Source organism: Somniosus microcephalus, chromosome 8 (genome assembly GCF_052327205.1).
Source record: "Somniosus microcephalus isolate GS21.2 chromosome 8, FLI_Smic_1.0, whole genome shotgun sequence".
Classification (NCBI taxonomy): domain Eukaryota; kingdom Metazoa; phylum Chordata; class Chondrichthyes; order Squaliformes; family Somniosidae; genus Somniosus; species Somniosus microcephalus.
The window spans coordinates 241,792,467-241,864,074 of record NC_140994.1 but is presented as its reverse complement, the minus strand read 5'-3'; the positions used below and the strand labels follow the sequence as shown (position 1 = coordinate 241,864,074).

General features: G+C 49.8%; 1 protein-coding gene and 1 long non-coding RNA gene across 3 annotated transcripts; one reads left to right on the top strand and one right to left on the bottom strand.

Moving 5' to 3' along the window:
- The first annotated feature begins 26,549 nt into the window (after positions 1-26,549).
- LOC147114207 (E3 ubiquitin/ISG15 ligase TRIM25-like) lies at positions 26,550-67,685 on the top strand. 2 transcript variants are annotated; one of them, XM_085995873.1, is made up of 6 exons: positions 26,550-27,143; positions 34,711-34,806; positions 45,797-46,027; positions 46,973-46,995; positions 56,827-56,970; positions 66,277-66,449. In XM_085995873.1, exons 1-6 carry the CDS (start codon positions 26,583-26,585, stop codon positions 66,335-66,337), a joined length of 1,116 nt encoding a protein of 371 aa, XP_085851999.1. In that variant the 5' UTR covers positions 26,550-26,582; the 3' UTR covers positions 66,338-66,449. The 2 variants fall into 2 exon arrangements, with proteins under 2 accessions (XP_085851999.1, XP_085851998.1); XM_085995872.1 differs by having other exon boundaries at positions 26,551-27,143; positions 56,827-56,960; positions 66,277-67,685.
- Positions 46,970-48,005, bottom strand: LOC147114208 (uncharacterized). The gene is made up of 2 exons (XR_015079374.1): positions 47,884-48,005; positions 46,970-47,051 (listed from the first exon to the last, which is right to left on the bottom strand). It is a non-coding gene; the product is annotated as an uncharacterized LOC147114208 (long non-coding RNA).
- Positions 67,686-71,608: the final 3,923 nt, after the last annotated feature.

Below are 71,608 nucleotides of genomic sequence, written 5' to 3'. Positions count from 1 at the left end.
GGCGCTAAATCCCAACTGAATTTCGGCGAAGGCGCAGATCGGGCGGCGCCCGGGTGCTAAGTGGCTAGCGCCGGAAATATACCCTTTTCTGGCGCTAACGGCTGGCGCAAACAACTGAATTTCTAGGTCTCAGTCTCTGAGGAGGCCTCCTGATCCGGGCCGGATAATGCCTTTCAGGGGTCTCTGGTTCTCGTTGCTGGGGTGACTCATCCATTTGATATCCTATGGATTGAACATCATCATGTACGTTCGAGTCTGAGGTAGATGCTACAGGCTCAATAACTTCTTCAACTGGTGTCTCTGCCGTAGACATGGGGTCAACCCTTGTTCTCGATTCCACAAGTTGGTCAGCACGACGTCGTATTACGTTCTCTCCAACGCCTACCGTGTACATCAAGGGTCCTTGTCGGGCACGAATTGTTCCGGATTGCCATTTATCATCCCTGTAGTCCCTGGCCAACACTGGTTGTCCTATTTCGAAACTCCGAGTGGCCTTGTTATTTACGTGCTGGAATTGCTTGTTTTCGACTTCCCTTCGCACACTGGGTTTTAACAAATCCAACCGGGACCGCAACCTCCTGTTATAGAACATTATGGCAGGGCTTTGATTTGTCACTGCATGCGTGGCATTTCGATATGCCATCAGGAAATTGTCCACCTTGTGTTGTAGTGGAATATGATCTTCGCTCATGGCCTTTATCGCCTTTTTGAACGTTTGTACAAATCTCTCGGCCAACCCATTTGTAGCTGGATGATATGGGGCAGATGTATAGTGTTTCACCCCATTCTTTATCATGAATTTCTGGAATTCTTCTGATACGAACTGTGGTCCGTTGTCTGAACATATTTGTTCCGGCAACCCATTCCTTGCAAATATGGTTCTTAGAACTGCGATCGTCTTCTCAGAGGTAGTGGTCGACATCTTAATCACTTCTGGCCATTTAGAATGTGCGTGTACTGCTATCAAAAACATGGAATCCATAAATGGACCTGCAAAGTCGATATGCACACATTGCCATGGGGTTGAAGGCCATTCCCACGGATGCAGCGGTGCAATTGGAGGTGCATTTTGAACTTTCTGGCACCCTGAGCAGCTTTTAGTCAGATCCTCTATTTGTTTGTCGATACCTGGCCACCACACATAAGCCCTAGCAAGGCTTTTCATCTTGACTCCCCCCAGATGACCTTCATGCAATTCCTTCAGAACTCTCTCCCTTAATTTAGGAGGAATAATCACCCTTGTTCCATACATCAATGTTCCTTGACATACGGACAGCTGTTCTCGTCTGGCTGAGAATGCTGGTAACAGTGGGTCGCCATGTGCTGGCCATCCCTTCACTGTCAAGTCGTAGACCTGAGACAGTGTCGGGTCGTTTCGGGTCTCTCTCTCAATACCCGCATTGGTGACTGGTAAGCATTCGATGATGGTCGAGTGAAATATCTCGACAGGGTCAACTGCCGGTGCCTCTTCCGCTATAGGTAGTGGCAGGCGCGACAGCCCATCAGCATTACCATGTTGCTTTGTACCTTTGAATTCGATATCATATTGATGTGCCCCTAGGAAAAGGGACCATCTCTGAAGCCTCTGCGCCGTCATTACCGGAACACCCTTCTTAGGGTTGAAAATGGAAACCAACGGCTGGTGATCTGTCAGCAGCGTAAACTTTTGGCCTTGCAGGTAATGGTTAAATTTCTTAACTCCCCACACGAGGCTGAGAGCCTCCCTATCTATCTGAGCATAGTTGCGCTCTGCGGAGGTCAATGATCTGGATGCGAACGCGACTGGCCTTTCCAAGCCATTTGGAAACTTATGTGAGAGCACTGCCCCGATACCATATGGAGAAGCATCACAAGCTAAGCGAATAGGCAGCGTTGGGTTAAAGTGAGCCAACACTTCCTTAGAGGTGATCAGCGCCTTGCTCTTTTGAAAAGCCCGCTTACAATCATCGCTCCACTTCCATGGTATTCCCATTTGCAAAAGAGTGTTCAGCGGGTGTAACACCGTGGATAAATTTGGAAGAAACTTGTGGTAATAGTTAACCAACCCAAGGAACGACCTCAACTGGGATACATTTTCCGGAGCAGGAGCTTTCACAACAGCTTCGATTTTGTCAGGTGACTTATGGAGCCCCTCCTGGTCAATGACGTGGCCGCAGTACGAGATTCGCTTTTGAAAGAACTCACATTTCTGGCGATTAACTCTGAGCCCATATTCTTTCAACCTGGTGAGCACCTGCTCCAAATTCGCGAGGTGATCCTTATCATCATCTCCTGTAACCAGGATGTCGTCCAGGTAGCATTGTGTGCCTGGAATTCCCTGCAATACCTGCTCCATGGCCCTTTGCCAAATCACTGGAGCCGATGCCACTCCAAAAACCAGTCTATTATACCGATATAAACCCTTATGTGTGTTGCTCGTGAGATACTGGCGTGACGCTTCATCAACTTCCATCTGTAGGTACGCTTGCGCCAGGTCTATTTTGGTGAAGTGTTTCCTGCCAGACAGCGAAGCAAAGATATCTTCAATCTGCGGAAGCGGATATTGCACTGTGTGAAGAACCGGATTAACAGTGATCTTGAAATCGCCACGGATGCGAACCTTCCCAGGTTCCCCCGGCTTGTTGCTCAACGGACGCTTCATGACAGGAACAATGGGTGTGGCCCATTTGCTCCAGTCCACCTTGGACAGTACTCCTGAACATTCTAGCCCTTCCAGCTCTGCTTCCACAGCAGGTCGTATCGCATAAGGTACCGGTCTGGCTTTGAAAAATTTTGGGTTTGCATGTTCTTCAACCTTGATGTTTGCCGTAATTCCTTTCAGTTTTCCCAGTCCCTGTTGGAACACCTCCTTAGCATCGTCTAATATTTTGGACAGTCGTTTAGGTTTGACATCGTCCTCTTTACAGGCATCTACAGTCAGTGCTTGTATGGAATGCCAGTCCACATTTATTCTCCGGATCCATTCCCGTCCCAGTAGTGGCGGACCTCCATCAGGTAACACATACAAGCCCATGTTCTGACTTTCTTTACCATTGTAGACCACATTTACTTTTATCTTTCCTTTGGGGTATACTATTTGCCCCGTGTATGTTTTCAATACAATTTCCGTATCCCTCAGGGGAATGTGCGAGAATAACCTTTTGTAATCTTGCTTATTCATGACCGTTAATGCCGATCCAGTGTCCAATTCCATCTTCACTTGGACTCCTGCTATCCGAAGCATGACCCAGATAGTTTGGTGGTCTGCTGTGTTACCCACATTATGTATTTTTAGACAACCCAGTTCCTTACTGCTGGAGTCTGAATCCATCTTCTGTTCATCCGAACTGTTCTCTGTCACCTGTGTACTTTTTTGTACTTCTCCTGCGGCGACTTTTTGCTGCTGGCCTTCTTTCCTGACCGGCATACTCTCGCTATGTGACCAAGTTTGCCACATTGCCTGCATTCTTTATCTTTGAACCAGCACTGGTTCTGGTCATGCGCTGTCCTTCCGCAACGATAGCACTTTACTGCGCCCAATGCCATTTCATTGGTGCTGAATTCCAATGGCCTTTGCTGTATCTCTGCAGCGCCTCGTGCTGCTGCCTCGTGCGATGCTGCAATGCTGAAAGCTTTGTCCAGCATAAGATCCTTTTCCTCTAGCAGTCGCTTTTGGGTTCCTTCCCTTAGGAGCCCACACACAAACTTATCTCTCAGTGCGTCTGCTAGTCCTGTACCGAACTGACAGTACCTTGATAATTTGCGCAGTTCGGTTAAGAATTCAGCGTTGCTTTCTTCTTTGAGTTGAATTCTTTTGTAGAATTTAAATTGTTCCGCTATCAGCAGCGGCGTGGGGTTTAAATGCTCTTGCAGGATAGTAACAATATCCGCGAAACTCTTTCCTACCGGTTTATCTGGTGTTACAAGGTTCCTTAATAACCCGTACGTCTTCGCACCCATCGAGTTTAATAGGGTTAGTGCTTTCTTATCCTCCGGTACCTCATTCGTTGTACAGTAAACTTCGATGCGTTCCACATAAGTGGCCCAATCTTCCACATCACTATCAAAAGTATTGATGTTACCCGTTTTTGGCATCCTTGTTGAGTTTCCTTTCCTTCGGATATGATTATTATTTTATTTATTTATTTATTTTCAAAATGGCGGCTTCCCGCGCTTGGCGGCTTTTCCCGCGCTTGTCTTCTTCCCCCGCCGACTCAAAATGGCGATTACCGCGCTGTTGCCGTTCTCGCCTCCCAGCGGTCCTTTATTTTCCCCTACGCTGCTGCTCTTGTTCCCCGCCGCTCCCGCGGTCCTTGTGGTCATAAACGCTTTCCTGGCTGCTGCGCGTCTCTGCCCCAATTGCAGTCCGGCCCCTGACACCGGCTGCGGTCGTGTTCTCCGCCCTTTTCGTCGTTTCCCTCCCCTTCTCTTACTGACAACTCGGCCGACTTCCCCCCCCCGTGCCGCTCGATCGGGCTTACCCGCCGCTGTCGTCAAAGGGATGCTCACTGATGCTTGACTTCGTGGTCAGCAAACCAACCCGGGTTTCCGATGGCCTCCCGTGCGATGCAGGATGTTGAGGGCGGATGCCCTTTTTTGACGCCCGTTTCTGAGGACGAAGGTTCCTTTGATGCAAAACTGCCGCAAGGTAAGATCAGACTCGTCGCCACTGTTGAGTCTGTGTTTTCAAATGTAGTTATGCTGAATAACAGGACACAGACTACAGAAATAATTAAACAGGTCTTTAGTGAGTGAGGTTCAGGGCTGAACTGGGATACACTTTGCTCCGCAGGGTTTATATACCGGTGTGGTCACCACCGGTACTACAATGTACAGGAGCCATCAAAAAGTAGTCCATCACCTTAAGGTATCCTCTTAAGGTGGTACAGGTTACATACACTACACCAACCCCCTGCCATTTTAGTTTAAACCCCCCCGAACCGTGCTAGCAAACCTCCCTGCAAGGATATTTGTCCCGCTCTTGTTCAGGTGCAAACCGTCTGACTTGTACAAGTCCCACCTTCCCCAGAAGCAGGCCCAGTGACCTAGGAAACTAAAGCCCTCCCTCCTGCACCAACTCTTTAGCCATGCATTCATCTGCTCTATCCTCCTATTCCTATACTCACTTGCACGTGGCACCGGGAGTAATCCAGAGATTACAACCTTTGTGGTCCTGCTCCTTAATCTGCTACCTAGCTCCCTAAATTCTTGCTGCAGGACCTCATCCCTCTTCCTTCCCATGTCATTGGTCCCAATGTGAACCACGACCTCTGACTGTTCACCCTCCCCCTTCAGAATGCCCTGCAGCCGTTCAGTGACATCCTTGACCCTGGCACCAGGGAGGCAACAAACCATCCTGGAGTCATGTCTATGGCCACAGAAATGCCTGTCCGTTCCCCTTACGATAGAATCCCCTACCACTATTGCTCTCCCACTCTTTTTCCTCCCTTCCTGAGCAGCAGAAGCACCCCTGGTGCCGGGAAGTTGGCTGCTGCTGCCTTCCTCTGGTAAGTCATCCCCCTCAACAGTATCTAAATCGGTATACCTGTTTGAGAGGAGGATGGCCACAGGGGTCCCCTGCACTACCTGCCTGCCTCTACTGCTCTGCCTGATGGTCACCCATTTCCCTTCTGCCTGTGCAGCCCTTACCTGCGGTGTGACCAACTCATCAAACGTGTTATCCACGACCCTCTCAGCATCGTGAATGCTCCGAAGCGCATCCATCCGCAGCTCCAGCGCCGCAATGCGGTCTGCTAGTAGCCGCAGCTGGATGCATTTCTGGCACACGTGGTCATCAGGGACACCGGCAGTGTCCCTGAATTCCCATATAGAGCAAGAGGAGTATAACACGGGGCTGGGCTCTCCTGGCATGACTTACCCTTTAATTAACTTAAATTAATTCACTATCACCAATTAAAGATAAACTCTAAGGCACTTGTATGGTTTACCAACAGTCCCCGCTACACCAGAAAGACTTTAGCAACTATAAACCACAGAGTTAAAGTTTAAAAAAGAGAAATACTCACCAACCAATCACTTACCTGCTCCCTGGTGACGTCACACTCTGATTACTTATTACCTCTCTCCCCGCTACTGAGTTGGTAAGCCTCACCTCGCTCCCTGGTCCGAACTGGTCGGGCCTCGGTGCTCGCGTCGGTTTTTATACCGGGCTCCGCCTCACCTCGCTCCCTGGTCCGAACTGGTCGGGCCTCGGTGCTCGCGCCGGTTTTTATACCGGGCTCCGCCTCACCTCGCTCCCTGGTCTGAACTGGTCGGGCCTCGGTGCTCGCGCCGGCTTTTATACCGGGCTCCGCCTCACCTCGCTCCCTGGTCCGAACTGGTCGGGCCTCGGTGCTCGCGCCGGTTTTTATACCGGGCTCCGCCTCACCTCGCTCCCTGGTCCGAACTGGTCGGGCCTCGGTGCTCGCGCCGGTTTTTATACCGGGCTCCGCCTCACCTCGCTCCCTGGTCCGAACTGGTCGGGCCTCGGTGCTCGCGCCGGTTTTTATACCGGGCTCCGCCTCGCCTCGCTCCCTGGTCCGAACTGGTCGGGCCTCGGTGCTCGCGCCGGTTTTTATACCGGGCTCCGCCTCGCCTCGCTTCCTGGTCCAAACTGGTCGGGCCTCGGTGCTCGCGCCGGTTTATTATACCGGGCTCCGCCTCACCTCGCTCCCTGGTCCGAACTGGTCGGGCCTCGGTGCTCACGCCGGTTTTTATACTGGGCTCCGCCTCACCTCGCTCCCTGGTCCGAACTGGTCGGGCCTCGGTGCTTGCGCCGGTTTATTATACCGGGCTCCGCCTCACCTCGCTCCCTGGTCCGAACTGGTCGGGCCTCGGTGTTCGCGCCAGTTTATTATACCGGGCTCCGCCTCACCTTGCTCCCTGGTCCGAACTGGTCGGGCCTCGGTGCTCGCGCCGGCTTATTGTACCGGGCCCCGCCTCACCTCGCTCCCTGGTCCGAACTGGTCGGGCCTCGGTGCTTGCGCCAGATTTTATATCGGGCTCCACCTCACCTCGCTCCCTGGTCCGAACTGGTCGGGCCTCGGTACTCGCGCCGGTATTTATACTGGGCTCCGCCTCGCCTCGCTCCCTGGTCCGAACTGCTTCCCAGGCTGGCTTAGAGCAGAGGGAACAGACATGGACTTGGATTGAATAATTTGCAAGAAGAAAAAGTTACAGTTTTAATGCTTCACAGAGATTTATGATTTCATGCCATTTAATTGCGATATTCAGAGCTTCCCTGGATGGCTCAGTAGGTAAATGAACCCCTTGGTGTGGTACTGAGTTACACAGACCACAGGTCTTGGAGCTGATCCCAACTAGGGCAGTGGTATGGGACTAAAACTGGTCTCAGTTTCTACTGGGCTTGGGAGGGGGGGAAGTGCACATGTGGATGGGATTAGGATCAGACAAGATGCCCTCCATTGTTGAATAACCTGCCGACACTTGCAGTCTCGGCTCCTCCATGAAGAACAGCAACTTGTCTCCGATGGAACCTTGGCCCAGCTAAGGGGCTTCCGCTGAGGAGCAGAGAAAAGGGCAGAATAATGGGGCACAAGGCAGGGGGAGGAAAAAGTGTTCTTCAGTCTTAAATTGGTTTTATGTTTCTGAGGAGCTGTGAATGTCTTGTTCGCGTATGTGGGTTAATGCTTCTGATTAACTGTCCTCAGTGGCATTCTTAGAAGAGATGCCTTGGGATAGTTTGTCCATCTGGCACTAGAAGGTGTTTGGTGGAGGAGATTGTCCACCTGGCACTACAAGGTGTTTGGTGCAGGAGATTGTCCATCTGGCACTAGAAGGTGTTTGGTGGAGGAGATTGTCCACCTGGCACTACAAGGTGTTTGGTGCAGGAGATTGTCCACCTGGCACTACAAGGTGTTTGGTGCAGGAGATTGTCCATCTGGCACTAGAAGGTGTTTGGTGGAGGAGATTGTCCACCTGGCACTACAAGGTGTTTGGTGCAGGAGATTGTCCATCTGGCACTAGAAGGTGTTTGGTGCAGGAGATTGTCCACCTGGCACTACAAGGTGTTTGGTGCAGGAGATTGTCCATCTGGCACTACAATGTGTTTGGTGCAGGAGATTGTCCACGTGACACTCGAAGGTGTTTTGTTTAGGAGCTTGTCCACCTGGCACTAGAAGGTGTTTGGTGCAGGGAGACGAACAAAGAATGAAATGTACTTAAACAAAACTGGGAGGGATCTTTGACAGAATAAATATGGAAAATAAAGCAACGAAATTCATTGAATTCTGCAGAAAGTGAGAACAGACACTGTGAGAGGCTGCTGACCCTGTGACCTTTGCAATTTCCTTTCCATGCTCTTGTTGGGATCATGTATATGGGGGTGTGGGGTTCGAATTGTTGATAGATGTTGGTGACTCAGTGACCGTTTCCTACAATTACATTTCAGAAATGCTTTGCTGCTCAAAATCCCAGCTGGAGACAGATGTGTGTTTGCTGTGATTTGTGTGAGTGCAGGAGGTGGGATAGATCGGAGATGATCCAGCATGTTGTCACCATGTGTTTCATGACAAGTTGCTGCTACACTTCCCTTACTTGGATGGATATTTTAAAACTGCTCCTGATTCAGGCCTGACACTGGACCCGTACTTTGGGCACATTTGTGTGTTGTAGAGGTCAATACTCGAGCTCTTCAGTTTAGAGCTGAACCAGTTTGACTCATTTCCGGATCAGGTGACCTTTTCTTGTGTTGTTTTGGGCAGGAGGCGAGAGGAACTGACTGACCCTGTTTTGTGCTTCCTGTTGGCCAGAGCCCTGAAACGAATAGTGAAAGAAGCCTCGAGGAATCTGGAACTATCGGGCACACAAACCCCAGCAAAGAATTGAGCATGTGATCAGAGACACCATCACACAGATACTGGTTTGTGGCTTTTGCAATAATGTGCCCAGTAACAGAATAGTTGAGCAGGTCGGGGGGCAGAGGAAGTGAAATCTAGAAATGCTGCAGTGTTTCATTGGTTGACCATTTTGGGACTAATTTTAACGACGGCTGCTCTGCTGTTGGGCCAAAGTCGCCTCTTAAGCTTTTCCGATGAAGGTGGCCAAATGTTATTTTCCACTGAATAAACCAGCAGCAGCTCGCAGTGACTGTAAACATCCCCGATTGTTGAGGATGTCTGAACATGACGTTGCTCGTCCACACTGCCTGCCCAAATGGCCGGCAGAAACGGGTTGCTTAGTGTTGTGTATGTAATAGGTATGTTACTTTAAACCTATGGCCAGGGCAGCACTACTTTGTAGGGCGTAGTGATACCGTAGTACCACTCCTGGCCATAGGGGTGTGAATAGTACTGTGGGTACTGATCTCCCCTCAGTTCCCGCCTGTTGGTATTAAGTAAAGACCTACATTGAATCTTCCAAGCTGTCTCTTCATTATTGGATTAAGTATAGACACATACTTTACACTGGCGATGAGTAAGGTTCGAACTCACCAGTACACGGTGCAACAAAGGAACGGTAGCAGTACAGAGAGAGAAGGAGATAGGTTTCTTACCAGCCAGCCTGCAGAGTCCAGCGTCGACCGAAGGAGGCCGCCCAGCACTCCGGGTTCGGGTGGAGCGGCAGCAACGGAGCGAGAGAGAGAGGTTTCCAGCGGAGGCTGCAGCAGCTGAGAGAAGAGGCTGAACGGGCGCTCCAGCCACGGGGCAAAAGTCCACCCAGGGCCAGGTAAACTGAAATCCTTCCCGGGGAACGGGAGCTGCAAGGGCCAGAACGGGCAGGCGATCTGGGGAACAAACGGAGCCACGAGGACTAGCAAGCCACGAGAGGGGAAGGTCTTTGTCAATAGCGGCGGTGGCAATAACGAGAGCTGCAAGGGCCAAAAATAACGAAGCTGGAGAGAGGTCATTAGCAGCAGCAGGAGAAAAGGCGGGAAAAACGCCATCTAGTGGACAAAGGGGAAAAGTTATTTTTCTCTCTTCAGTTTAAAATAAAAAAATAACAAAAACGCCATCTTGTGGAGAAAGGCGGGAAAAGCTCTTCAGCAGTTTAAAATGTCTAAGGAAGGTTGGTTGTCAGCATTTGTTGAGGACACAGAAGAGTGGGATGCCTATGTCGAAAGGCATGAACTTTATTGCATAGTAAACAAGGTGGAAGATGACAAAAAGGTAGCAACCTTATTAAATTGTATGGGGGCAAAAACATACGGTCTGCTGAGGAATCTTCTTACTCCAGAAAAGCCAGCAGACAAAACGTATGCCCAAATTGTTGATACGTTAAAGGTACATTTAAACCCTAAGCCACCATTTATAGCAGAAAGGTACCGCTTCTACAGACGCGACCAAAGGAATGATGAGTCGCAGGCAGCCTATTTAGCTGAGCTCAGAAGGTTGTCCAAACATTGCCAGTTTGGAGCCATATTGGCGGACGCGATCAGAGACAGATTTGTCTGTGGCATGTTAAATGAGAGTACACGAAAACGGTTGCTAGCCAAGAAACAGCTCAGCCTAGATCAGGCGATTGAAATAGCATCGGTCCACGAAGCAGCAGCACAGGGTGCTGCTCAAATGCGACAAAACACAACCTGCTATGACACCCATGAGGTGACATTTCACAAAGGTAAATGCTACCGTTGTGGCAAAACCACCCACGACCAAAGTAATTGTTGGTTTCGTGATAAAATATGCCGGCAGTGTGGAAAAAAGGGGCATATAGCGAAAGTTTGTCGGTCGGGTACGAAACCCAAAAGTGGGGGCAGTCCGAGCAGTACCAAGGCAAGGACAAAAATACATAAGATGTCTGACAGTAGATCAGACGAGTCACAGGAAGGCACAAAAGCAGAGCCTAAAGGTCTGGGATGTCTCAAGTTATATGGTGTAGACAAAACGGAGGACCACAGCACCATGTGGGTTAAAATGAAGGTAGCAGGCGTCGAAGTTAATATGGAGCTGGACACGGGTTCAGCCCTATCAGTAATTAATGAACAAGATTATAACAGGCTGTTCAAACGCATTCCCTTAAAGGATACGGAAATTAAATTAAAAACATATGCGGGACAAAAAGTTTACCCGAAGGGAAAAATGCAAGTAACAGTTAAATACAACAGCAGGAAGGTGCCAGGACTTTATTTATACGTCCTACCAAATGGTGGACCACCACTTTTGGGTAGGGAATGGATAAGAAAAATCCATTTCGACTGGAAGTCGATACACGAGTTAAAAGTAGAGACCACCAAGGATGATACAACCATTACAAGCAGGCTGTCGAAAATATTGGCAAAAACGCCAGAGGTGTTCCAACAAGGGCTGGGGACCTTAAAGGACATTAGAGCAAAAATAACTATTGCTCAAGACGCAAACCCCAAGTTTTGTAAGGCCTTACGCCATTCGGCCAGCTGTGGAAGCAGAACTGGATGCCTTAGAGAGTGCAGGTGTCCTTACAAAGATTGAGTGGAGTGAGTGGGCCACGCCCATCGTCCCAGTTATAAAGAAATCTGCAAATAACACACCGGGGGAACCAAAGAAGGTTCGCATTTGCGGGGATTTTAAGATAACTATTAACCCAGTCCTGCACACGGTACAGTATCTGCTGCCGTGGATAGAGGACATATTCGCATCGTTAGCTGGGGGTAGACACTTTACGAAGATTGACCTTTGTCAAGCTTATTTACAGATGGAGGTGGAACAGGACTCGAAAAAGCTCCTAACGATTAACACACACAAGGGATTGTACCAGGACAATCACCTGGTATTTGGTGTGGCGTCTGCCCCGGCAATATGGCAGAGGACCATGGAACAGGTCCTACAGGGCATTCCAGGAACGCAGTGCTACCTGGATGACATCCTGGTGACAGGACAAACGGATAACGACCACCTCGCTAACCTGGAGCGAGTACTTCTGCGGTTGCAACAATACGGACTCAGGTCAAACAAGCAGAAATGTGAGTGTTTCCAGGAACGTATCTCATACTGTGGTCACATTATAGATAAGGAAGGCCTGCATAAGTCCCCGGAAAAGATCGAGGCAGTAGTGAAGGCCCCGCCCCCTGAGAATGTATCTCAGTTACGATCATTCTTAGGCCTTATAAACTATTACCATAAGTTCCTCCCGAACTTATCGTCCATTTTACATCCACTAAATTCATTGCTGCAAAAGGGAGTCTCCTGGAATTGGGACGAAGCGTGTGAGGCTGCTTTTAAAAAGGGTAAACAACTCATTACATCAAAGGAAGTGCTCGCACACTTTGACCCAAAAATGCCAATGAGGTTGGCATGTGACGCCTCCCCGTACGGTATAGGGGCAGTGTTGTCACACAAATTTCCCAACGGAACGGAGAGGCCAATAGCATTTGCCTCATGGTCGTTAACTACAGCCGAAAGAAACTATGCGCAAATCGACAGGGAGGCCCTCAGTCTGGTGTGGGGTGTAAACAAATTCCACCACTACCTGCATGGGCAACGTTTCACACTACTGACGGATCATCAACCGTTGGTGTCGATATTTAATCCAACAAAAGGGGTGCCCCTGATGACGGCCCAAAGGCTACAGAGATGGTCACTGTTCTTAGGAGCACACCAGTACCTTATCGAATATAAGGGTACCAGACAGCATGGCAATGCGGATGGCCTGTCGCGGCTACCCTTGCCTGCCGAGATCGAAGAGATAGTACAGGACCCCGTGGAAATATATCATACGGCTGTTATGGAACACTTGCCCATCACCAGCCAATGTATCGAGCGGGAAACACGGAATGACCCGACATTGGCAAGGGTTTACGAGTTAACCGTGAAAGGCTGGCCGGCGCAGGGTGACGCATCATTGCCGGCGTTTTCGGCAAGGAAGGACCAGTTGTCCATCTGCCGGGGCACATTGATGTGCGGAGCCAGGGTGGTGGTCCCTCAAAAATTACAACATAAAGTGTTGCAGGACTTACACGAAGGTCATCTGGGGGGTGTCAAAATGAAAAGCCTCGCCATAGCCTACGTCTGGTGGCCCGGCATTGACAGGGACATTGAGGAAGTAGCAAAAGCGTGCCAAGGGTGCCAGATGGTACAGAACGTACCACCACAAGCCCCACTACATCCGTGGGAGTGGCCCTCAACGCCGTGGCAAAGGAGCCACGTGGACGTCGCTGGCCCCTTCCTGGATGCGATGTTCCTTATTGTAGTGGACGCCCATTCAAAATGGCCGGAGGTCATAAAGATGTCATTAACGACAGCCGAAAAGACGGTCGCAGTCTTAAGGACCATTTTTGCCCGAAACGGGGTGCCCGAGCAAGTCTGTTCGAACAATGGGCCACAATTTGTGGCAGAAGAATTTCAAGCATTCCTAAAAAGGAATGGAGTGCGACATTATACGTCTGCACCATATCATCCGGCTACAAATGGGCTGGCAGAGCGCTTTGTACAGACTTTTAAAAGGCCATCAAGGCGATGGGGGAGGAAAGGTTGCCACTACAACACAAGGTGGACAACTTCCTATTCGCATACCGTAATGCTGCACATACGGTGACCAACCAGGCCCCCGCCGTCATGTTCTTTAATAGAAGGTTAAGGTCTCGCCTTGAATTGCTCAGACCAAACATTCGGAGAGATGTGAAAAACCGAGTATTTCGTAGGGCTCCTGACAGACAGACACGGAGCTTCGAGGTGGGGCAGCAAGTGTTGGCCCGTGATTATCGGAATGAAAAGTGGCGGTCTGGTACGATAAAGGCCCGCCAGGGACCCTTGATGTACACAGTTGAGACAGGGGAAGGCATAATCAGACGACGTGCTGATCAACTTGTGGAGTCCAGAAACCCAACTGATTCACTACCTCAAACGTCTCAGCACATTGTTACAGCGGAATCACGGCCCAGCTCGTCGTTACAGAGGGCTCAGGATTGCGAGGAGTTCAGCACTCCAGTGATCTTCACGGCACAGGATGTGCCATCAGACACCGACGAGTCCAGCGATGAAGGGGTGACGGAAGTACCGCCGCCTACACCGAGACCGACTAGAGAAAGACGTTATCCTAGTCGAGATAGGAGGCCTCCTCAGAGACTGAATCTATAACATGTTTCTGTTTATATATATATAAGTAGACAACTCTTGATGTAAATATGTTATGTATATTGTGTTACCAAATGTTATTAGCCCTAGTTATGGGGCATCTATTGACTTAATTACACGGGTACGTTTTAATTAAAAGGGGAGGAATGTTGTGTATGTAATAGGTATGTTACTTTAAACCTATGGCCAGGGCAGCACTACTTTGTAGGGCGTAGTGATACCGTAGTACCACTCCTGGCCATAGGGGTATAAATAGTGTTGTGTATGTAATATGTGTGCTACTTTGAACCTATGGACAGGACTGCACTACTTGTTGGGCGTAGTGATACGCAGTACCACTCCTGGCCATAGGGGTATAAATAGTACTGTGGGTACTGATCCCCCTCAGTTCCCGCCTGTGGGCATGAAGTAAAGACCTATGTGCAGTCCCTACCTCCAACCAGTAAAGGCCTGTTTGAGTTATACGTTTAAGTCTTTGTGTTAATTGTTCAATACAATACACATACTTAACACTGGCGACGAGTCAGGCTCTTACCCTGCGGCAGTTATTCCAGGCGGCTTCGTCCAAAGACAGGACGTTGAAGAGAGGTTTCAATCCTCAACACCCCACTCAAAACTGAAGGGCAGCAGAAATCCTGACAGCTTCCAGCGACTGGAAGAGACAGGCATTAGGACCCTGAAGCCTCCATCAGCTTGTGAACCGGAGTAAAGACAGGACTGGGGAAGAGAGAGAGGTAGGGCGATAGCGATCGGCAGATAAGGGCCGGGCCGCTTTGAAGTGAGGGGCGCAGCCGGGCCAGCGATCGGGACCAAAGATAAGAGCCGCACTCGGACTGAAAGGCGCGGCGGCTGCAGAAGCTCAAGGTGCGAGAGTCGCGGTGCACAGCGCGGGCTATCGATCGCGGCGAAGATAAGGGCCGCACTCGAGGGCTGAAGGGAGACGGCGTCGGGGGACGGGTGAAGACCGCCAAGCGCGGGAAAACCGCCATTTTGTGGGCGGAGGACGACGGCAAGAGCGGGAAGCCGCCATCTTTGATAACAAGTAAAGAAAAGAAAATCTGAGAAATTGCAAATCTACAATGCCTAAACACGGGAATATTAGCACCTTTGATAGTGACCTCGAAGATTGGGCCATATATGTTGAAAGAGTAAAAAATTATTGTAAGGCCAATAAAATTCGTGACCAAGATAAAGCTCTAACATTATTAAATTTAATGGGTGCGAAGACGTACGGGCAATTGAAACACCTGTTATCACCAGATGAACCGGCGGATAAGACGTTCGATGAGATTGTTACTGTCCTGAAAGATCATCTAAACCCCACGCCGCTGATGCTAGCGGAACGATTTAAATTTTACGACAGAAGGCAGCTACAGCATGAAAGCAATGCTGAATATTTGCTGGAATTGCGTAAATTAGCGAAATATTGCCAGTTTGGAACGGGATTGACAGATGCACTACGAGACAAATTTGTGTGTGGTTTATTTAAACAGGATACACAAAAGCGACTGCTCGAGGAGAATGAGCTGACGCTTGAGAAGGCGGTCACTATGGCAGCAGCACACGAAGCCGCAGCGAGAGGCACGGCAGTAATGCAGCTACGGTCACCGGAGCTCAGTGCACACAAATTGGGTGTGAGTTCTGGCAAATGTTATCGTTGTGGAAAGACAACGCATGATCAGAACCAGTGTTGGTTTAAAAACCAAGAATGTAGAACTTGTGGTAGGCTTGGACATATAGCTAGAGTATGCAGGTCAGGGAAGAAGACCAGCAACAAGAAGTCACCGCAAGGAAAATACGCAAAGGTACACAAGGTGACCGAACAGGAGTCCGATTCAGACGCTAGCAGTAATGAACTGGCTAGCTTAAGCTGTAATGAACTGGCTAGCTTAAGAGTACTCAACGCTGGTAAGGGTGCAGACCTCCAGACAATTTGGGTCACTCTTCAGATAGAAGGAGTCCAAGTAAAACTGGAATTGGACACTGGATCGGCATTGACGGTCATAAATAAGAAAGATTACGGAAAGTTATTCCAACATATTCCCCTACAGGATACGGGGATTATATTGAAAACATACACGGGGCAAAGAGTGTACCCCATCGGGAAAATAGAGGTTGCAGTGGCCCACAAGGGCGAAGACAGTCAAATAATGGACTTATATGTGATATCTGAAGGAGGTCCTCCACTACTAGGACGGGAGTGGATTAGGAAAATTAATATGGACTGGCATTTCCTACAAACAATAACGAGTGAGAACTCGGTGAAGATAGTCGGCCCAGACTCTGGAACGGATGATGGTAAGCCCAACTCAGGTGCAAAAGACAAAGTTTCAGCACAGAATTCCACTGAGCAACAACAACATAGTTTAACTGTGGATTCTGAGTCTGGCAAGTCTACTGATGTGCCCATTTCTGAGGGACACCGGGCTCGAACTCAACTCCATTTCAAACTACAACAGCAATTAGAACAAATGCTTCGCCGTTTTGAGCAAGAGTTGAATGCAACGAAAGAGTTCTTTGATATAGAGTTGGAGAATCTGGAAAGACAACAGAAGCAGCTGATGGAGAAAATGGAGCAGGAGCACACAAAACGTCTGATGTCAGAGGAGTTAACGGTCAGCCAACTCCTGCATATGCTGAAGGACAGGACTCTGAAATGGGAAAAACTTGAACATGAACTTCAATATTCAAACGAAAGGGGTTCGGAGCTCTCAAAGGTTATTGGAAGAGCTGAGGTGGCAACACAGACTGAGATGACTGCAACAGAGCAGCCCTTGGATGCCAAAAGTACGCTGACTCACGTCAACGTAGAACAACAGACCGCTGAAACAGCTGCTCCGGTAGAGGGATTGCATAGTCCGATCAATCAATCTCCAAAGGAAGTTGAAGTATTAAAATCACAAATGAGGTCACTAGTAAACGACTTGCTGAAAGCCCAGAAAAAGCTGGATGCAGAGGTACACATGAAGAAGTCTCTTCAGGAAAGATGTCTGGATTTGGAACAAGAGCTGGCTAACGTCCAGCTAGGTATGGAGGAAATAGACGACCCTCTCACTGGTCTAGCTCAGGACGACACCGAATATTACGATGTCCTGTCCTGCCCAGCTTGTAACTTCGACTCCCAAAGTGCAGAAATCATGGAGGAGCACCAAAAGTCTATGGAACATCGGGAGAAGCTGGCTCTACGACGGAAACAGGAGGAAGAGAAGGAGGAACTGCGCATGCAGCTGGCAGCTGTGGCAGCTGACAATGGAGCCCAGAGAGTCTCCAAGAAGCAGAAAAGGAAAAGTAAAAACAGAAGATGACCCATCTGAACCATTATCACCTCTACCAGATCACACACGTGGTCCCTCCGAACGGAGCCAATTCAGTTCGGAAGTTCAAACTGTTAAATCCATGGAAGGACTATTGAATGAGTCACTCTAGCAACGTGAACCGACTACACCACAGAGATTGAATCTGTGAACTGTTTTCCGCAGAGACTGAATCTGTGATCTGTTTTTGACATGAAGTTATCTATGTATCTATGTTATTCTGTTATGTAAACCTGGAGTTATATATGTATATATGTTATTACGTTATGTTAAATGGGGAGATGACTGTAAAGCTAGGAAGGGAGGAATGTTGTGTATGTAATATGTGTGCTACTTTGAACCTATGGACAGGACTGCACTACTTGTTGGGCGTAGTGATACGCAGTACCACTCCTGGCCATAGGGGTATAAATAGTACTGTGGGTACTGATCCCCCTCAGTTCCCGCCTGTGGGCATGAAGTAAAGACCTATGTGCAGTCCCTACCTCCAACCAGTAAAGGCCTGTTTGAGTTATACGTTTAAGTCTTTGTGTTAATTGTTCAATACAATACACATACTTAACAAATAGTACTGTGGGTACTGATCTCCCCTCAGTTCCCACCTGTTGGCATTAAGTAAAGACCTACGTTGAATCTTCCAAGCTGTCTCTTCATTATTGGATTAAGTATAGACACATACTTTACACTTAGTGTGCGAAATAAACGCTCCATTTCGAACTGATGCTGTATTAGTCTCCGGATGTTCCTGACTCAGACTTGGCTCAGTGGCAGCACTCTCACCTCTGGAATGAATCGAAAAGGTTGTGGCTACAAGCCCCACTCCAGAGATGAGCATATAATCTAGGCTGACACTTCAGTACGGAACTGTGGGGAAGCTGAACTGTCAGAGGTGCCGTCTTTCAGATGAGACGTTAAACCGAGGCCCTGTCTGCCCTCTCAGATATAAAAGATCCAATAACACTATTTGAATAAAAGCAGGGAGCTCTTATGTTTTGGCCAACGTTTATCGCTCAACCTCTGGTGAGACCCCATCTGGACACTGCGTTCACTCTGGGCCCCGCACCTCAGGAAGAATATATCAGCCTTAGAGTTGGTGCAGCGCAGAGTCCCCAGAATGATACCGGGGCTAAAAGGGTTAAATTATGAGGACAGGTGCATAAACTAGGCTTGCATTGCCTTGAGTATAGAAGATTAATGAATGATCTAATTGAGGTGTTCAAGATGATTAAAGGATGATTAGAGAGAGAGAGAGAAGCGATTGCCTCTGGTGAGAGAATCCAGAACAAGGGGGCATAACCTGAAAATTAGAGCCAGGCTGTTCAGGGCGATGTCGGGAAGCACTTCTTCACACAAAGGGCAGTGGAAATCTGGAACTCTCCCCCAGAAAGCTGTTGAGGCTGGGGGTCAATTGAAAATTTCAAACTGAAATTGTTAGAGTTTTGTTAGGCAAGGTTATTAAGGTGTATGGAACCAAGGCGGGTAGATGGAGTTAAGATACCGATCAGCCATGATCTAACTGAATGACGGAACAAGCTCAAGGGCTGAATGGCCGACTCCTGTTTCTATTATAAGTTAAGCTGTTTACCTGTCATGCTTCTAGTGTATAAAACTTATGTATAGATTTGGTGTTTTTAAACATATAAAATATATAAACCACTCACTTTTGGGTTGGGCATTCGAATACATATAACCAGCTCACACTTACAGAAATTAGATTAAACATTAACACATAAACAGCTGAGAAGACAGAAATGGTCAAGTTAAAACTACCCATAAGGCAGAGGGATGAAGCTAACAAAGGATGCTTCAAAAAACGTGTTTATACAGCAGTGTGTTTCAGGGATGAGGAGCAGGCACTGAGGGAGTGCGGACACTGATAAGGGAGGGCGATGCATTCCACTGCCTGGAACAAGTGTGATAAGAGATAGGCAGCTGTGAAGAACACATTAGAAATTCGGGTCGGGGGCTTCCCGCGGGTGTAAACCCCCGACCTGCATTTACCTTGCGCGCCGGCTGTTGAGCTCTGGGCCCCCGTGGAATTCAGATCCGGGGCCTGGTCCAGCTGCCGGCACACAGTGCTTGCGTATCCCAGGGGCGCAGTTAGTTTGATGCATCCCCTGGGATCACGTGGGCCATGGGGAGCCAATCGGAGCAGGGAATGCACCATTCATAAGTCTGACAGGAAGAGCTGTCAAAACTTATAAATACTACGGCCCCAAAACAGCACTAAATCTTCAAATAAATTTTTTAAAAATCACATTTTTTAAATAAACTATAAATTACATGAAATAACTATTTTAAACAATAATTTAAATTTTTGAAAAAAATAATTATATTTTCTAACGAGGCTAAAAATAAACGTACCTTGCTTTAAAGTATTTAAAAATAATAAACCTGTGAAAAAAATGTTTTAATTTTAATTAATTCACCACTTACCTTGTAAAAAGCAGGCCTTACGCCTGCTTTTTACATTTCTAACTTTTGCGGTGGGACTGACCAGAACCTCGCGGGAAAACCTGTAAAAAAAAACGAAGTTCAATGCGCACGCGCAGCCTGTCCCGCGCATGCGTTCGACCTCTGAACCCCTTCGTTCAGAGGAATGGAAGTGCCGGTTTCCCGCGCATGCGCAATGCATGCAGGAAACCGGCATTTCCATTGGGCCTACGGGTGAGTACCACGTGCGTACTCACCGTGGAGTCCTGAATTTCTGCCCCATTGTGTGTCGGTGACGAGACTCTATAAGAATGGGGCTTTAGATAGGTTCAGGGTGTCGAGGAACAAGACGTGGAACGATCCGTGCAGTTACTGCCCTCTACCCGAGGAGAGAACAGGGTGATGTCATTCCTGGTCCAGCAGTTGTTGCTCAAACATTGTGTAAACTCCTCCTCTGTTAAGACTTGTTGTGACACAATAAACAGCCAAGTTGCAAGCAAACCGGTGTCAGATTCAAATTCACTTAGACTATGTTCCTAAGACCAGAATAGAACACTGTGCTCGAGGTGGGACTGACCAGAACTGCACACAGTACTCGAGGTGGGTCTGACCAGAACTGGACACAGGAGGCGAGGTGGGACTGACCAGAACTGGACACAGTACTCGAGGTGGGTCTGACCAGAACTGGAAATATAACTCGAGGTGGGACTGACCAGAACTGGACACAGTACTCGAGGTGGGACTGACCAGAACTGGACACAGGAGGCGAGGTGGGACTGACCAGAACCGGACACAGTACTCGAGGTGGGTCTGACCAGAACTGGAAATATAACTCGAGGTGGGACTGGCCAGAACTGGACACAGTACTCGAGGTGGGACTGACCAGAACTGGACACAGTACTCGAGGTGGGACTGACCAGAACTCGACACTGTACTCGAGGTGGGACTGACCAGAACTGGACACAGTACTCGAGGTGGGACTGACCAGAACTGGATACAGTACTCGAGGTGGGACTGACCAGAACTGGACACAGTACTCGAGGTGGGTCTGACCAGAACTGGACACAGTACTCGAGGTGGGTCTGACCAGAACTGGACACAGTGCTCGAGGTGGGACTGACCAGAACTGGACACAGTACTCGAGGTGGGTCTGACCAGAACTGGACTCAGTACTCGAGGTGGGACTTGTTGTGTATGTACCTTTAAGAGAATAACTGGTCTCAGACTGCAGTACCGGCAGTGGCCACCCCTGTATAAAAGGCGCTAGTGAGCCTCTGTGTTTTTAGTTTCACTATGGACTTCCACCAGTAAAGACTTATTTTGTTCACTCCTGCTGTCCGTGTCTCAATTATTCACGGACATAACACTGGCGACGAGTAAGAAACGAACTTACCTGCAACTCGGCAGCACCTCAGACGACGTTATTGAAGGTCGCAGCCAGAAGAAAAATAAATAAATAAATAAATAAATAAAATCCAAAGAAACTCGAGAAACGGGCGTCGACCGTGGGCAACCGCCCTCCAAATCGTTGGATTGAAAACTTGCAGGAGAGACTGTCCAGAGCCAGGCTTTGTTCCTCGGTCTGTGGTTTCCCAGCTAATCGGACTGGTGGCAGGTAGTGCACTGATCCTTCCTGGGCTGCGGCGGGCTAGAGCTCGATCGGGTGGCTTTTCAACGGGGCCGGGCAGCGAGTCGGGAAGCAAAGAGAGAGAGAGAGGGTGGAGCACACGGCGCGGCTGGTGCTTCGAAGCCGGGCAGCGTTCGGACCTAAGAAGAGGGAGGGAAGTGTCCCAGAGGGTCCGCTCCACGACGGGAATATAATAAAAGAAAAAAAATCAAGATTAAACGCGCAACAAACCGTGGAAAGCAGCACTAACAACAGCGGGGAAGAAGGCAAAGCGTGGGAGGCGCCATTTTGTTAAATCGGGGAAGAAGGCAAAGCGCGGGAGGCGCCATTTTAGATTTGCAAGATGCCAAAGACTGGCTGTATCACTGCTTTTGATAATACAATAGAGGTCTGGACCACGTATGTGGAAAGAATCGAGGTATATGTCGAGGCAAATGAAATAGCGGAGGGGAAAAAGGCATCGATATTGCTAAACTTAATGGGCGCTAGAACGTACGGCCTATTGCGGGACCTGATTACTCCAGCCAAACCGAAGGCGAAGAGTTTTAACGAAATTGTTGCTGTCCTACAGGAACACTTAAACCCTGCACCGCTGTTGATAGCAGAAAGATTTAAATTCCACAGGAGAACTCAGCACAAAGATGAGAGCAATGCTGAGTATCTTACGGAACTACGCAAGCTATCAAAGCACTGCCAGTTCGGAGCAGGACTGGCAGATACCCTACGGGACAAATTTGTCTGTGGACTCCTGAGTGAAGGAACACAGAAGAAGTTACTCTCAGAGAAAGAGCTGATGCTAGATAAGGCTTTCAGCGTGGCAGTATCGTATGAAGCAGCAGCCAGGGGAGCTGCAGAAATTCAACAAAAACCACAGGAATACGGCACCCACGAAATGACACGGGGATTTGCAAAATGTTATCGCTGCGGCAGAACTAACCGTGACCAGAAGGACTGCTGGTCCAAAGACAAAATATGCAGGCACTGCGGGAAGATGGGACACATTGCATGAGTTTGCAGGTCTGGGAAGAAGACCAGCGACAACAAAAAGGCTACTAAGGAACCGTACAAGAAAGTACAAAAGATGACGGACAGTAGTTCCGAAGACCAGATGAGCGATAGTGAATCCGGGAACAGGAGACTAAGCTGTCTCAAACTTCACAATGTAATCGCAAAAGAGGATCACTGAACCATTTGGGTCACCCTCACGCTAGCAGGGTCCCAAGTTAAAATGGAATTGGATACAGGATCAGCGCTAACCGTCATGAATCGACGAGACTACGAGTGGCTATTTTCACACATACCCTTGAGAGAGACATCCATCATCTTGATGATGTATACGGGGCAAAAAGTAAGCCCCAGAGGAAAAATAAGGGTGCCTGTCGAATACAATGGCAAGAAAATACGGAAATTGTATCTCTACATACTGCCAAATGGTGGACCACCGTTATTGGGACGGGAATGGATCAGGAAGATAAACTTAGATTGGCATTCCATTCATGCAATGACGGTGGACGGTAAAAAAGATGAAGACGTCACTCCTGGACGATTGTCAACAATCTTAGCTAACGCCAAAGAGGTATTTCAACAAGAACTGGGCACGCTTAAAGGCGTAACCGCCTCGATAAAAATAGAAGAGAATGCAGTTCCCAAGTTTTTCAAAGCAAGACCGGTACCATATGCAATTCGCCCAGCCGTCGAGGCAGAGCTGGAGAATCTGGAGAAGGCGGGCGTGTTGTCTAAGGTCGACTGGAGCGAGTGGGCGACACCCATCGTTCCTGTCATGAAGAAAACGTTAAGCAATAAGTCCGGGGAGCCAAGGAAGATTCGCATCTGTGGGGATTTCAAGGTGACGGTGAACCCAGTCCTTCACACAGTACAATATCCTCTTCCAAGGATAGAAGACATCTTCGCCTCACTGTCTGGAGGGAAGCGTTTTACAAAAATTGACCAAGCACAAGCATCTTTGCAGATGGAGGTTCAAGAGTCCTCTAGGAAGTATCTCACGATAAACACTCACAAAGGTCTTTACCAGTATCATCGATTGGTATTCGGAGTAGCATCGGCTCCGGCGATATGGCAAAGAGCGATGGAACAAGTCCTGCAAGGGATTCCGGGGACTCAGTGTTACTTGGACGACATCCTTGTAACAGGTGAAGATGACAGTGAACACCTTAACAACCTAGAACAGGTGCTCACTAGACTACGGGAACATGGGCTGCGAGCCAACCGCCCCAAGTGCGAAATTTTTAAGAAACAGATATCGTATTGTGGCCACGTGATTGATGAAGAGGGGTTACATAAGTCCCCTGACAAAATTGAAGCGGTTGTTAAGGCCCCAGCGCCTGAAAATGTGTCGCAACTAAGGTCATTCCTCGGATTGGTGAATTACTATCATAAGTTTTTGCCGAATTTGTCGACAATTCTGCACCCACTGAACGCCCTGCTATGAACGGGGGTAGCATGGAAATGGAGCGATGATTGTAAGCGTGCTTTTCAGAAGAGTAAGGACTTAATCACTTCAAGGGAAGTTTTGGCTCACTACAACCCAGCACTGCCAATCAGGCTGGCGTGTGATGCGTCTCCCTACAGCATTGGGGCAGTACTGTCACATAAATTCCTTGATGGTTTAGAGAGGCCGATAGCTTTTGCGTCACGCTCGTTAACTTCTGCCGAGCGTAACTACGCCCAGATTGACAGAGAGGCCCTCAGCCTAGTGTGGGGGGTGAAGAAGTTCAATCACTACCTGCACGGTCAAAAATTTACTCTACTAACCCATCATCAACCTCTTGTCTCCATTTTCAACCCTTAGAAGGGCGTACCGATAATGACGGCACAACGGCTGCAGAGATGGTCCCTTTTCCTAGGGGCACACCAATATGACATCGAGTACAAAGGAACTAAACAGCATGGAAATGCTGATGGATTGTCACGTCTACCGTTGCCGACGGTGGAAGAAGAAGACCTTGCAGTGGATCCAATGGAGTTATTCCACTCGACCATAGTCGAATGTCTCCCTGTGACGAATGCAAACATAGAAAAGGAAACACGGAATGACCCGACACTATCACGGGTCTATGATTTAACGGTGAAGGGATGGCCAGCACATGGCGAACCACTGCTGCCAGCATTCTCGCCGAGAAGAGAACAGCTGTCAGTGTGCAGAGGAACCTTGATGTGTGGATCCAGAGTAGTAATTCCACCTAAGTTGACGGATAGAGTGCTCAATGAGCTTCATGAGGGTCATCTGGGTGGGGTAAAAATGAATAACTTAGCCAGAGCGTTTGTGTGGTGGCCGGGAATCGATAGAGAATTCAAAGAGATGACCAAGAGCTGTGCAGGATGCCAGAAGGTCCAAAACGCCCCACCACAAGCTCCTCTGCATCCATGGGAGTGGCCCTCATCTCCATGGCAAAGGGTGCACATTGATTTTGCTGGTCCCTTCATGGACTCGATGTTTTTAATTGCGGTGGATGCACATTCAAAGTGGCCAGAGGTAGTAAAAATGTCCTCAACCACCACGGAAAAAACTATCACAGTTTTACGAACCATATTCGCCAGGAATGGGCTGCCTGAACAGATTTGCTCTGACAATGGACCACAGTTTGTGTCTGAAGAGTTCCGGAGGTTCTTAAAGAACAATGGTGTTAAGCATTACACATCTGCCCCATATCATCCAGCCACTAATGGGTTGGCCGAGAGGTTTGTCCAAACATTCAAGAAGGCTATCAAGGCAATGTGTAATGAAGATATACCCCTACAACACAAGGTGGACATCTTCTTGTTTGCCTACCGGAATGCGACACATGCGGTTACCAACCAAACTCCAGCCATGATGTTCTTCAATCGAAGACTACGATGCCGCTTGGATTTGGTTAAGCCAAACGTCCGAAGAGATGTGGAGAACAGGCAGTTTCAGAATATGAATGAAAGGCCGACCAGGAGTTTTAAGATAGGTCAACCAGTTTTGGCCCGGGACTACCGCACTGAGAAATGGCAGCCAGGAACGATTTGTACACGACAAGGACCTCTCATGTATACCGTGGACGTTGGGGAGAGCATTGTAAGACGCCATGCTGACCAGATTCTAGAGTCACTGGAAAACGTCAACTCCACACCACGATCTGATACACCTGGTAATGAAATCGACATTCCAATTGCAGCTACCGCAGAACCGGTAATATTGGAAGCAGATGAACCAAACAACGACATTGATCCCGACTCAACATTGCCAGAAGAACCTGATACCCCAAAGAGGCGTTATCCAGACAGAATCAGGAAGCCTCCTCAAAGACTGAACTTATAATTGCTTAAACTTAACCAATGTATCTAGCAACAGTAATTGTGATTGTAATTAGTTATCATTTAGTTCTTAAATGAATGTTATGTACTGTTTATCTAAAAGGGGAGGAATTGTTGTGTATGTACCTTTAAGAGAATAACTGGTCTCAGACTGCAGTACCGGCAGTGACCACCCCTGCATAAAAGGCGCTAGTGAGCCTCTGTGTTTTTAGTTTCACTATGGACTTCCAACAGTAAAGACTTATTTTGTTCACTCCTGCTGTCCGTGTCTCAATTATTCACGGACGTAACAGGACTGACCACAACTGGACACAGTACTCGAGGAGTGTCTGACCAGAGTCTGTACAGTTTGCTCATGAGTTCCTGTGACTGGATTCTCCTGTTTTGGATTTGTTGTCCAACATTATTTTGTCTTTGTTGTTGCAGCTCTGCGTTGGTTGGACATGTTTTGTGTTGAGTTTACTGAGACTTGTAGCCTCTGCTGCTTTGCTTTTTTTCATCTCTCTTTGCCCCTCTGATGAACCTTTAACTTTTTCTGTATATTTTTCTATTCCTCCCAGAGAGCTCCTTCCCCGTCCTCTCTGCAGGGTTTGTAAAGGTTATTTTTCCTCATTATATGAGTTTCAATTTGTTTGTTGAACTATTTTGTGTCTGATCTGAGCTGATTAGTTTGGGGTCTGTGTTCCCTGGGCCCAGCTTGCTGTATTCTGGCTCCATATTGTAAAATTGCTATCTTATTTTTCTGATTTTGGTTCTGAACTGCTGCTGCAGGCCTGAAAGAGTTAATCTTCAGCCAAAGTGAGTCATGAAAGTGAAACTAACATTGTCACTCCCTGCACCAGTGTTTATAAGAATTTCATTTCCTGCTCTGGTTCCTCGCTCTCTCCGGTGCTGTGTGAAAACTCTTCAAGTGCTGTAACAATGGAGCCTGGAGCTTTAGAGGCTGAATTAACCTGTGCTGTGTGTCTCCACGTGTACCAGGATCCTGTGGCATTACCGTGTCAGCACAGTTTCTGTTTGAAATGTATTGAGGGAGTTTGGGCCCAGACAGCAGGCCCAGGAGGGGTTGAGTGTCCTCAGTGTCGCCGGAAATTCAACCCCAGGCCCAGTCTGGAGAGAAACTTCACGCTGTGTAATATAGTGGAAAAATACAACCGCTCACAGCCTGCTGCTGATTCAGCCCGTGTCATGTGTGATTGCTGTGATGATTGTCCATCTCCAGCTGTGAAGACGTGTCTGAAATGTGAAATATCTCTTTGCTCCCTCCATTTAACACCACATTTACGGAACAAGGCCTTCAGTGGACACACCCTAATCGAGCCTGTGATTGACCTCACAGACAGACAGTGTGTTGACCATAAGAAGATTCTAGAGTACTACTGTAAAGATGATGCAGAGTGTGTGTGTGTTTCCTGTAGCATAATAGGGAAACATAAATCCCACAATCTGCTGAGCCTCGATCAGGCACAAGCTGCAATTAAGGTGAGTGATACAGTTCCTGATATTAAATACAGTGAGGGAGAGTTTTCCTGTTAATGACCAACACTAATTGGAACTGATTGCAGACAGTGCTGCTTTAGCCCAGTGTTTACTTGCTGCCCTGGGTCTGGGTGATTATTTTAATTTTCAGTCAGATTTGCTCCCACCCCTTTCTCTTAGTCTGTCTGAGAGAGCAGGGTGGGCACTGGGAGGGGTGTGAGAGTGGCCCAGGGTGACTGCCCCTCACCCACACTCAGCCCCTCCTGGGGAGGGCACTGTAGAGCTCAGTAATTCACTGTGTGGGCACCTGTGAGAACTGGCACTCCGTGGCATAGGGCTGGAGAGCAGAGCATGTTGTGGCCCTGTGTAACGCTGGGGGATTCTGCCCTCTGAGCAGCAGGGAGAGGACCATCACCGGTGGGGGAGTGAGGGACACCCACAGGGGGAGACTCAGGGGCTGGGTGGAGAAACTGTTCCTCACAACAAGAGGGGATTGCTGTTTGAGAAATGCTGGTGTGTTTGAGTCTGTCTCCCTTTCCCCGCGGCTAATTGCTGGAAATGGAGGAGCTGAGTCGGTGTGAAAATGCAGCACACGGTGTGTCACTGTGAAAAGAAGCCGGTGTGTGTGAGCTCACTCAGTTTATACAGGGCAGGAGCCTCTTTAATGAGAGACACAGAAGGCAATATTTCTGCTCAGGGCCCAGACACTGAGGCCCTGATTCAGGGTGAGGTGAAGAGAGAGCGAGGGGGGTGCGGCACATCAGTGAGCGGGAAACCTGGAAATTCCAGGAATGCCTAGGTCCGGCTGAATTTAACAGCAGGACCTCACTAGAGTTGTTTTATTCTGTTTCCCACCGGGGAAGCCGAGCCAGTTTGAGTGGCTGAGCACTGCCGGGCGGGAAATCCTGCGGGACAAGGCAGGAGCCGGGGAACGCTGGGGACAGGGAATCAAAGATCAGGGCTTGTGGGGTGGGAGGTCGCTGGTGAGATTGTGGGGGGAGGGAGAGATTGATGGGGAGAGATTGATGGGGAGAGACTGATGGGAGAGATTGATGGGAGAGATTGATGGGGAGAGAGATTGATGGGGAGAGAGATTGATGGGGAGAGAGATTGATGGGGAGAGATTGATGTGGAGAGATTGATGTGGAGAGATTGATGGGGAGAGATTGATGTGGAGAGATTGATGGGGAGAGATTGATGGGGAGAGATTGATGGGGAGAGATTGATGGGGAGAGATTGATGGGGAGAGATTGATGGGGAGAGATTGATGGAGAGTGATTGATGGGGAGAGATTGATGGGGAGAGATTGATGGGGCGAGATTGATGGGGAGAGAGATTGATGGGGAGAGAGATTGATGGGGAGAGATTGATGGGGAGAGAGATTGATGGGGAGAGATTGATGGGGAGAGATTGATGTGGAGAGATTGATGGGGAGAGATTGATGGGGAGAGATTGATGGGGAGAGATTGATGGGGAGATTGATGGGGAGAGATTGATGGGAAGAGATTGATGGGGAGAGATTGATGGGAGAGATTGATGGGGAGAGATTGATGGGAAAGAGATTTCCCATTTCGACTCCATCTAGCATGACGGTTTATTCCTGAAACTTATCGAAAGCGGGGTAGGGGGAAAAACATATGATGTAATTAAATCAATATATACAAACAACAAATGTGCAGTTAAAATTGGAGACAAACAAACAAAATACTTCCCACAGGGGCGGGGGGTGACGCAGGGCTCGCCAATCTCACCGACACTCTTTAATATTTACATAAATGAATTGGCAAAACTACTTGAACAATCTACAGCACCCGGCCTCACCCTATATGAATCCAAGGTTAAATTCCTCCTCTATGCAGACGACCTGGCTCTGCTGTCACCAACTAGGGAGGGTCTACAGCAGAACCTGGATCTGCTGGAGTCGTACTGCCAGACTTGGGCCCTGACAATAAATCCCCAAAAAACCAAAGTCCTTGTGTTCCAGCAAAGATCCAGACATCAGGGACCCAAAATAAATTTCACACTAGGAACAACCAAAATTGAACAAACCACTAACTACACATACTTGGGCTTAAAAATCAGTTCTACGGGAAATTTCAAACTGGCTGTGAATGAACTGAAAGAGAAAGCAAGAAGGGCTTTCTATGCCATTAAAAAATCAATCCAAATAGAAATCCCAATTAGCATTTGGCTCAAAATTTTCAAATCAGTAATTGAACCAATTGCACTCTATGGCAGTGAGGTGTGGGGACCGCTAACACAACAAGAATTTGCAAAATGGGACAAACACCCAATTGAGATCCTACATGCAGAATTCTGTAAAAGTATCCTCCGGACTCAAAGGAAAACCGTAAACAATGCATGCAGGGCAGAACTAGGCCAATATCCATTAATAATCACTATCCAAAAAAGAGCCACCAAATTTTGGAAACACCTAGAAATGAGCAACCCCCAATGCTATCATTATGAAGCCCTGAAATGCCAAGAGAGGACCATAAAGAAGAATACCCTCAGTCAACTAGTCCTGGGACTCAGTGAAGTAACTACTAACACTACTAACAATAACCAGCCCCAGGACAGTGACAGCGTAACACAAAGAATTCGACCCAACACAATCGTCGCTAACCAAAAGGAAAAATATCTGTCATATTGGGCAGAAACAACAAAAACCCAAAGCAAACTCAATTGCTACTTGGCCCTAAACAGACAATACAACATGGCTGATTACCTGACCATGGTAAAGGATAGCAAACTGAGAAAAACTTTGACAATGTACAGACTTAGTGAACATAACCTGACGATCGAAAAAGGTAGACACAGGCAGACCCGGCTACCAAGAGAGGACAGGATATGCTCTCACTGCAGCCAGGGAGTGGTGGAGACAGAGATGCACTTCCTCACAGCTTGTAGAAAATATCAGGGCATAAGGGAGAATTTCTACCCAAAATTCACAAACATATGCCCGGAATTCAGAAATTTGAATGACGACCAAAAACTCCCATACCTACTAGGGGAAGAGAGAAATTGCGTAACACTAGCGGCACACTATGTTACAGCTTGCCATAAACAGAGGGACAACCACTAAATATAAGAAAAGAGTATATATAAATTATATGAAAGTATATTTATACACTCAGGGATACATCTGTTTATACACTGTATGGATAGATCTGTATTTTTGTGAACAAACATGAATGTTTTCCGATGCTTTGGCAACATAAGATGTAACTTGTCATGCCAATAAAGCGATTTGAATGGATTTGAATTGAATTGATTGATGGGGAGAGATTGATGGGGAGAGAGATTGATGGGAAAGAGATTGATGGGGAGAGATTGATGGGAAAGAGATTGATGGGAGAGAGATTGATGGGGAGAGAGATTGATGGGGAGAGATTGATGGGGAGAGATTGATGGGGAGAGATTGATGGGGAGAGATTGATGGGGAGAGATTGATGGGAGAGATTGATGGGGAGAGATTGATGGGGAGAGATTGATGGGAGAGATTGATGGAGAGAGATTGATGGGGAGAGATTGATGGGGAGAGATTGATGGGGAGAGATTGATGGGAGAGATTGATGGGGAGAGATTGATGGAGAGATTGATGGGGAGAGATTGATGGGGAGAGATTGATGGGGAGAGATTGATGGGAGAGAGATTGATGGGGAGAGATTGATGGGGAGAGATTGATGGGGAGAGATTGATGGAGAGAGATTGATGGGGAGAGATTGATGGGGAGAGATTGATGGGGAGAGATTGATGGGAGAGATTGATGGGGAGAGATTGATGGAGAGATTGATGGGGAGAGATTGATGGGGAGAGATTGATGGGGAGAGATTGATGGGGAGAGATTGATGGGGAGAGATTGATGGGAGAGAGATTGATGGGGAGAGATTGATGGGGAGAGATTGATGGGGAGAGATTGATGGGGAGAGATTGATGGGGAGAGATTGATGGGAGAGAGATTGATGGGGAGAGATTGATGGGGAGAGATTGATGGGGAGAGATTGATGGGGAGAGATTGATGGGGAGAGATTGATGGGGAGAGATTGATGGGGAGAGAGATTGATGGGGAGAGATTGATGGGGAGAGATTGATGGGGAGAGATTGATGGGGAGAGAGATTGATGGGGAGAGATTGATGGGGAGAGATTGATGGGGAGAGATTGATGGGGAGAGATTGATGGGGAGGGATTGATGGGGAGAGATTGATGGGGAGAGATTGATGGGGAGAGATTGATGGGGAGAGATTGATGGGGAGAGAGATTGATGGGGAGAGATTGATGGGGAGAGATTGATGGGGAGAGATTGATGGGGAGAGAGATTGATGGGGAGAGATTGATGGGGAGAGAGCTGGCGGAGGGAGAGAGATGGTGAGGGAGAGATTGAGGGGGCAGAGAGATGGCAGGAATATGACCCAACCTTTCTTCCTGACCCCCATGCTAGCTGATATTCAAAATGTTTCCCTCTCCTCAGGTACTGCTCTCTCAGGTGGACATAGAAGATCCTGTGGCACTATTTTGGAGAAGAGCAGGGGAGTTATCCCCAGTGTCCTGGCCAATATTTATCCCTCAATCAACATCACTAAAACAGATTATCTGGTTATTATCACATTGCTGTTTGTGGGAGCTTGCTGTGCACAAATTGGCTGCTGTGTTTCCCACATTACAACAGTGACTACACTCCAAAAGTACTTGCAAAATACTGCGGATGCTGGAAATCTGAAATAACAACAGCAAATGCTGGAAATACTCAGCAGGCCAGGCAGCATCCGTGGAGAGAGAAACAGTGTTAACGTTTCAGGTCTGGGACCCAAGGGTCCCAGACCTGAAACGTTAACTCTGTTTCTCTCTCCACGGATGCTGCCTGGCCTGCTGAGTATTTCCAGCATTTTCTGTTGTTACTCCAAAAGTACTTCATTGGCTGTAAAGCACTTTGAGATGTCCGGTGGTTGTGAAAGGCACTATATAAATGCAAATCTTTCTTTCTGTTCCGTTCCCTTTCAAATCTGCTGTCATCACCCCTCCTCCAAAAAACTCACCTTGACCCCTCGGTCGTTGCAAACTACCGCCCCATCATAACCTCCCTTTCCTCTCCAAGGCATTTGTACATGTTGTCACCTCCCAAATCTGTGCCCATCTTTTCAGCAGCTCCATGTTTGAACCTCTCCAATCAGGTTTCTGCCTCTGCCAAAGTATTTAAACAGCCCGACTAAAAAGTCCCAAATGACATCCTGTGTGACGATGACCCTAGTGCACTATCCCTCCTCATCCTTCTCGACCTGTCTGCAGCCTTTGACACGGTGTCACACCATCCTCCTCCAACGCCTGTCCTCTGTTGTCCAGCTGGGTGGGACTGCCCTCACCTGGTTCCACTCTTACCTATCCAGTCATAGCCACAGAATCCCCTGCAATGGCTTCTCCTCCCGCTCCCGCACCGTTACCTCTGGAGTCCCCCATGGATCTATCCTTGACCCCCTCCTATTTCTCATCTACATGCTGCCCCTCGGCGACATCATCTAAAAATCACAACGTCAGGTTCCACATGTACACTGACACCACCCAGCTCTTCCTCACCACCACCTTTATCGACCCCTCCACTGCCTCTGATTTATCACGCTGCTTCTCCAACATCCAGTCCGGAAAGGTCCTCGCAGTGGGATCAGAATCGGTAAATACAAAATTAAATTTGAAGAGGCATGAATTCAGAAAGCATGAACACACTGATATAAAACATAGGAGCATCAATTTCACCCTGTGCTGTATTTTGTATTGTGTGTATCTATAGATGTGAGAGAGATAGAGAGAGAGATAGATAAATGCTGGTAACCCAAACACTCTCAGGAACTCTTCACGATGGTTTATTTCTGACCTACCCCTGAGGGTTTTAATGTCTGATGAAACTTCTTCCATATCAATTCCTCCATGTGCCCAGCTTAGACATTTTTGATTGTGTTTGTACCTTTGGTCCGCTTGTTTTGACCAAATTCTGTGTGCGCCTGTCTGCTCTACTTTCAGTCTCAACCTGAAATCGCATGTCGTTACTGGCCTTTGCAAAGCACCAGAAGATGTGGCAATGCGAGGACTTTTCACTTGGCTGCAACACTTGTAATGTGATCCTAAATCTACAGGAGGACGCCCATTAATCCTTCCAATCCATTCTTAAAATGGAAACTGTTGTGTTGCTGTCAGGTTATTACCGAGAGCCCTGGATTTACACCAGGATTGATCAATAGTAAGAGGATCACTGGGATCTGGCCGGTCGATCGGTTTCTGGTACCAGATGGTTTTAGCTGTTGCTGGGGTCAATGCGCCAAATTTGGATCAGTTTCTACACTTATTTTATTATGTAAGCAGATTATTTAGGAATATTGGGGGTTAATATTATGACAGATATTAGATATTATCTCAAAGACTCCACGATGAAACTTGCTGAGCCGCTTTGTTTATTGTGAATAATTTGAAATGGATATTATTTGTGATTTAAAGAAAAAAGGGGCCGTATTTTCTGATCGGAGACTTCCTGTGTGCGGAGGCCTCCGATCTGGACAAAATCTACGCCCGTACCTGAGGGCTCCCGAGGTGCGTATAGTTCCGATGCTGGGCCTCTCCAACTCCAAGTGCACAGGGCCCACGTATCCCAGAGGTGCAGGCGGTTCGCAAGCGTCCCTGGGATCTCATGGGCCATGGGCAGCCAATCAAAGAAGGGAATCTCCCTTCATACACTTGACAGATAGACCTGTCAAATATATGAATGGAGATCACCCCAAAAACTCTTTTAAACATTAAGTACATTTTTTTTAAATCACATTTTTAAAATTAGTTGAAATTACAATAAATTAAATATTTTAAACAAAAATTTAATTTTTTGAAAAAAATAATTGAAGTTTTTTACAGGGCTAAAAATAAACTTACCTTTTTAAAAGTATTTTTAAATGATAAATGAGTGAAAACATTTGTTATACTTTTTTCAAATCTTATGCTGGTAAAAGCAGGCCTTACGCTTGCTTTTACCAGGCGTAAGATTTCTAAGGGTTTTCTGCGGGCGGAGGTTCTCCAGAAAGTGGAACTATCTGCCCGCAGAGGCCCTTCTCCAGGGCAGGTGTCCGATCTGTCGAGAGCATTCTTGACAGATCGGAAATACCGGTTTTCAGCGCATGCGCTTGGCATGCCAGAGACCAGCATTTCCGATGTCCCTATGGGTGGGTGCACAGCCCGTAGGGACCGGAATATACAGCCCAAGAACTGCACAGCACTTGGACAATTCCCAGATTGGACTCAGTTTCCACCAACACATCCCTATACAGAGAAAAGACTTGTGTTGTGTTACGGGGGTCGGTGGAACTTTTATAACACGGCGGGGGGGGGAGCCACAGGAGCAACAAGTTTGAGAACCCCCGGCCTAGGCCTGAATCGCTGGAATTTCTTCCCCAAACCTTGTCCCCTCTTCCCCTCTCCCTCTCCTCCTTTACCATGTTCCTCAAAACCTACCTCTTTAACCAAGCGTTGTCTCACCTGTCCTAGGTGCTATATAAATGCAGGTAGTTATTTTAAACTTTCCAATGAACTTTACAGGAAGAATTGGAGAGAGAAATCGAGAAGCTTCGGCGAGTCCAGCAGAATTGTTCCAGCAAAGAGCGAGACTTGGGGAGATCAGAAGCTGAAATAAAGGTAGGGAAAAGTGGAACTGGATTTCGAAAGGGTTTCTCTCCCCACTGAGTCAATGAGCACATCAGAAACAGGCCTTCCAAACCAGGCTGGTTCTGTTGGGGCCGAGTCACTGATTACACTGAGTTCCCGTGTGTTTGATGTGAGGGGAGCTGCTTAACTCTACCTGCACCTCCCAGGGAATATTATTACATCACTGGGGCACTGGATTTACTGAAACAGACACAGCCAGAGGCTGGCAGTTGAAGACTTGCCCTGAAGCCTGTATCATATGAACAGAGAAAGGAAGAGGAAGAAAAGCTCACTAGCCCCAGCGAGCCTGCCCCATTCAGACAGGGTTCAATCAGACACACCACTGATCCACCCCGAACCATTGCTCACCTGGGAAAGGCAAACAGAAGAGAGAATAAACACCTGCAGCCAATTCAGGACAAACTCGGGAAAATTCCTCCCCAGCTCCCTTTTAAAGGGTGGTAGTGACTCCATACCCACCACATGTTCAGCGAGTCTGTTCCAGAGATTGAGGACTCTGGTGTCTAACCTAACTCTGTGCCTATGGATCTTATACTCAGGCCCTCTAATCCTACCATCCCAATCCATCTCAAATACCTCACCCAACGAGTGAGTCCAATAATTCCTCCATCATTTTAAAAACCTCAATCATGTCCCTCTCGGCCTGCCTTTCTCTAAATCGCCCGACCCCTCGGAGCCGATCTGTGGTGTATGTGCCTTTAAGAGCAATTATGGTGTATGTGCCTTTAAAAGCCCCAGGTGTGCGTAATGCCGGTAATTGCCACTTGGGCTATATAAGCCTGTGTATTGTGTATATCCTTTAGAAACCCCCTCCCAGACTTGCTTAGTAAATATCTATGAACCAACTCCTGTCTTCAGTGTCTTTATCTACACACGGACACTACAGTGGCGACGAAGTGGAAACGGACTTACCTGCAATTTGGCAGCACCTCAAGGACATCGATTCCTCCAGCGTCCAGAAGACTCAAGGAAGTAAGAGAAACTGTGGTTTCACCAGCTGGCCAAGCTGGTGACAGGTACTGCGCTAATCCTTCCTGGGCGTCAGGCTGGAGCTCCAGCGGCGGGCTCTACGGCTGAGACAGGCAGCGAAATCGGAGGCAAGCAATAACGGACTGGGAGGGTGCACTCGAGAGACGGCTGGCGCGGCAAGCAGGTCAGCGTTTAGACCTCCGTCGGGAACGAGTCTCCAACAGTGAATAAACGGAAACCACAGTAAAACAGCGTTGTTATCGGTAGCAGCGGCGGGAAAGCGCGGGAAGCGCCATATCTTTTCTGAAATGCCTAAATCTGGTAATATTGAGGCTTTTGATGGCGAAATAGAAGATTGGACCACATACGTGGAAAGAGTAGAGGTTTATTGCACTGCAAATGGAATAACAGATGAAAAAAAAGCTTCAGTACTTCTGAACTTAATGGGCGCGAAGACATACGGGCTGTTACGAAATTTAATCACTCCAGCCAAACCAAAGGACAAGACTTTTAAAGAAATTGTTGATACCCTGCAGGAGCATTTAAACCCAACACCGCTGCTGATAGCGGAACGATTCAAGTTCTTCAAGAGAAATCAACACAAGAATGAAAGTAACGCTGATTACCTAACCGAATTAAGAAAGCTATCAAAGTACTGCCAATTCGGAGCAGGACTATCGGATTATCTTCGAGACAAATTTGTTTGCGGTCTCTTAAGTGAAGGAACACAAAAAAGACTGCTTTCTGAAAAAGATTTAACATTGGACAAAGCTTTCAGTATGGCTGTATCATACGAAGCAGCAGCAAAAGGAGCTGCAGAGATACAACAAGAGACACAGGACTTCGGCACCCATAAAATGACACAGGAGTTCGGAAGATGTTATCGCTGCGGCAGATCCACCCATAACCAGAGGGACTACTGGTTCAAGGGCAAAGCATGCAGGCAATGTGGTAACATTGGACACATTGCACGAGTATGCCAATCTGGACAAAATAAATCCACTGACAGAAAACAAAAAATCAATAAAGAAAAGTACAGGAAGGTACAAATGATGACGGACAATAGCTCCGAAGACCAGAATAGCGATAGTGACTCCGGAAACAAGAGACTAAGCTGTCTCAAATTACATAATGTACTTGCCAGAGAGGATTACCAAACCATTTGGGTTACCCTCACAATAGCAGGGTCCCCAGTTAAAATGGAGCTAGATACAGGATCAGCTCTAACCGTAATAAATCGACGAGATTACGAGAGGCTATTTTCGCATATACCTCTAAAAGACACATCCATTATCTTAAAAACATATACGGGGCAGAAAGTCTACCCCAAAGGAAAAATAAGGGTGCCTGTGGTATACAACGGCAAAGAAATACAAAAGTTGTATTTATACATTCTACAAGATGGTGGTCCACCGTTGTTGGGACGTGAATGGATAAGGAAGATACGTTTAGACTGGCACTCCATTCAGGCACTGACGGTGACCAGTAAGGAAAAAAACAATGATGACATCATACCTGAACGATTAAAAGACATCTTGGCCAACGCCAAAGAAGTGTTTCAAGAGAAACTAGGAACCTTGAAAGGCATCACCGCCTCAATAAAAGTGGAAGATACAGCAATTCCAAAATCTTTTAAGGCAAGACCGGTGCCATACGCAATACGTCCGGCAGTCGAGGCAGAGCTGAAGAATTTGGAAAAGGCAGGCGTATTATCCAAAATAGATTGGAGCGAATGGGCAACACCCATCGTTCCAGTCATGAAAAAAACATTGATAAATAACTCTGAGGAACAGAAAAAAATTCGCACCTGTGGGGACTTTAAGGTGACTGTAAACCTGGTCCTTCACACGGTACAGTATCCTCTTCCGAGGATAGAAGATATTTTCGCCTCACTATCCGGAGGGAAACGTTTCACAAAAATTGACTTGGCACAGGCATATCTACAGATGGAGGTTGAGGAGACCTCTAAAAAGTATTTCACAATAAACACACACAAAGGCCTGTACCAGTACAATCGACTGGTTTTTGGAATAGCATCAGCTCCAGCTATCTGGCAAAGAGCTATGGAGCAAGTCCTGCAAGGGATTCCGGGGACTCAATGCTACCTAGACGACATCCTTATAACAGGAGAAAACGACAACGAGCACCTTGCCAATTTGGAGCAGGTGCTCACTAGGCTGAAAGAACGGGGCCTACGAGCAAATCGCCCCAAGTGCGAATTTTTCCAAAATCAGATATCATATTGTGGCCACATAATTAATAAGGAAGGGTTGCATAAGTCACCTGAAAAAATTGAAGCAGTTATAAAAGCCCCAGCACCTGAAAATGTTTCACAATTAAGGTCATTCCTGGGATTAATAAATTACTATCATAAATTTTTACCGAACTTATCAACTATTCTACACCCTCTTAATGATCTTCTACAGACAGGAGTGATTTGGAAATGGAACGAAGACTGTAAACGTGCCTTCCATAAATGTAAAGACTTAATCACATCCGAGAAAATTTTGGCTCATTACAACCCATATCTACCTCCGATCCAGTGATACTGGAGCCCGATGAACCCGACACTGGCCTTCAAGCCGAATCAGCCTTGCCAGAAGAACCTACTACACCACCAGAAACTACTACACCCCCGAGGCGTTATCCGGACCGAGTCAGGAAGCCTCCTGAGAGACTAACTTATAATTAATTAATACAGCAATGTATATTATTTTGCATATAACATGTAATTAATAATTACTTAAAATATGATATACTAGTTAGCTAGAAGGGGAGGAATTGTGGTGTATGTGCCTTTAAGAGCAATTATGGTGTATGTGCCTTTAAGAGCCCCAGGTGTGCGTAATGCCGGTAATTGCCACTTGGGCTATATAAGCCTGTGTATTGTGTATATCCTTTAGAAACCCCCCCCAGATTTGCTTAGTAAATACCTATGAACCAACTCCTGTCTTCAGTGTCTTTATCTACACACGGACACTACACGATCCTCAGAACTAAACTCCATCAGACTATGTGTCATTCTGGCCACCGTCCTCTCCAGTGTCTCCATCTCCCTCACCAGGTGTGGGCACCAAAATGGAGCCATTACTCCAGGTGTGGATGGACCAGGTGGCAGTGCCATACACAGGCCTTGAAATTTGGGGGTTTAGTGCCACCCGTTACAGCCAGATTCGGGTAAAAAATGTCAACCACTGCTCCTCCGCCAACTGCCGGCGTGTCCCGCGGCGACCGCCATTTTTGATTGACGGCAGCACTGCTGATATCAGCGATCGCTAAAATCATGGAAATTATGCGTATCGTGACATCAGTGAGTGTGCAACGCTCACTTGACGCCCGATCTGTGACATTGGAGTTCGCCGCTGCGCTTACCGGCATGTCTTAACAACGACAGGCTGAGCAAGCGTTGAGAAGCAGGAAGGAGGCTCCAGCAGCGGTATTTAAAGGGTCATCAGCAACTACTTGCACCTGACATGTTTGTTCAGTTTGACTGGCTCTGTGCAACTTTCTGCAACACCAGCAGCTTTATAAACTGCTTTCAAAGTTCTCCGGTAACAGGGAGTATTGCTGCAAGTGGTGAACGGCTTCATTATTATTTAAAGGCTTCTGCTCACAACACTTGCTCACAATATACACTTAATGGTACAGTTTTAAAGGGTGTGCAGGGACAGAGGGACCTGGGAGTTAATGTGCATAGGTCCCTGAAGGTGGTAGGACATATTGAGAGAGTGGTTAACAAAGCATATGGGATATAAACACAACAGAAAATGCTGGAAAAACTCAGCAGGTCAGGCAACATCCATGGAGAGAAATTTGAGTTGACGTTTCGAAACGTCAACTCAAATTTCTCTCCACGGATGTTGCCTGACCTGCTGAGCTTTTCCAGCATTTTCTGTTGTTATTTCGGATTTCCAACATCTGCAGTATTTTGCTATCGTAAAAGCATATGGGATCTTGGGCTTCATAAATAGAGGTATTGAGTACATAAGTAGAGACGATATGCTGAACATTTATAAAGCACTGGTTAGGCCGCAACTGGAGTATTGCGTCCAGTTCTGGTCACAACACTTTAGGAAGGATGTGAAGGCCCTTGAGAAGGTGCAGAGGAGATTTACCAGAATGGTTCTGGGGATGGGGGATCTTGGCTAGAAGGATAGGTTGGAGAATCTGGATGTGTTTTCATTAGAGCAAAGGAGGTTGAGAGGTGATTTGATAGAGGTGTACAAGATTATGACGGGTTTGGTTAGGCTAGACGGGGGAAGGCCGTTCCCACTAGTTGATGGTACAAGGACTAGGGGACACAGATTTAAGGTTTTGGGCAAGAGATACAGGGGGGACGTGAGGAATAACTTTTTAAACAGCAAGTGGTGATGACCTGAAATTCGCTGCCGATGGAAGTGGTGGAAGCGGAGACACTCAATGTTTTCAAGGGGAGACTGGATAGGCACTTGAGGGAAATAAAATTGCAGGGCTACGGGGATAGAGTGGGAGAATGGCACTGACTGCATTGCTCTACAGAGAGTTGGCACGGATGCGGTGGATGTGATGTATTTGGACTTTCAAAAGGCTTTCGATAAGGTCCCGCATAAGAAATTAGCGTGTAAATTTAGGGCACATGGGATTGGGGGCAGGGTATTGACTTGGATAGAGAACTGGATGGCAGACAGAAAGCAAAGAGTTGGAATAAACGGGTCTTTTTCCGAGTGGCAGGCAGTGACTAGTGGGGTACCGCAGGGATCGGTCCTTGGACCCCAGCTACTCACAATATATATTAATGATCTAGACGAGGGAACTAGATGTAATATCTCCAAGTTTGCAGATAACACAAAGCTGGGTGGGCGTGTGTGCTATGAGGAGGATGCCGAGAAACTCCAGTACGATTTGGAGAGGTTGGGTGATCGGGCAGATGCAATATAACGTGGATAAATGCGCGGTTATCCACTTTGGTGTCAAAAACAGGAAGGCAGATTATTATCTGAATGGCAATAGATTGGGAGAAGGGGAAGTGCAACGAGACCTGGGTGTCCTTGTGCACCAGTCACTGAAGGTAAGCATGCAGGTGCAGCAGGCGGTTGAGAAGGCAAATGGTATGTTGGCATTCGTAGCGAGAGGGTTCGAGTACAGGAACAAGGATGTCTTGCTGCAGTTGTACAGGGCCTTGGTGAGACCACATCTTGAGTATTGTGTGCAGTTTTGGTCGCCTTATCTGAGGAAGGATGTTCTTGCCATGGAAGGAGTGCAGCGAAGATTCACCAGGCTGATACCTGGGATGGCAGGAATGACGTATGAGGAGAGATTGGGTCGATTGGGCTTATACTCGCTGAAGTTTAGAAGAATGAGAGGGGATTTCATTGAAACTTATAAAATTCTAACAGGACTAGACAGACTAGATGCAGGAAGGATGTTCCCGATGGTCGGGGAGTACAGAACCAGGGGCCACAGTCTAAGGATAAGGGGTAAGCCATTTAGGACAGAGATGAGGAGGAATTTCTTCACCCAGAGAGTGGTGAACCTGTGGAATTCTCTACCACAGAAGGCAGTAGAGGCCAATTCATTAAATATATTCAAGAAGGAGTTAGATATATTTCTTAAGGCTAAAGGGATCAAAGGATATGGAGAGAAGGCAGGAACAGGGTACTGAATTTGGATGATCAGTCATGATCTCATTGAATGGCGGAGCAGGCTCGAGGGGCCGAATGGCCTACTCCTGCTCCTATCTTCTGTGTTTCTATGTTTCTAAGACTCATCGGGCTGTACTGGCAGTCCCACTCGTGCGCCAGGATCTTTGGGAGAGGGAGCAGAGGCAGCGAAGAAGAGGAGAAGATGTGCGCAGAGGGAGGAGGAGGAGGGCAATGAGGGATCTCAACAGGGGGCCTTACCCACCTAGCGTCTTCCCAGAGCACTCCTCTTATACTGCTGCTCGCTTAAATGGACATATCAGGAGGCTACACTTCACCAAGGAGGTGGTCACAGAAATCTGACACCTCCTGTAACCAGACCTGCAGCCTGAGAGCAGGGTGAACACGACTCTCCCTGTGGCAGTCAAGGTCACCATAGCCCTCAATTTCTTCACCAGCAGATCCTTCCAGTCTGCAGCAGGAGACATAGCTAACATCTCACAGCTCGCCGTCCATCGCTGAATCCGGAAGGTCACTGAGGCTCTCTACACCAGGAGAAGGGACTACGTTGTCCTCTCACTGAGCAGAGAGAAGAAGGACGAGGACGCATTTGGCTCTGCCAGGATAGGGGCTTCCCCATGGTGCAGGGCGCCATCGACTGCACCCACGTGGCTTTGCAAGCGCCGTATAACAACCCTGAGATCTTCCATAACCGCAAAGGCTACCACTCACTTAATGCATGCGACCACGCCCAGCACTTCCTGATGGTCAATGCCAGCAGCCACGATGCCTTCAGTCCGAGTCAGTCCGGTGTGCCAGAAATCTTCCAGCCAACACAGCAAACTCGAGGATGGCTGCTCGAAGACCAGGGCTATCTGCTCTGCACCTGGCTGATGAATCCGTGGCTGCAGCATGGCTGGTGGAAGGCTGCTGAGTTTCCATGTGTTTTCAGATGGCCTTTAAGGATGACCTCGAGCAGCTCTGGCCCCAGAAGGCCCGGCTGCAGACTGCACCACCTCGCATGGGCGGCAGCAGGCTGGGCTGGCTGGCTGACAGGCAGCGGCAAGAGCAATGGCAGAGTGGCAGTGGTGGGAACAGGAATGCTGTCATCCTGAGAGAGGACAGCAGGTTCCTGCTCCACTGACCCACTGCCACTACCCCGGGGCGGCGCCTCAGCATTCCTAGCAATCTGTTGGAGCACAGACTGCTGGGCTGCTGCGATACCCTGCAAGCCCCGATCGACAGTGGTAAGCCCAGCCACAATGGCAGCAGTCTGAGCTTGGGCGGCATCAAGCTGAGATTTCATGAGAGTGGTCTGCAATTCCGCTGCGGCACTAAGACGGGGGGTCGCTTCTGTCTGTGCTGCAATGGCAGCCGCGACATCGCCCATCACACGTATCATCATGTCTGGGTCGACGCGGTCTCTTGGTGCGTCTTCCATTAATTCCAGCCTGGAAATCCTGGGCTCCAAGCTCTGCGCAGAGCCCCATGCAATGTTGGAGGCGGAAACCTCCATGGTCCTTGACATTGCCGAGAGGCTCTCTGGCAGGCTTGCCCTTGCACCCAGCTATTCGCTGTGCATGCCCATCATCCTTCTTCTGAAGACCACCCCATTGAGGTCCTCATCTGAGCCTGTGTGGAGCAGAACTCGCGCCTGAACTCGCCCTCCGGGGAGCTGGCCTCCGAGCTACCCTTTCCCCCTGGCCTTGCTGCAGGCCACTCATGCCGGTGCTCACCCTGTGCAGTTCCTGCCTCTAAAGTACGCACAGTGCCAGTTTCTGAGCTGGTGTCTGCGAGTGACAGATGCAGTGACGCTATGTCGTCTTCTTCTTCTCCCCCCTCGCTCTCGTGCATCGCCTCGGGGACTGGCTGCTCGGGTGCTTGTTGTTGATTATCTGAAAGCAGAAAAGCACAAGAGTTGGGTTATGGTGAGGGGAGTTGTGGGGGGAAGCAAGATATGCATGTATACAGCATCAGCAGCTTGAAAGTGAGAAGAGATTGTGGGATAAGGGGGAAGTGGGTTGTGAGAAGAAGGATTAGGAATGAGCATACCGTTGTTGTCTCCAAGGGGTACAACCTCGCCAGTTGGCACAGCCTCTATGATCTGCCGCACACTGATGTCCAGCACACTCTCCTCCAGTAGGCTGAGGTTGTGGATGGCAGCCTGCTCCCCGCCTGTCTGCTGCTGCTCCCTCCGGTTATGCGCGGCCTTGGCCTGCAAGAGAAAGAGACGTGTGTGAGTGAGTGTGTTGCAATTTGCTGAGTGATGTGCCTGCCATACTTGAATAGCTCTCAGTGTGTGAAAGGTGTGAGATGTGGATGTGAGTTTTGCAGCAGTGGTAAGGTTGTGAGGGTGAAGTGAAGCTCTGATTGTGAGGTGTGCATGGTCATAGGTAGAGATTGTTGGTAGGTGAGTGATGTGGGTGTGGTGCATTGAGCAGTGTGTGAGGCTTGTGGTGCAGATGGTGGGATATGGCATTTGCTGAAGCCTTCACTCACCTTGACCTGCCCTGTGAGGTCATTAAACTTCTTTCAGCACTGGATGGCCGATCTTGGCACCACAGTGCTGGCCGTGACATGGGCGGCTATCTGCTGCCAGAGCCTTCGCGAGGTGTGTGGCGAGGGCTTCCTCTCAATGTATGGGAAGAGGACAGCCCACCTCCTCTCACGGCCACGACAAGTGCCTCAAGAGCTGCGTCGGAGAATCTGCGGGCTCTCTCCCATTGATGATGCTCCGCCATGGCTTGGCACTACCTTCTTCTTGCAGCTACAGTTCTGAGTGGTTTGACAATGAGGTGCTGCAGCATCAACGCACCTCCCCTTTAGTACTGAATAAAGCCTGAGGCAAACATGACTGTGAATTAGACTGGCCCCGATACTGTCTCACCGGTTGAGCGTCAAGCCAATCAGCAGCAGTTTTAATGCTGAAATCAAGACTTCAAACTTGTTAATGAGGACTGAACACGAATTTTGCGTGCTACCTAGACAATTTTGAGTTGGCGCAGCTGAACACCGTTGGGCCTTAACAATGCCCATTTCATGGCCATATCCAATTTCTAGGCCACACTCTAAATAACTGCGGTGATGGAAGATCTCAGGATTGTTATGTGGCATCTGCAAAGCCAAATGCGTGCAGTCGATGGTGCCCTGCACCATGGGGAAGCCCGTTGTCCTGACAAAGACACATGCGTCCTCGTCCTGCTTCTCTCTGCTCAGAGAGAAGACAATGTAGCCCCTTCTCCTGATGTAGAGAGCCTCAGTGACCTCCCGAATGTAACGATGGACGGCAAACTGTGAGATGTTAGCTATGTCTCCTACTGCAGACTGGACGGATCTGCTTGTGAAGAAATTGAGGGCCACGGTGACCTTGACTGCCACTGGGGTGCCGTGGTCGCCCTGCTCTCAGGCTGCAGGTCTGGTTGCAGGAGGTGGCAGAGCTCTGTGACCATCTCCTTGGTGAAATCTCCTAATATACTGCTCCTTGCTTAAGTGGAAGTAGGAAAAGTGCTCTCGGAAGACCCTAGGTGGTAAAGGCCTCCTGTGGGGAGCCCTCATTGCCCTCCTCCTCCTCCCTCTGCGCGCATCTTCTCCTCTTCCTCACTGCCTCCAATCCCTCTCCCGAAGATACTCGAGTGCGAGTTCGACTGCCAGTGCAGCCCCCAAGACTGTGAGCAAGTGTTGTGAGCAGAAGCCTTTAAATAATAATGACTGCATTCTCCACTTGCAGCAAAACTCCCTGTTACAGGAGAACCTTGAAAGGAGTTTATAAAGTTGCTGGAGTTGCAGGAAGTAGCACAGAGCCAGTCAAACTGAACAAACATGTCAGGTGCAAGTAGCTGCTGATGACCCTTTAAATACCGCTGCTGGAGCCTCCTTCCTGATTCTCAATGCTTGCTCAGCCTGTCGTTGTTAAGACATTCCGGTAAGGGCAGCAGTGAAATCTAATGTCGCAGATCGGGCGTCAAGTGAACGTTGCACACTCACTGATGTCATGATCTGCTAATTTCAATCCCTTCAGCGGTCTCTTCTATCGGCAGCGCTGTCAGACATTGCAAAATGGTGGACGCCACGGGACCCGCCGTCAGCTGGCGGAAGAGCAGTGGTCGCCATTTTTTGCCCAATTATGTCAGTAACGGGTGGCATTAAACACCTGAATTTCTAGGCCAGTGCTGCTTCATTTAAACTCAAGGCTCACGGCAACTCTGGTTAAACTCTGTTTTCCCTCCCAGTAGACACCCTCCATGGTTGTCTATCTTTAACGGGTGATCGAGCTGTGATCTAAACAAACTGTCCCGTTCCTGGAGAGTGCCGTGTGCTCAGGATAACAGCTGTGTAGAAGGGACGTTTGTAATGAGAGTTGGTTTGGGTTTCAGACACGAATCAATGAGCTGAAAGGAAAGCTATCGAAGAGCTTCTCTGAATGGAGGAGACAGCTGGAAGAAGATGAAGAATACGCACTGAAACTGATCGATGAGGAGGGGCTCCGAGCTCTCTCACAGATTAGAAGCTGTTCTGAAGCATTAAACAAGAGGATGGAACAGATTTCATTAATCGATGGAGAAACCCAGAGTCTGGTACAGAGGGACCCTCTCTCCTTTATTCAGGTACATCTTCAATATAAACAGGGCCATGGCTGGGGAATGGGGCGTTTGTGTGAGGCTGGTGTGAGGGCTGAATTGTTTGAAGATTGTTGGTGGGACCCAGCATTGGTGCTGCCCCCTCCGCCCTGCCCTCGGAGTGTTGGTGCCCCTCCGCCCTGCCCTCGGAGTGTTGGTGCCCCTCAGCCCTGCCCTCGGAGTGTTGGTGCCCCTCAGCCCTGCCCTCGGAGTGTTGGTGCCCCTCAGCCCTGCCCTCGGAGTGTTGGTGCCCCTCAGCCCTGCCCTCGGAGTGTTGGTGCCCCTCAGCCCTGCCCTCGGAGTGTTGTGCCCCTCAGCCCTGCCCTCGGAGTGTTGGTGCCCCCTCCGCCCTGCCCTCGGAGTGTTGGTGCCCCTCAGCCCTGCCCTCGGAGTGTTGGTGCCCCTCAGCCCTGCCCTCGGAGTGTTGGTGCCCCTCAGCCCTGCCCTCGGAGTGTTGGTGCCCCTCAGCCCTGCCCTCGGAGTGTTGGTGCCCCTCAGCCCTGCCCTCGGAGTGTTGGTGCCCCTCCGCCCTGCCCTCGGAGTGTTGGTGCCCCCTCAGCCCTGCCCTCGGAGTGTTGTTGCCCCTCAGCCCTGCCCTCGGAGTGTTGGTGCCCCTCAGCCCTGCCCTCGGAGTGTTGTTGCCCCCTCAGCCCTGCCCTCGGAGTGTTGTTGCCCCCTCAGCCCTGCCCTCGGAGTGTTGGTGCCCCTCAGCCCTGCCCTCGGAGTGTTGGTGCCCCTCCGCCCTGCCCTCGGAGTGTTGGTGCTGCCCCAGGATGGAGTGCAGTGAAATGTGGGATTATTCCCCATTCCTGTGACTGGCCCCACCTACTGTCCCACACTGAACTCTTTACTCTCAATCCCAAATTCACGGTTTGGTTCCATTGGGTGTTGGTTTGTTCGTTGACTGATTTGATCTCCTCTCTTTATTCACAGAACTCGAAGCAGCTCCTTTCCAGGTAAGTTCCTCTCAGTCATACAGTAGCTGCTGCTGATAGGGAACCTTCAGCTGTATCTGGGAGAAGAGTGAAAGTAGAATCACGGCTTGGAAACCTTCCCAGATAAGGAGCTTTCAAATGGTGGGAATATTGAGTGATATGTAACTGGGGTTTGAGGGGTTATTGGCTCAGGCAGTCTGTGGGAAATGGGAGATTCTACATGTCCACTGAGGACTCCCAGCTCTACCTCACCACCACCTCTCTCCACCCCTCCACTGCATCTGTCTGGTTACGCTGCCTGTCCGAGATCCAGTCTCCGATGAGCCAAAATGTCCTCCAATGAAACATTGGGAAGATTGAAGCCATTGTCTTTTAGTCCCCGCCACAAACTCCGTTCCCTGGCCACCAATTCCATCCCCCCTCCCTGCTCACTGTCTGAGGCTGAACCAGACTGTTTGTAACCTCAGTGTCCTGTGTGACCCTGAGCTGACTATTCCAATGTTCTCCTGGCCGGCCTCCCATCTTCCAACCTCCATAAACTTCAGCTCATCCAAAACTCTTCCTGTATCCTAACTCGCACCAAGTCCTGTTCACCCATCACCCCTGTGCTCGCTCACCTACATTGACCACTGGTTCAGCAACACCTTGAATTTAAAATTCTCATCCTTGTGTTACAAATCCCTCCATGGCCTCGCCCCTCCCTATCTCTGTAACCTCCTCCAGCCCTACAGCCCTTCGAGATCTCTGCGTTCCTCCAATTCTGGCATCTTGTACATCCCCGATTTCCTTCGCCCCACCATTGGCCGCCGCCCCTTCAGCTGCCTGGTCCCAAAGCTCTGGAATTCCCTCCCTAAACCTCTCCGCCTCTCTACCTCTCTCTTCTCCTTTAAGGTGCTCCTTAAAACCTACCTCTTTGACCAAGCTCCTGTAAAGTGCCTTGGGATGTTTTACTACATTAAAGGCACGATATGAAAGCACGTTGTTGTTGTTGAGTGACATGAGCTGTTCCATCGGTGTGTCGAGCTTCTCAGTAACCTGCTAAACAGGAAGTGAGAGCGAGTTAAAGCTGCAGTGACCTGTGTCTAACCGAGGCTTCCTAAAGGCTCCATGTGTGTCAGTGACAGCTTTATTCCATTGGGTCAGTAAGTGCTGTGTGATTGGCTTGTTCTGTCAACCAGCCCATGGAGAATGAGGAGAGGGGCAGGTCCCAGTGTCAGGGTGACAGTAAAATGTGTTGTGATTGGCTCATTCTATCCACTAACAGAGAAATGAGTGGGTGCTGAGAGGGTGATTGGGCATGGCAGACGTAGTATAATGTGGATAAATGCGAGGTTATCCACATTGGTGGCAAAAACAGGAAAACAGCTTAATATCCAAACGGCAATAGATTGGGAAAAGGGGAAGTGCAATGAGACCTGGGTGTCCTTGTGCACCAGTCGCTGAAGGTAAGCATGCAGGTGCAGTAGGCAGTTAAGAAGGCAAATGGTACGTTGGCCTTCATAGCGAGAAGATTCAAGTGCAGGAGCAAGGATGTCTTGCTGCAGTTGTACAGGGCCTTGGTGAGACCACACCTTGACTATTGTGTGCAGTTTTGGTCGCCTTATCTGAGGAAGGATGTTGTTGCCATGGAGGGAGTGCAGCGAAGATTCACCAGAATGATACCTGGGATGGCAGGAATGACATATGAAGAGAGATTGGGTCGATTAGGCTTATATTCGCTAGAGTTTAGAAGAATGAGAGAGGATCTCATTGAAACTTATAAAATTCTGACAGGACTAGACAGACTAGATGCAGAAAGGATGTTCCTGATGGCGGGGAAGTCCAGAACCAGGGGTCACAGTCTAAGGATAAGGGGTAAGCCATTTAGGACTGAGATGAGGAGGAATTACTTCACCCAGAGAGTGGTGAACCTGTGGAATTCTCTGCCACAGAAGGCAGTTGAGGCCAATTCATTAAATATATTCAAGAAGGAATTAGATATATTTCTTAAGGTTAAAGGGATCAAGGGATATGGGAAGAAAGCAGGGACAGGGTACTGAATTTGGATGATCAGCCATGATCTCATTGAATGGCGGAGAAGACTCGAGGGGACGAATGGCCTACTCCTGCTCCTATCTATATATATAAAAGGATAGATCTGTCTGTCTGTCTGTCTGTCCTTCGGTGTGTCTGTCCGGCTATACACTGTAAAGTTATAGAGCGTACCTACACGTGCGTTACATCAAAAGAAAGCTTACGATTCCGGAACGGTCATAAGAGTATTTACGTTTCGGCGAGACAAAAATTGCGCCCGCGGTATCCAAAAAACGTTCAAAATTCCGCTCATTAGCATCTCATTATCCGCTCATTAGCAATAGAGTGATATTAAGGTCGACCAATCATACGGTCGAGCGACCCGACGGTCGACCAATCGCTGCGTGGCGGGGGCGGGTTCCTGGCGCATGCGGGCGGGCCCTCCTAGAGTCGAGTGACGGGACGATTGACCAATCCTACGCTTCGGTGACCTGACGGTCGACCAATCGGTGCGTGTGTGGGCGGGCCTTATCGTTCTGAACCGAGGTGAGTCGCCGCCATCTTGATTCCAAACTTTTCATTTCTTTTTCCCGCTTTCTGCGTCTTTAAAAAAAAAGTTCCTTTTAAAACACATAGGCCTAGAAATTGGGTTGGTAGCGCCGGCGTTGAGCGCCTAAAGAGACCTAGAATTGGGGCGAAGCCCTATGATGGGGCGGACGCTATGAAGATGGCGCCGACTCAGAAATTGACTATACATTTAGCGCCTGCACTAAGTGTTTGCGCGCGCCCGTGAGCGCAAGCAGCTCATGACGTCATTTCAGTGTGCAACGCCTTTTAGGAGCACCTGAGCGCATATTGGGTGGCGCCCGGAGCCTTAGCGCCCAGCGCTATTAGTGACAGTTCGAGGGAGGGCTAACAGGCCCTTCTCGGAGTAGGGGGGCGCTATTTAAAGGGGACAGCTTCAGTGCAGAATCTTCTGCCACTTGGCCTGCTCATTGCGATCGCTGCTAGAGAGAGTTGGCGAGCTAATGTGGAGCGGAGTTCTGGGATTTGAGCTTTACAGTACTTGGGACCTTCAACCCTGTCCGAAGCACTTGCAGCACTACACCTAAAAGCCTTTTGACCAACTGGCATCGGAATGGGAGCTTGTGTGGAGGGCGACGGCCTCCTCGCCCAACACTGTGAAGGGGCAGAGAGACGGCGGGAGAGAGGGCCGGGATTGGCCAGAAGGAGGAGGGGCAATGGAGGTCGGCCAATCCGACGGGATGCTGCGAGGGTCTTTAGGCAGCAGGTGACAAGCCTTGACATGTCGGAGGAGCAGTGTTTGCGAAGGCTCCGAATCTGGAGGGACATTGTTACTGATCTGTGGCACCTGCTTGGTCAGGATCTGCAGCCGCGTGAACGCTGCAGAAGCTCTCTGTCCGTGATGGCTACACTGACTGATGGCCTCCATTTTTATGCCAACGGATCCTTTCAGTCAGCCATTGGGGACAATGCGACTGTCGCTCAGGCTGCAGTCCGCTGTTGCATCCGGCAAGTGACACATGCCCTTTATAGGCGAACGCGTCCATTCATTACCTTCCCTCGGACCCTGCACAAGCAAGCGGAGGAGGAGTAGTATGAGGAGGAGGAAGAGCAGGCGGAGGAGGAGGAGGAGGAGAAGGAGGAGGAAGATGGAAGGGCTGCTGAAAGTGGAAGGTCCATACGTCAGAGGCTCCTCTGGACTCGTATCGACACCCCTGTGGCGGAATGATGAGAGTCTTAACTCATGCGCACTTTGGATGTTTGAGGGCCTCTGAATGCCAGCATCACTGAAAGTAGTCACATGCACCATGCAACATTGAAACTTCTGTTTATTGACACAAAAGTCTTTCATTACAGTTAAACAACGTAATGTGAGCAGAAACCATAACTTTCAAAATAAGTGTGAACTGTTCGGCAAAGCCGCAAAACTCAACAAACCTTCTGCAAATATAACAGCAGCTGAGGGTGTCCTTGAATTTGGACAAACAAACGTCTCAGCACCTCCCTCTACAACTGGCCCCTTGAGGGAGAACGACTTCTCTTTCGCGCCCGGCCCCTTCCCTCCCTGCTGCTCCTACGTAATTGGACCCCAGTGGCGGGCTCAAGGCTGGGGGACGCTTGCTGACTGCCTGGAAGCGCAGAAGCCCCTGAGGTGCGGCCTGGCCGACCTCTGGGCTTGGAGGGTGCGGACGCAGGATGCTTGCTGTAACCATGGCTGGAAGCAGTGTGGCCTGCAGGTGGTGGCAGCTGCAATGCAGGCGTCCCAGCGCTGGCATGTGCAATGGTCTCCTGCCGAGAGAGGACACCTGCACCATGGTCGGACGACACACTGGCTATCTGAGGGGAGCGGCTCGACTCATCCGCCACAATCGCAGGCTCCACGGATTCCTGGCCTTGTACGGGAGTGGAAGGGCCCGGGATGATCCTATCTGATGCAGAGGGGGTGGCTGCAGTGAGAGATCGCGTTGCGTCAATCTGGCTGTGGAGGAGCCCAGCAAGTGACTGCGTGGCAACAGTGAGGACCTGTGTGCCAGGTGCCAGTGCTTCGGAGAAGGCCTGGACAGTTCTTCCCATGGCTTTGGACAAGGCAGGAGCCGACTGCTCCACTGCCTCGGACAAGCCCTGCACAGACCTTTCCAGGGATTGTCCGAAGCCCTGAACAGTCCTTTCCATTGCCGACTGAAAGCCGTGGACAGTCCTCTCCATTGTTGGGCCGAAGCCCTGGATAGTCCTGTCCATTGTGGCCCCGAAGCCCTGGATAGACCTGTCCATTGTTTCCCCGAACACCTGGAGAGTCCTCTCCATTGTTGCCCCAAAGCCCTGCAGAGTCCTCTCCATTGTTGCCCCGAAGTCCAACATACTCCTAGCCAATGAATCTATTGACTCAGGCATCTTCTCCACTGCAGCCATCAGCTCCGTGTGTCTGACCCGGGCCTGTTTGCTCATCTCTGCCAGGCGACGGACCTCATCTGCACTCTGTGCAGCAGTCATGACGACCTGCCTTGCCCTGCGGGGAGACGGTGGCCGAACTTGCCTATCCCCCCTGCGTTGCTCCATGCCGCTTGGTCCGGCAACTGGTTCATCCTCAGAGCCACCCCCCCCTCCCCTCCAGGGGACTACTATCCCCAGTCTGCAGATGTCTCAGCTCCCCGGATTCTGCAATGGCTGGTCCGGATTCCTCCTGGTCCTCGCCTCCGGTGGCACTGGCACTGGCAGCTTCAGCACGTTGAGCCCGAGTTGGTGCTGCTTCATCTGAAAGTGGGAGGTGGAAGAGTGGCTTTAGCAAAAGGACAGGTTTGCTGAAAGGCATGCCAGATTGCAGCAAGGCTCTGACATGGCTGCACCCTGAGGATGCATGCTGGCGGGGGGACCAAGTGGAAGGCAACAGGTGAAAAAGATGAGAGTCTTACCCTCGCTGTCGGTAATGGGGTCGGCAGATGCAGTGGTCACTGGACCAGACAGATGTCCTCCAAGTATCTGGTGCACTCTCTCCTCCAGATCCGTGAGAGTGACCACTTGTGCAGGTCCGCCACCGGTTCGACGCTGCTCTTTTCTAATTATCGCCATCTTGGACTGCAGGGGAACGAAGGGGAGGTTCTGTTACACGATGCCTTGAGACCTCATCGCATGCCCCCCATGGTGCAAGAGCCCTTACATGAGGCCTTGAGATCTCATCGCATGCCCCCCATGGTGCAAGAGCCCTTACATGAGGCCTTGAGACCTCATCGCATGCCCCCCATGGTGCAAGAGCCCTTACATGAGGCCTTGAGACCTCATCGCATGCCCCCCATGGTGCAAGAGCCCTTACATGAGGCCTTGAGACATCTGTCCATGTGTGTGGCCAGAAAGGGCCATGGGTGCATACTGACAGATGGCCATTGGTGCATCATTGCAGCAGGGTGCCCGACGTCAGCTGCAGATGGAGGGAAGCACAAGTTTGGTAAACCATCACTCACCCTAACGATCCGTGTGAGGTCGTTGAATTTCTTCCTGCACTGAACAGGGGTCCTGGTCGCCATGCTGCTGGAATTCACCCTCACAGCAACCTCCCTCCAAGATCGTCGATAAGCCTTCTGATTTGGCCTCTTGCCATTATCCGGATACAGGACCTCTCGGCGGTGTTCAACTGCAGCCACCAAGTGGTCCAGAGCCTCAGTGCTGAAGCGCTCTGCTCTCTGCCTAACCTTCTCCATAATGCACAAGTTTCTAACGCCAGACAAGGGCGAGCGCCGAAACTGAGGCCTTGGGTGTTGAAGCTCAGTCTGACTGACCCCACCCCTTTAAGAGCCGGCCGGCGCCTGTAGGTCTCGTGCTTTCCCATAATTGAGTTCACCTGCGCTGCGCCCGTCCACGTCGAAATTGAGTAGCGCCTGACCTTTTGCGCCTTAAGAGCACCGTGCAACGGCTGATTTAGCGCCTCAATCCCCTTTGGGGGCGATGCAACCTAATATCGCGCCAGGCGGCGTTAAGTTTCGTCTGGCTATAAACTTTGCGCATCGCCAGTTCTAACGCCTCAAGCGGGGCTATACCCAATTTCTAGGCCATATTGTTTTAAAAAAAAGTTAATTACTTTCTAAATCTTTCATCTAATCTCATTAATTTTCCTACCTTTCCCCGTTTTTGCAGGTAGGCCTCGAAGCCTGGGCGTCTGTTGCCAGCCATGCTGGACCCTAGGCAATTGTTTTGTGGCAAGCTCCTCCCACCCCTCACCCCCCACCCCACCGCTGGGCCCGATTCCGAACCAGCGGCCAGCCATCTTGGTAAAGGCTGGCTGGGCTCACTGCAAGCTCCTCGCGCTTCATTCGCTGCACGGCGCACGCGCACCTCCACACAGAGCGCGGCCAGAGGGAAGCGAGCAGGTTAGTGGGGGGGGGGGGGTGGTGGGGGGGGCTCGGGAGGGGAGGGGGGAGTGGGGAGCGGGAGCGGAGAGTGTTACCCCGCCGCAACCGGGCTCGCCAGCCGCAATCGGCCGTCTCAAGCCGCTCAGGCCCCGGTCCCGGAGATCGTCAGGCGGAGAGGGGAGGAGGGTTACCAAGGCAACCGGGCCCGGCCAGCTGCAATCGGCCGTCTCGAGCCGCCTCAGGCCTGGCCGCGGCAGGGCGGGGCTCGGGCTGACCGGGGCGCTGCGCTCGGCATATCAGAGCGTGGGGCGGCACTGAGCTCAGTGGAGCCATCGCCGGCAGAGGGGGAGAGGGTCTGCTGGCTCCCCCCCTCCCTTTCTCCCCCCCCTCCTTCCCCCCACCTCCCCCCACCCCTCCCCTCCTCTCTCCCCCTCCCCTCCCCCTCCTCTCCCCCTCCCCCTCCCCCTCCCCCTCCCCCCCACTTCCCTCTCCCTTCCCTCCCCCCTCCCCCCCCTCCCCCTCTCCCTCCCCTCCCCCCTGCTCCCCCTCCCCCCCCTCCTCCCCTCCCCCCCTCTCCCCCTCCCCCCCTCCCCCTCCCCCTCCCCCCTCCCCCTCCCCTCCCCCTCCCCTCCCCCCTTCCCCCCTCCCCCCGCTCCCCCCCTCTTCCCCCCAGTCGCTCTCTCTCTTCCCCCCAGTCGCTCTCTCTCTTCCCCCCAGTCGCTCTCTCTCTTCCCCCCAGTCGCTCTCTCTCTTCCCCCCAGTCGCTCTCTCTCTTCCCCCCAGTCGCTCTCTCTCTTCCCCCCAGTCGCTCTCTCTCTTCCCCCCAGTCGCTCTCTTCTTCCCCCCAGTCGCTCTCTCTTCCCCCCCAGTCGCTCTCTCTCTTCCCCCCAGTCGCTCTCTCTCTTCCCCCCAGTCGCTCTCTCTCTTCCCCCCAGTCGCTCTCTCTCTTCCCCCCAGTCGCTCTCTCTCTTCCCCCAGTCGCTCTCTCTCTTCCCCCCAGTCGCTCTCTCTCTTCCCCCCAGTCGCTCTCTCTCTTCCCCCCAGTCGCTCTCTCTCTTCCCCCAGTCGCTCTCTCCCCAGTCTCTCTCTCTCCCCCAGTCGCTCTCTCTCTTCCCCCCGTCGCTCTCTCTCTTCCCCCCAGTCGCTCTCTCTCTTCCCCCCAGTCGCTCTCTCTCTTCCCCCAGTCGCTCTCTCTCTTCCCCCCCAGTCGCTCTCTCTCTTCCCCCCGTCGCTCTCTCTCTTCCCCCAGTCGCTCTCTCTCTTCCCCCCAGTCGCTCTCTCTCTTCCCCCCAGTCGCTCTCTCTCTTCCCCCCAGTCGCTCTCTCTCTTCCCCCCAGTCGCTCTCTCTCTTCCCCCCAGTCGCACTCTCTCTTCCCCCCAGTCGCTCTCTCTCTTCCCCCCCAGTCGCTCTCTCTCTTCCCCCCAGTCGCTCTCTCTCTTCCCCCCAGACGCTCTCTCTCTTCCCCCCAGTCGCTCTCTCTCTTCCCCCAGACGCTCTCTCTCTTCCCCCCAGACGCTCTCTCTCTTCCCCCCAGCCGCTCTCTCTCTTCCCCCCAGCCGCTCTCTCTCTTCCCCCCAGCCGCTCTCTCTCTTCCCCCCAGCCGCTCTCTCTCTTCCCCCCAGCCGCTCTCTCTCTTCCCCCCAGCCGCTCTCTCTCTTCCCCCCAGTCGCTCTCTCTCTCTATTCCAAGAACAACATGCCCTCAAAAGACCCTCGGCACCGCCGGGCATTTCAGCTAGTCTTCTATGTTTCTATGTTTCAATTTCCCAGAAATTTCAGTGTCACTGGACACTCTGACCCCGATATTAACGGGGAGATGGGGAGGGTGCGGGGGAGGCCATTAACGTGGGAAGGCTAGGGATATGGAGGCCTAGTCGATTGATGGCCTGGCCGGCGGACAGTAGCAAAACAAGTGGCAGGAGGCTGCAGCCGGGGGCCCGTGGGGGCGTTCCCCGTCACTCAGAGAGAGGGAAGCAGAATCTCCGGGGCCAACAGGGGGAGGGCAGGGTGGGGGGAGAGGAGAGGGACCGGGGGCCCATTGGAAGAGGGAAGGGTCGGGGCGGGGGGGGGGAGGAGAGGGACTGGGGGCCCATTGGGAGGGGGGGCGCGGGGCGGGGTGTGGACGAAGACTGAACGATCGGGGCTGGGGGAGGCCCAAGGCTTCCTTGTGAGGTCTGGGGGTCTCTTGCTCCTCCTGACCCACAAGGAGTGCTAAATGGATCTGATCTTTCGCACTTACCTTGGCCAGTTGGCTCCTCCCATCTCAGATCTGCTGTGGGGCAGCCGACCGCGCCGGCCTCCCCCTGACCCACACTCACATTTCACTCACCATCCTGATTATGTCATCAGGCCGTGACTTTCGAATGTTAATGAGGCCCCGCCTGCCTTTTGCAGGAGCCTCGTCGATGGCCTGATTTGTGTTTGTTAAAATTGAAATACCTGGGAACGGGGTCGGGCTGGGGTCGGGTTACTCGATCCGGATGTTTTAACCCCTGACCCTCTCCCGCCCGTCGGGGTGTGAGGGGATTAAAATCGAGACGTCTGAGGGAAACCCACCGATCCCAGGTCCCTGGGAGGCTGTTCCTTCTCCTCTCCTCACTTCACGTGATTGTAGTGAGTGTGTTCCTGCAGCGAGGGGGAGCACGGACTGGAGACCCTCGGGATAATAATAATTATTAATAATGGAAAGATGAGGCTCCAGTACAGAGACACTGGACTGAACACAGACAGCTTGAAAATCACAAACTGAGCTGAAGTGGCAGCAAAGCAGGATCCCACTGCACGTGTGGCGATCAGTGTGAATGCAGGGAGACTGACAATCCCGGGATTCTGCCATTTTCAGGATGGGTTGCAGCAGGGTGTCAGTACGAGCATTAGAAGGGCTGTAGGTTGTTGCACTGATCACTCGTTCCCCTTTGGGTTTCTGATCGAAATGTCCCCACTGATAAAAACATTCTCTCCTCTTTCATTCTAGAGTGACTGAGACTCAGAGAATCACAGACCCAGATGTTCCAGCGCTCACCCTCAACCTGTCCAATATATCTCAACTTATCCAGAAGAGGCTGAATGGATGGGAAAAGTACCACTCCGACATATTGGGAATCATCAGTAAGAACATGCAGCTTTTCTCCAATATAAGGGACTGGGAGCAGGTCGGGTTAGTTGTGTTCAGACAGTGAATATCCCGAACTTTAATATCAGCTCCCTGTGTCTGTGGATCAGGAGCCTGAGATTAATCCTCAGCCCCCAGTAACACCTGCTTTAAACATTCCTCACTGTAATGGGCCAGAGCTTCACCCCCCATGGGCCAGGTAGGGGCGGGTTATACTCTGCCAAGCATACCCAAAATAGTGAGGAACCAAGAGACTGATAAGAGTGAGGAGCTTAAAGTCATTAATATCAGTGAACAAAAAGTACTTGAGAAACTAATGGGACTAAAATCCGACAAATCCCCTGGACCTGATGGCCGACATCCTAGGGTTCTAAAAGAGGTGGCTGCAGAGATAGTGGATGCATTGGTTGTGATCGTCCAAAATTCCCTAGATTCTAGAACGGTCCCAGCAGATTGGAAGGTAGCAAATGTAACCCCGCTATTCAAGAAAGGAGGGAGAGAGAAAACAGGGAAATACAGGCCAGTTAGTCTGACATCAGTCATCAGGAAAATGCTGGTATCTATTATTAAGGAAGTGATAATGGGGCACTTAGAAAGTCATAGTATGATTAGGCAGAGTCAACATGGTTTTATGAAAGGGAAATCATGGTTAACAAATGTATTAGTGTTTTATGAGGATGCAACTAGCTGGGTAGATAAAGGGGAACCAGTGGATGTAGTATATTTGGATTTCCAAAAGACATTCGATAAGTTGCCACATAGAAGTTTACTACACAAGATAAGGGCTCATGGGGTTGGGGGCAATTTATTAGGATGGATAGACGATTGGTTAAAGGACAGAAAACAGAGAGTAGGGATAAACGGGTCATTTTCCGGTTGGCATGTTATAACTAGTGGGGTGCCACAAGGATCATTGCTTGGGCCTCAGCTATTTACAATCTATTTTAACGACTTGGATGAAGGGACCGAGTGCAATGTATCCAAGTTTGCTGATGATACAAAGCTAGGTGGGAAAGTAAGCTGTGAGGAGGACACAAAGTGCCTGCAAAGGGATAGAGACAGGTTAAATGAGTGGGCAATAAGGTGGCAGATGGAGTATAATGTGAGGAAATGTGAGGTTATTCACTTTGGTAGGAAGAATGGAAAAACAGAATATGTTTTAAAAGATGAGAAACTATTAAATGTTGGTGTTCAGAGAGATTTAGATGTCCAGGAAACACAGAAAGTTAGCATGCAGGTACAGCAAGCAATTAGGAAGGCAAATGGCATGTTGGCCTTTATTACAAGTGGGTTGAAGTACAAGAGTCAGGAAGTCTTCCTACAATTGTATGGGGCTTTGGTGAGACCACACCGGGAGTACTGTGCACAGTTTTGTTGTCCTTATCTGAGAAAGGACATACATGTCTTAGAGGAGGTGCAACGAATGTTCACTAGATTGATCCCTGGGATGAGAGGAGGGATTGAGTAGATTGGGCCTATTCTCTCTGGAGCTTAGAGGAATGAAAGGGGATCTCATTGAAACATATAGGAGAGGTTGTTTCCCCTGGCTGGAGAGTCTAGAACTAGGGGGCATAATCTCAGGATTTAAGTCTGAGATGAGGAGGAATTTCGACACTCAGAGTCTTGTGAATCTTTGGAATTCTCGACCCCAAATGGCTGTGGATGCTGAGTCGTTGAGTATATTCAAGGCTGAGATCGATAGATTTTTGGACTCCAGGGAAATCAAGGGGTATGGGGACCGGGCGGGAAAGTAGAGTTGAGATCGAAGTTCAGCAATGATCTTATTGAATGGCGGAGCAGGCTCGAAGGCCCGTAGGGGCTAGTCCTGCTCCAAATTCGTATGTTTAATCAGCGTATCTCTTAAAGGGACACCATTCCTCACAGGGCCGTCAGTATTATTAAAGGGTAAAGTAAAAAAATGGAAGACTTGACTTTATATAGCACCTATCACAACCTCAGGATGTCCCAAAGTGCTTTACAGCCAATGAAGTTCTATTTTTGAAGTGTAGTCACTGTTGTAATGTCAGAATATCTAATTATGGAATATATAACCCCCCCATCGAGTAATATGAAGGAGTCGGGACCTCGCTGTGTCACAATTCCCAATCACCGTCTGCTTTGTTTACAGTGCCAGCTTCCACCGAATACAGGGGCCCATCGAACGTAACTCCTCCCCCACACAGCTCCTCTGGGGCAGCCCCTGTCCCACAGAGCGCCATCAAACAGTCGACTGGGATCAGTGGGAGAGAGGGAGTATCCCAATGTGTGTTTATAATCTGAAACGGGGATCACACTGACAGTTTTTAATTTCGATTTAACCCTTTGTCTTTCTGTGTTGATTCTTCAGTCAGGGTTCAGTGTGAGGGATTCCTCACAGATTGGAATTGGTCCGAGTCTCAGATCCTGGGCCCGAGGGGTTGTTGGTGAATTCATAGTGAACAGGGAGCAACAGTTTAATCTACAGAAGGGTCATCAGATTCATCTCAATTCACAACTGAATCCTCACTGCTGTGTGTAAAATGGTGGAGGCTTTAATAAAGCTGAATTCAGGATGAACAGCAACAGGAGGGAGAGAGCCCAGGGCAACACACCTGTGTTCAGGATGGGACAGTAACAGGAGGGAGAGAGCCCAGGGCACACTCCTGTATAGAGGATGGGACAGTAACAGGAGGGAGAGAGCCCAGGGCACACTCCTGTATTCAGGATGAACAGTAACAGGAGGGAGAGAGCCCAGGGCACACTCCTGTATTCAGGATGGGACAGTAACAGGAGGGAGAGAGCCCCGGGCACATTCCTGTATTCAGGATGAACAGTAACAGGAGGGAGAGAAAACAGGGCACATTCCTGTATTCAGGATAAGACACTAACAGGAGGGAGAGAGCCCAGGGCACACTCCTGTATTCAGGATGAACAGTAACAGGAGGGAGAGAAAACAGGGCACATTCCTGTATTCAGGATAAGACACTAACAGGAGGGAGAGAGCCCAGGGCACACTCCTGTATTCAGGATAAGACAGTAACAGGAGGGAGAGAGCCCAGGGCACACTCCTGTATTCAGGATAAACACTAACAGGAGGGAGAGAGCCCAGGGCACACTCCTGTATTCAGGATAAGACACTAACAGGAGGGAGAGAGCCCAGAGCACACTCCTGTATTCAGGATAAGACACTAACAGGAGGGAGAGAGCCCAGGGCACATTCCTGTATTCAGGATAACACAGTAACAGGAGGGAGAGAGCCCAGGGCACATTCCTGTATTCAGGATAAGACAGTAACAGGAGGGAGAGAGCCCAGGGCACACTCCTGTATTCAGGATGGACAGTAACAGGAGGGAGAGAGCCCCGGGCACACTCCTGTATTCAGGATAACACAGTAACAGGAGGGAGAGAGCCCAGAGCACACTCCTGTATTCAGGATAAGACAGTAACAGGAGGGAGAGAGCCCAGGGCACACTCCTGTATTCAGGATGGACAGTAACAGGAGGGAGAGAGCCCCGGGCACATTCCTGTATTCAGGATAAGACAGTAACAGGAGGGAGAGAGCCCAGGGCACACTCCTGTATTCAGGATAAGACAGTAACAGGAGGGAGAGAGCCCAGGGCACACTCCTGTATTCAGGATGAACAGTAACAGGAGGGAGAGAGCCCAGGGCACACTCCTGTATTCAGGATGAACAGTAACAGGAGGGAGAGAGCCCAGGGCACACTCCTGTATTCAGGATGGACAGTAACAGGAGGGAGAGAGCCCCGGGCACACTCCTGTATTCAGGATAAGACACTAACAGGAGGGAGAGAGCCCAGGGCACATTCCTGTATTCAGGATAAGACAGTAACAGGAGGGAGAGAGCCCAGGGCACATTCCTGTATTCAGGATAAGACAGTAACAGAAGGGAGAGAGCCCAGGGCACACTCCTGTATTCAGGATAAGACACTAACAGGAGGGAGAGAGCCCCGGACACACTCCTGTATTCAGGATAACACAGTAACAGGAGGGAGAGAGCCCAGAGCACACTCCTGTATTCAGGATGAACACTAACAGGAGGGAGAGAGCCCAGGGCACACTCCTGTATTCAGGATAAGACACTAACAGGAGGGAGAGAGCCCAGAGCACACTCCTGTATTCAGGATAAGACAGTAACAGTAGGGAGAGAGCCCAGAGCACACTCCTGTATTCAGGATGAACAGTAACAGTAGGGAGAGAGCCCAGGGCACACTCCTGTATTCAGGATAACACAGTAACAGTAGGGAGAGAGCCCAGAGCACACTCCTGTATTCAGGATGAACACTAACAGGAGGGAGAGAGCCCCGGACACATTCCTGTATTCAGGATAAGACACTAACAGGAGGGAGAGGGCCCAGGGCACATTCCTGTATTCAGGATAAGACACTAACAGGAGGGAGAGGGCCCAGGGCACATTCCTGTATTCAGGATAACACAGTAACAGGAGGGAGAGAGCCCCGGACACACTCCTGTATTCAGGATAAGACACTAACAGGAGGGAGAGAGCCCCGGACACACTCCTGTATTCAGGATAAGACACTAACAGGAGGGAGAGAGCCCAGGGCACACTCCTGTATTCAGGATGAACAGTAACAGGAGGGAGAGGGCCCAGGGCACACTCCTGTATTCAGGATGAACAGTAACAGGAGGGAGAGAGCCCAGGGCACACTCCTGTATTCAGGATAAGACAGTAACAGGAGGGAGAGAGCCCAGAGCACACTCCTGTATTCAGGATAAGACACTAACAGGAGGGAGAGAGCCCAGGGCACACTCCTGTATTCAGGATAAGACAGTAACAGGAGGGAGAGAGCCCAGGGCACATTCCTGTATTCAGGATAAGACACTAACAGGAGGGAGAGAGCCCAGAGCACACTCCTGTATTCAGGATGAACACTAACAGGAGGGAGAGAGCCCAGGGCACACTCCTGTATTCAGGATGAACACTAACAGGAGGGAGAGAGCCCAGGGCACACTCCTGTATTCAGGATAAGACAGTAACAGGAGGGAGAGAGCCCAGGGCACACTCCTGTATTCAGGATAAGACAGTAACAGGAGGGAGAGAGCCCAGGGCACACTCCTGTATTCAGGATAAGACAGTAACAGGAGGGAGAGAGCCCAGAGCACACTCCTGTATTCAGGATGGGACAGTCACAGGAGGGAGAGAGCCCAGGGCACACTCCTGTATTCAGGATAAGACAGTAACAGGAGGGAGAGAGCCCAGGGCACACTCCTGTATTCAGGATAAGACAGTAACAGGAGGGAGAGAGCCCAGGGCACACTCCTGTATTCAGGATAAGACAGTAACAGGAGGGAGAGAGCCCAGGGCACACTCCTGTATTCAGGATAAGACACTAACAGGAGGGAGAGAGCCCAGGGCACACTCCTGTATTCAGGATAAGACACTAACAGGAGGGAGAGAGCCCCGGGCACACTCCTGTATTCAGGATAAGACAGTAACAGAAGGGAGAGAAAACAGGGCACATTCCTGTATTCAGGATAAGACAGTAACAGGAGGGAGAGAGCCCAGGGCACACTCCTGTATTCAGGATAAGACACTAACAGGAGGGAGAGAGCCCCGGACACACTCCTGTATTCAGGATAAGACAGTAACAGGAGGGAGAGAGCCCAGGGCACACTCCTGTATTCAGGATAAGACACTAACAGGAGGGAGAGAGCCCAGGGCACACTCCTGTATTCAGGATAAGACACTAACAGGAGGGAGAGAGCCCAGGGCACACTCCTGTATTCAGGATAAGACACTAACAGGAGGGAGAGAGCCCAGGGCACACTCCTGTATTCAGGATAAGACAGTAACAGGAGGGAGAGAGCCCAGAGCACACTCCTGTATTCAGGATGAACAGTAACAGGAGGGAGAGAGCCCAGGGCACACTCCTGTATTCAGGATAAGACAGTAACAGGAGGGAGAGAGCCCAGAGCACACTCCTGTATTCAGGATAAGACACTAACAGGAGGGAGAGAGCCCAGGGCACACTCCTGTATTCAGGATAAGACACTAACAGGAGGGAGAGAGCCCAGGGCACACTCCTGTATTCAGGATAAGACACTAACAGGAGGGAGAGAGCCCAGAGCACACTCCTGTATTCAGGATAAGACACTAACAGGAGGGAGAGAGCCCAGGGCACACTCCTGTATTCAGGATAAGACAGTAACAGGAGGGAGAGAGCCCAGGGCACACTCCTGTATTCGGGATAAGACACTAACAGGAGGGAGAGAGCCCAGGGCACACTCCTGTATTCAGGATAAGACAGTAACAGGAGGGAGAGAGCCCAGGGCACATTCCTGTATTCAGGATAAGACACTAACAGGAGGGAGAGAGCCCAGGGCACACTCCTGTATTCAGGATAAGACAGTAACAGGAGGGAGAGAGCCCAGGGCACACTCCTGTATTCAGGATAAGACAGTAACAGGAGGGAGAGAGCCCCGGGCACACTCCTGTATTCAGGATAAGACAGTAACAGGAGGGAGAGAGCCCAGGGCACACTCCTGTATTCAGGATAAGACACTAACAGGAGGGAGAGAAAACAGGGCACATTCCTGTATTCAGGATGAACAGTAACAGGAGGGAGAGAGCCCAGAGCACACTCCTGTAATCAGGATGAACAGTAACAGGAGCGAGAGAGCCCCGGGCACACTCCTGTATTCAGGATGAACAGTAACAGGAGGGAGAGAGCCCAGAGCACACTCCTGTAATCAGGATGAACAGTAACAGGAGGGAGAGAGCCCAGGGCACACTCCTGTATTCAGGATGAACAGTAACAGGAGGGAGAGAGCCCAGGGCACACTCCTGTATTCAGGATGGACAGTAACAGGAGGGAGAGGGCCCAGGGCACACTCCTGTAATCAGGATGAACAGTAACAGGAGGGAGAGAGCCCAGAGCACACTCCTGTAATCAGGATAAGACAGTAACAGAAGGGAGAGAAAACAGGGCACATTCCTGTATTCAGGATGAACAGTAACAGGAGGGAGAGAGCCCAGAGCACACTCCTGTAATCAGGATGAACAGTAACAGGAGGGAGAGAGCCCAGGGCACACTCCTGTATTCAGGATAAGACAGTAACAGAAGGGAGAGAAAACAGGGCACATTCCTGTATTCAGGATGAACAGTAACAGGAGGGAGAGAGCCCAGAGCACACTCCTGTAATCAGGATGAACAGTAACAGGAGGGAGAGAGCCCAGGGCACACTCCTGTATTCAGGATGAACAGTAACAGGAGGGAGAGAGCCCAGGGCACACTCCTGTATTCAGGATGGACAGTAACAGGAGGGAGAGGGCCCAGGGCACACTCCTGTATTCAGGATAACACAGTAACAGGAGGGAGAGAGCCCCGGGCACACTCCTGTATTCAGGATAACACAGTAACAGGAGGGAGAGAGCCCAGGGCACACTCCTGTATTCAGGATAACACAGTAACAGGAGGGAGAGAGCCCAGGGCACACTCCTGTATTCAGGATAACACAGTAACAGGAGGGAGAGAGCCCAGGGCACACTCCTGTATTCAGGATAACACAGTAACAGGAGGGAGAGAGCCCAGAGCACACTCCTGTATTCAGGATGGACAGTAACAGGAGGGAGAGGGCCCAGGGCACACTCCTGTATTCAGGATAACACAGTAACAGGAGGGAGAGAGCCCCGGGCACACTCCTGTATTCAGGATAACACAGTAACAGGAGGGAGAGAGCCCAGGGCACACTCCTGTATTCAGGATAACACAGTAACAGGAGGGAGAGAGCCCAGGGCACACTCCTGTATTCAGGATAACACAGTAACAGGAGGGAGAGAGCCCCGGGCACACTCCTGTATTCAGGATAAGACAGTAACAGGAGGGAGAGAGCCCAGGGCACACTCCTATATTCAGGATAACACAGTAACAGGAGGGAGAGAGCCCAGGGCACACTCCTGTATTCAGGATAAGACAGTAACAGGAGGGAGAGAGCCCAGGGCACACTCCTATATTCAGGATGAACAGTAACAGGAGGGAGAGAGCCCAGGGCACACTCCTGTATTCAGGATGGACAGTAACAGGAGGGAGAGGGCCCAGGGCACACTCCTGTATTCAGGATAACACAGTAACAGGAGGGAGAGAGCCCCGGGCACACTCCTGTATTCAGGATAACACAGTAACAGGAGGGAGAGAGCCTAGGGCACACTCCTGTATTCAGGATAACACAGTAACAGGAGGGAGAGAGCCCCGGGCACACTCCTGTATTCAGGATAACACAGTAACAGGAGGGAGAGAGCCCAGGGCACACTCCTGTATTCAGGATAACACAGTAACAGGAGGGAGAGAGCCCAGGGCACACTCCTGTATTCAGGATAACACAGTAACAGGAGGGAGAGAGCCCCGGGCACACTCCTGTATTCAGGATAAGACAGTAACAGGAGGGAGAGAGCCCAGGGCACACTCCTATATTCAGGATGAACAGTAACAGGAGGGAGAGAGCCCAGGGCACACTCCTGTATTCAGGATAACACAGTAACAGGAGGGAGAGAGCCCAGGGCACACTCCTGTATTCAGGATAAGACAGTAACAGAAGGGAGAGAAAACAGGGCACATTCCTGTATTCAGGATGAACAGTAACAGGAGGGAGAGAGCCCAGAGCACACTCCTGTAATCAGGATGAACAGTAACAGGAGGGAGAGAGCCCAGGGCACACCCCTGTATTCAGGATGGACAGTAACAGGAGGGAGAGAGCCCAGAGCACACTCCTGTATTCAGGATGAACAGTAACAGGAGGGAGAGAGCCCAGGGCACACTCCTGTATTCAGGATGAACAGTAACAGGAGGGAGAGAGCCCAGAGCACACTCCTGTATTCAGGATGAACAGTAACAGGAGGGAGAGAGCCCAGGGCACACTCCTGTATTCAGGATGAACAGTAACAGGAGGGAGTGAGCCCCGGGCACACTCCTGTGAGCTGTGTGTTCCCAGTACCGCCAGTGCTGAGATTGTGGGGCTGTAACTGTGAGGCTGTTGGATGTGTTGTGTGCCGGTGAATCTCCTCCATTGTGTCTGGGAGAACGTGTGCACAGTGCCAGGGGCTTGTGTGATTAAACTGACAGCTACTGTGCGTCTCACTGCAGTGTTTGCCCTGAGTGTACAGCACTGGGGCCCCCACACTGCTATTGAACAGGGACTCTGATTGAAAGCCATTGATTTAACATGGGAAGAATCCAGTCTAACCAGTAATATGGGGCTGACACTGTCTGGGAAATACTGACACTCCTACCCTGCAGCTGTCAATCATTGATCTGAGTGGAATCACCCTGTCTGACCAATCTCTTCTCTCCTCTCTAGGGCAAAGCTCACCGATGAGCCTGGATCCAAAGACAGCAAACTGGAACTTGGTTCTGTCTGATGATCTGAGATCAGTGATACGGATTGAACAGGAACAGCCCTACCCACCTCACCCAGAGAGGTTTAAAGACTGGCCCCAAGTCCTCTGCTCCCAGAGCTTCTCCTCAGGATCCCATTCCTGGGATGTGGAGACTGATGGGAATGGCTGGGGAATAGGGATTGTGTGTGGGAGCGTCGAGAGGGCGGGGAGAAAGTCTCTCATTGGGTACAGCAGTAAATCCTGGGGTTTAGATTATTATTATTCTGTTTCTGGTCCTCTCAGGGCCCGGCACAATTCCCAGGTCACTGCCCTCAAACTGTTCGCGTCTGGGATCAGGATCCGAGTTCAGTTGGACTGCGAGGCTGGGACTGTGTCATTTCACCAGGTCACTGACTCACTGACACATTTACACACATTTCAAACCACATTCACTGAACCCGTGTTTCCAGCATTTTATTGTTGGAACAAATCCCTAAAACTGTTAATTTAATCCCGATAACTGAGACTCGGCGACATCACTTCCGGCTCCGTGAATCGGTTTGGGGCGGGTCCTCTAAAACGGATCTGTGATGTCACTTCCTAGCTGGGGCACTGATGATGTCACTTCCGGGTTGGGGTCATTGACGATGTCACTGGTCTGCACCCTGGTGATGCTGTGGGCGGGGCTCCCTTAGGCCCCTCCCCTTGGTAACACTGTGGGTGGGGCTCTCTCTCAGGCCCCGCACCCTGGTGATGCTGTGGGCGGGGCTCTCTCAGGCTCCTCCCCCGATGATGCTGTGGGCGGGGCTCTCTCTGAGGCCACTCCCCCGGTGATGCTTTGGGCAGGGCTCTTTCTCAAGCCCCTCCCCCGGGGATGCTGTGGGTGGGGCTCTCTCTCAGGCCCCTCCCCTGGTGATGCTGTGGGCGGGCCTCTCTCAGGCCCCTCCCCCGGTGATGCTGTGGGCTATTTCTTTCGCAGTATTTTATTTGTCCATTAGGGTTTTAATGTTCTAATAATGCTGTCCAGCTACATAAACATTGCTGCACTGCAGAAATAAACTTTCTGAGGTGATGAGGCACTATTTTAATGCAAATTTAATATGTTTGTATTACATTCTGAAAAATTATGATCAGAGGTACTCTCACTGCTTTTCATCTCTTAATCTGTATTTTGAAGAATATTTAAGCACTCTAATTAAGCCTTGTCAGTGTGGATGGTTTGTTTTTAATAAGACATCTTACTATTAGAAAATGCAAACCTGTTAAATATATTAATTTGTGTTATACTCCTTAAATACCCAGAGGCTTTTGTGGAACTGTACTTTCATAGCAGGGTCCTCTGTAAAATCAAAGTAGGTATCAATAACCTATAAATTGTTGGTGCACTGATTCTGTTAAATCCATTCAATGATAATTGCTGCGATGCACTGTACATCTGACATGCCTGAGTGAGGTGAGATCATGTTATTACAGAAGCAGATTTGACTGCATGAACTTTACAGACCATTTCAAAAAGCTGATGTTTTCAATCTTACTGATAAAATGCTCTGTGAACTGATTACTGTCTCCATGGCGACAAAACAGGACATGTCGTGAAATAATGATCTCAATTGCTGCCAGTAACTTGCTTCAGCATCTAGCTCTCATTCACAGCTTGAGATTCAGTGGGTAGCTCATTATTTGTGTCTGATGAGTAATTAGTACAACTTACCTCTCCTCACACAGTAAAATCTGAAGCGTCTGACTACAGGGCATCTGGTATTGACATAACTGTGGAGGGGCGGTAAGACACCTCGGGGTTATTCATTACCTTATTATTAACAAGCTGTGTTGGGCCTCCTAGTGGACCCATTAGCTACAGATAGAAATCCTTTGCGGGCAATCTTATGAGGGTTTGGGGAAGATACTAAAGACTATTACCTCGAATTTGGGTTCAGTTGAATTCATTCTTCGAATGAGAGATTAAACTAGTTTGCCTGTTCAGGTGGAGGTAAAACCCAAAAAAAAACTTACATTTATTTTGTGTCTTTAATGCAGGAAAACGTACCAAGCTGCTTCACAGAATAGTAATCAGGCAAACATTGACACTGAGCTAAAGAAGCAGCTATTACTAGAGGTGACTAAAAGCTTGGTCATAAGAGGTAGATTTTGAAAAGGGTCTTCAAGGAAGAGCGAGAAGTGGAGCAGCAGAAAGGTTTAGGAAGGGAATTCCAGAGGTTGGGGCCTAGATGGCTGAAGGCATGGCTGCCAATGGTGAGATGTGGGAAGTGGGGGATACCTGGGAGGTCAGAGTTGAGGAGGTCAGAGTTCTTGCAGGGTTGTTGGGCTGGAGGAAGCTACGGAGATGGGGAGGGGTGAAGCAATGAAGAGATGAGAAAACAAGGATGAGAATTTTAAATTCGACGCATAGCTGGACCAGGAGTAGGGTTCCCAACCCTCCCGTTTTTGGTGGGAGTCTACTGGGATAGGCGATTGTTTTCCCGAGTGCTCCTGCTGGTGACTCGGGTGAAAGGGCCCCTGTTTGCACAGTGTTTTATTTATTGTTTGCACAGTACCCTGGCTACTGTGGCTTGTAACCAGTCGCCGATGCCTGAGCCCTGCTGACACCCCCGTTATCTGGAAACACTGCTTCATTGCCAGTTATGAAGATGACGACATCAGGGCCAATGAAGTTCACCGGGAAACTCCAAGTCCTGAGAGAGTAACTGGGTAAGAGAGAGAGAGAAACACAAACTGGGGAGGGATGAATGAGAGAACGGATGTTTCCCCTCATGGGAGAATCGAGAACCAGGGGGCATAATTTCTGAATAAGGGGGCACCCATTTAAAACGGAAATGAGGAATTTCTTCTCTCAGAGGGTCGTGAACCTTTGGAATTCTCTTCCCCAGAGAGCTGTGGAGGCTGGGTCATTGAATATATTTAAGGTGGAGATAGACAGAGTTTTGAATGGTAAGGGAGTCAAGGGTTATGGGGAGTGGGCAGGGAAGTGGAGTTGAGTCCAAGATCAGATCAGCCATGATCATATTGAATGGCGGAGCAGGCTCGAGGGGCCAAATGACCTTCTCCTGCTCCTACGTCTTATGTTCTTATGTTCCCCCTGGTGATGCTGTGGGCAGGCCTCTCTCAGGCCCCTCCCCCCGGTGATGTGGTGGGCGGGGCTCTCAGGCCCCTCCCCCTGGTGATGCTGTGGGCGGGGCTCCCAGGCCCCGCCCCCTGGTGATGCAATGGGCGGGGCGCCCAGGCCCCTCCCCCTGGTGATGCTGTGGGTGGGGCCTGATTGTGGTGAGCACAATTCACATTCGATGAATGATTTAAAGGGAGTTGTTTGATCTCTCACACTCACTGAGGGAGGACTGATGGATTTTGGACTTTTAAATCCCAGTTATTAATTTCCTCTTAAAGGAGCTGAGTTTGTTTAACAGTATGAATTCAACCAAGGAATTGTTAAGCTGCCTGTTGAGGGGTATGCTGGGAAGGTTGGCCACATTGGGAAAGTCTTATTCAGCAGACTGTCGAGAAGGTTAAAGGTCAGACAGCCACGTGGCCTTGACGGTCTGTGAGAAACTGCTGTAAACATCAGATGCTGTCGTATCAACTTGTTTTAAACCGTGGGAAAGAGAGAGAGTGGAAAAGTACCAACTGTGTGATTTTGCCAGCAAGAAGGGTATAAACCAGCCATATTAGTAAGATGGAAGGAGACAGTCCATGAGACAGACCAGAAGATCACCACACAGGATGCCGATGGAGAATTAACCCCTCAGTCTCCCGAAGCAGAAGAATTGACCATTCTGAGTTGAGTTCTACCACTGACTTAAAGCTTGTATGAATCTCTATCTGTAAAACTACTTGTATTTTAACGTTAATAAAACCAATTAGTTAGAAATGTTTAAAGCCTTGTTGATCTTACCACTGATTAAACAGTAGTCATAGAGTCATACAACACAGAATGAGGCCCTTCGGCCCATCATGTCCACGCCGGCCATCAAGCCCTGTCTATTCTAAACCAATTTTCCAGCACTTGGTCCGTAGCCTTGTATGCTGTGGCATTTCATGTGCTCATCTAAATGCTTCTTGAATGTTGTGAGGGTTCCTGCCTCTACCACCCTTTCAGGCAGTGAGTTCCAGATTCCAACCACCCTCTGGGTGAAGAAGTTTTTCCTCAAATCCCCTATAAACCTGCTGCCCCTTACCGTGAAACTCTGCCCCCTGGTTATGGACCCCTCTACTAAGGGGAAAAGTTCCTTTCCATCTACCCTACCTATGCCCCACATAATTTTGTACACCTCAATCAGGTCCCCCCTCTGAGGCCCCTCCCCTGGTGATGCTGTGGGCGGGGCTCTCCCTCCAGCCCTCCCCCGGTGATGCTGTGTGCGGGTCACTCTCAGGCCCTCCCCCTGTGGTGCTGTGGGCGGGGCTCTCAGGCCCTCCCCTGGTGATGCAGTGGGTGGGGCTCTCTCTCAAGCCCCTCCCCTGGTGTTGCTGTGGGCGGGGCTCTCGCAGGCCCCTCCCCTGGTGATGCTGTGGGTGGGGCTCTCTCTGAGGCCCTGCCCCCGGTGATGCTGTGGGCGGGGCTCTCTCAGGCCCCTCCCTGATGATGCTGTGGGCAGGGCTCTCTCTCAGGCCCCTCCCCGGTGATGCTGTGGATGGGGCTCTCTCTCAGGCCCCTCCCCTGGTGATGCTGTGGGTGGGTCTCTCTCTGAGGCCCCTCCCCCTGGTGATGCTGTGGGCGGGGCTCTCAGGCCCCTCCCCCGGTGATGCTGTGGGCTATTTCTTTTGCAGTATTTTAATTGTCCATTAGGGTTTTAATGTTCTAATAATGCTGTCCAGCTACATAAGCATTGCTGCACTGCAGAAAGAAACTTTCTGAGGTGATGAGGGACTATTTTAATGCAAATTTTAATATGTTTGTATTACATTCTGAAAAATTATGATCAGAGGTACGCTCACTGCTTTTCATCTCTTAATCTGTATTTCGAAGAATATTTAAGCACTCTAAGCCTCGTCAGTGTGGATGATTTGTTTTTAATAAGACATCTTGCTATTAGAAAATGCAAACCTGTTAAATATATTAATTTGTGTTATACTCCTTAAATACCCAGAGGCTTTTGTGGAACTGTACTTTCATAGCAGGGTCCTCTGTAAAATCAAAGTAGGTATCAATAACCTATAAATTGTTGGTGCACTGATTCTGTTAAATCCATTCAATGATAATTGCTGCGATGCACTGTACATCTGACATGCCTGAGTGAGGTGAGATCATGTTATTACAGAAGCAGATTTGACTGCATGAACTTTACTGACCATTTCAAAAAG

Bases quoted from the DNA above. Each gene is read 5' to 3' on its own strand.
- LOC147114207 (XM_085995872.1), top strand. From the start codon at position 26,583: ATGGAGCCTGGAGCTTTAGAGGCTGAATTAACCTGTGCTGTGTGTCTC. The intron at 46,028-46,972 runs GTACATCTTCAA...CTTTATTCACAG, and splicing joins ACCCTCTCTCCTTTATTCAG to AACTCGAAGCAGCTCCTTTC. The intron at 46,996-56,826 runs GTAAGTTCCTCT...CTTTCATTCTAG, and splicing joins TCGAAGCAGCTCCTTTCCAG to AGTGACTGAGACTCAGAGAA.